The sequence below is a fragment of the Tetrao urogallus genome (assembly GCF_951394365.1).
Source record: "Tetrao urogallus genome assembly, chromosome: Z".
NCBI lineage: Eukaryota > Metazoa > Chordata > Aves > Galliformes > Phasianidae > Tetrao > Tetrao urogallus.
The window spans coordinates 23,604,598-23,676,686 of record NC_136816.1 but is presented as its reverse complement, the minus strand read 5'-3'; the positions used below and the strand labels follow the sequence as shown (position 1 = coordinate 23,676,686).

The following is a 72,089-nucleotide window of genomic DNA, read 5'->3' as shown; positions in this document are numbered from 1 at the left end:
AGAGAAATATAGAGTTGGTGCTTACTGTCACTAAGATCCTAAAGGGCTATATCTACTGGATTTAATATTTACAACTCTATATAGGCAAAAACAGTTATTACTATTTTTCTGCAGATGATAGTGGGTCAATACTCATTTTGTAGATATTTGTTATGTTAATCTGTACTTGCTGTCATAATCATTGAGGAGCAGGAATATATCAGCCATAACTGAATGCACTTTCTAGTAGCAGTGAGTGTCTCCCGCTTAATGTATTTATTTATAACTTTCTACTTTTGGAAAACTTCTCCCCAAAAAAAGTCTAAGTGAGAGTAACTTTCGGCTTTGATTCATCTCTGGTTAGGGAGGAACAATGCAAGCAGTCATTTGGAAAGACAGAACAGCTGTTTATCAGTTTTACATACTCTGATTAAACCTGCCATTGAAACTAGGGGTTTGTAAAAAGTCTAGTAAGACAAAGAATACCCTGTTGTAGCTTAAACACCAGAGCCACAAGCAATCACATGGAATTGTCTAACAAAATGTAGCTTGTAACACAGAACTGTTGTTGACAATCTTATTTCTATTTTCACACCTTTATATTTCCTTAATTCCAAAACGGATGACAATCTAGCCATTCTGTGTATTCAATTACCCACTGAATAACTTCCCATTGGGGATTCCCACTTGAATTTGGCCTGACAGCTTCAAGGCATGGTGAACCATGTTTGCCATTCTTTAAATAATGACTTTGACTGTCATAAGTAGTCTCATTAGAAATTAAATCATCATTCTCCAGCTACAGCTTTAGGGCAGGTACTGCATCTTGGCCACTCTAAGCTCTCTCCCCCTACAGCGGCTATATAATGTCAGAACTGATAAAACAAGAAGCTAGCTTTCTGCTACAGTCACTGACTCAGGACGACTTTGCCAACCCAAGGTTTGCAACTAAAGGTTTGCAACGCTTGGAATAATCAGTTTAGAGATGAGTATGGAGAAAGAAAAAATTTTACTGAAGAAAGAAAGAAGACCAGAAATATATATACTCTGTACCTGTAAAAAAAAAGTACTTTCATGCCCTTTTTGCAAAGATATTTATTTATTAATATCTACTTTTATTATCTTTACATGCAAACTGAGGAAAAATTACACATAGATCACTGAAGAAGGGCCAATGAAACTGAAAAATCCTGAATGTTTCATAACACTGCAAGGCTAGAGGGAATAAGGATTTTCTTCTGATCATCTTATCCAATTCAAAGCATGTTTTTCTTTCTAACAGGTGTAAAGACTAACCTAGCAAGGCACTTTTTGAATAAAACTCAAATTTCCTTCTCTGCCTTTTTTTTTTTTTTTTTTTTCCCATTTCTGTATCTAATTAGCAATTTTATGAATATGTATTAGTAAGGACAGGAGCTAACTTCAGTTTTTCAAAGTTATTATTAACACACTTAATATGATCAGGTGCCATTTGTTAATAGGTCAAAAGGTTTCCAGATGAATAAACGATCCTTGTTGGTAAAAGATCCAAGAGACATCAGTCCTTCTCCATTCTTATTATATGTTTTGATGTCACAAAAGGTCTTTTGATCATTTAGAAATTGCACAGGTTTTATGCATCTGCAATAGAAGCGATTGGTGTTTTTTATCTGGATAGCAGTGTTAATTGTGTGATTATTAAAGCTAATAAGATTATTGCATTTATTGCTATAAATGTTACTTCTAATAGCGCTGTTATTTTACTGCAGTTGTCAAAAAGTCCAAAAAGTGTGCATGAAGAAAGGAAAACAGGGAACAGAATTTTGCTCTGGACCATTCAGAACTCAGAATCAGACCTCTGAAAAAGCTTTTGTTTGAGCACCTATACAACAGAACTTCCTCACAGTATATCTCTGCAGGTGAGTCTGAAACAAAATATCCAACTTAAGTTTCCACCAAGTATCCTTCACCTTTATGTCCCACTCTGAGAGCAGTGAAGAAAGAAAGAGATTTCTCCACACATCTAAATAGCTGAAAGTTCACGAAAAAATGAGGCAACCTTTCTGCTTGGAAGTCTGCTGCCATCCTGAGTACCTAAACTCCCAATTCATGGCCAGAATGGATGCAACAAAAGACAGAATACTGCGCAGAGAAATGTTTTGAGCTGCACAGAACATGTTCCTTTGGATTTCATTTGAAACCCACTGTGCTGGCAATGTTTTGAGATATGCATCGTTGGCCTAGCAGATATGCTTAGTCCTAAGGTGGACAGAACATTTGAGAACAGAGGAGTTGAAAATGAAATGATTATACAGTTCATGAGCTATTCTGTGCTCTCTGCATGCCAAGATTCTGTTCAACTACAAATCTACAAAAGGCTCCGCTCCCCTGCAAAACATCACAAACATTCTTTGCCACTTTTCCAAATTTTCATTTGTTCCAGAAAAGCATACTTCATACTTGCGTTGCGCATGCAGAAGGTAAGATAAACATACATAATAGATACACATTTCATATATATATATATATGTATATGTATATAGCAGCTCAATAAAGGTTTTAGCAAAGATGTGCTTGCCCACCTTAAGTGCCAAAAGGTATTTGACAGATACCTTTGATTTTAAACTGTGAGTCAATGATTGAATATTAAGTAGAAGCTTTCTCTCTATAATTGTTATCTATTTAGAATGCATTTTTTTCCTTGAAGAAGAAGGCAACTCTTATATTATAATACTAAGAAATCAGGCTTTGGTTTTAGCCTGCTACAGCTGCACTCACACCAAAGAAGTATATGGCTGCTCATTCCTGTGGACAGCTTAATCTAAAAACCTAGCCGCCCTCACTTAGCTCACTTTCATGTTGTTCATGGAGTTCTCTGCATTTCTATCTTTGGTCTGGCTTTACAGTAGCAAAATCAAATCTAAATATTCTGTTCTAATTATGGTAGACATAGTAGTTAGAACCTTTTACAAGATTTCTGTGCTATAACCAGGAGAATGTACAAAGGATTAGTGACTGGACAAGAAAACATTAAAAAGTCTTGAGAATCTGTGTTTTCCTTTTTGTTCCACTAATTAGACAAACTAAGCCACAACAGAGACACTTTACAGGTGATAAAAGGTGGAAGCAGGCCTCAAATACACCTCTGGATGATATCTTGGCTAATATGAAGGCCGAGGTTTAAGGCCTAACCAACATTAGAATTTGAGTTTGGATTTACCAGAATTGAAATTTTACAGTGGTATCTTGAAGCTTCATAACACTGGGAGAAAGGTGTTGCAGCTGAACTTCTAATTTAGCATTGTGAACACTGGAGTTTTGCTCTGCCCAGCACTGTTCAATTCTCGTGCAATTTGGAGAGAGAAGATGAGCTACTCTCCACTTTGGTGTGCTGCCTCAATCTCTAACTTTTCCTAGCTAGATATTCTGAATGAGCAAAAGCACAGAATGCAATTCTCAGGGATAATGTTTATACACGTGGCACATCTGTAGGGTGAAATAGCACCACTAAAATTTGAATAGTATCTCAAAGGAAGATAAACTAATCCAGGTTTCAACACTATGTAAAAGCGCACAGCACGGAATGAGTTAATTCTAAAAATCAAACCCAGAATATATTGCATCCTGAATGCACGTCTAAAAGAGGCACATCATCAAGCATCATTTGCCAGTGTTCTCGCCTACTACACCTGACTAAAACTTCTGGACAACACTTTCCTCAGTGAGGAGGTATGAGCTCCATGAGAAAAACTCTATGAAAAGATGCAGCCTCTGAAAAATGTAACAGAAGCTTGAATTAGCTGAAGCCTGGAGCATGCTGCAAGTCCTTGATTTATAGGGAGAGGGGGATCACAGTAAAAGGTCTGTTCCTGATTTCAAGGACTCACATGCTGACAACGGAATAAAATGGAGATTGGAGCAATTCAACTTCAACAACATAGGCTATAGTGCTAGAATTGCAAGACTGGACTCTTAGGGGCACTGTCATCATTTAGGTCAGACAAACTCTGATGATTATGAGAAAAGCCAGCTGAGTAATGAAACATCCAACACAAGCACTGAAAACCAGTGACAGTAACTGCTATTGCATTATTACAGGTGATGATAAATCATGGCATCAGTGATTTATGATTTAGTTCCTAACTTGCAGTTGTGTCTCAAGTCTTAGTCTGGGAGCTACACTCATGGTTAATTTGTGGTCACCCCATAAATCATAGAATCATAGAATCATCAAGGTTGGAAAAGACCTAAGAGATCATCCAGTCCCACCGTTCACCTATTTCCAATAGCTCCCACTAAACCATGTCCCTCAACACAACATCCAGCCTTTCCTTGAACACCCCCAGGCTCGGTGACTCCACCACCTCCCTGGGCAGTCCATTCCAGTGCCTGACCACCCTTTCTGAAAAGTAATACTTCCTCATGTCCAGCCTGAATCTCCCCTGCCGTAGCTTGAAAATAAATAAAATGTAAATAAATGTAAAAAATGTAAAAAAATGTAAATAAAATACACTGAAGTTGTTTAAGGTTAAGAAAGTAGATATTTTGTGCTGTTGATAAAATAATAGATGTTTCTGGACATATTCATTACTATATAGCTGAATTGACACATTTGGACCTTGTTCACCTATCTTTTTTGCATGGGTCTTAGAAGACCTAACACAATAACTCTCCCTAACACAATAGCTCTCCCTAACACAATAAAACATCAGTTGTATTTATATTCAATTCAATTATTCAGAAAAGTAGTGAAATTCCAAATGGTGAAGAACTGAAAAGAAAGAAGAATATTTATAAATGGAATTCTTAAACTCAATTAAATGAATAACTGTAACTAACAAATCTCTATAACAAACGCCTAAACATAAATATGCTTGTGTAAATATACAAAGTAAAGCCACAGTATAGCACATTAAACACCTTCTGTCCAAATGAAAATGAAGGTGTAAGTAAAAACAGCCATACAGGTCTTAATATTAATAAACATTAGTTTACAGAATCATAGAATTTCCTTAAAGCATTCCCAGCCCTTCCAGATTCTCATGCCCTCCAGAACTGCCTCCGAAAGAGGCCAAAGTCTGCCCTCCGGATGTCCAGGGTGGCAGCTCTGCTGACACCCCTCCATGGTTCAACAATAATAAAAAATCCAGCATCTTGTGATCATTCTGTCCCAGACAGCCTCCAATCTTAACATCTCCCACAAGACCTTCTCTGTTAACAAACAGTAGGTCTAGGATTTTGCTTCCCCTCTTTGGCTCCTTCGCCAGCTCTGTGTCAGAAAATTATCTCCCACACACTCTAGGAACCTCTGGGACTTTCTGCTGTCTATAATTCCAGCAAATGTCTGGGAAGTTGAAGTTCCCATGAGAACAAGGGGTAGAGAACTCGAGACCTCTCCCAACTGTCTACAAAGTGTTTTATTCACCTCTTTATTAACCATCCTGTTGGGTGGTCTGTAGTAGACTCCCACGATAATGTCAGTCTTATTGGCCTTCACTTTTACTCTGACCTTTAAGTATGATGTAAACTATATAGAGGAAGAGGTGGGTATTATTCTGGTTTCAGCCAGAAATAAATTTTCTTCACAGTGGCTAGTGCAATGTTTGGATTTAGGAGAAAAATAATGTTGATAACGTATCAGTGTTTTAGGACTTGTCAAGAGGTACTTTCACAGTACCAAGGACTTTTTTGTTTTTTCATGATGTGCTGCCAGCAAGGAGGAAGCTGGGAGATTACACAACCAGGACAGCTGACCGAAACTGGCCAAGGAGATACCCCATAACATGGAGCATCATGCAGAATAATAACTTGGGGCAATTGGATGGGAGATGGGTACTGCTGAAGGAGTGGTGGTGAGCCTTTGCATTGTGAACCACTTTTGTATATTCTATTATTATTATTATTACTATTATTATTATTATTTAATTGCCTTTTCTGTCCTATTAAACTGTGTTTATCTCAACTCACAAGTTACACCTTTTTCCAATACTCTCTCCCATCTCACTGAGGAGGGAGTGAGGAAACAGCTGGTCTGGTGCTATGCTTAGTGTGTACCCTAAGTGCTTCTCCCGGATCCAGCATCATTCCTTTCATCAGTTTCTTATAATAGTATGGGGAGATTCAAGCTAGAGAATGTTGTTATTAGTGCAGTGATATTAACTTTTCACTGGATAGCAGAATTTGAGCTAGAAAAAGTCTTTGTTCCACCTTTTACAGTAGAAGTAAGCAAGCAAGGAACTCATTTCTTTCACATCACTTCAGAAAGATGCTAGGACTTAAAACAATCATCTTGCAAATGTAATCAGTGCTATGACATCTTAAAATAGGTAAGAAACACTAGAAAAAGCCAAGGGCAAGGTATGACAAACATCCTTGTGATCTTGAAGAATGTGGACCTGGCAAAGAGTAGGGTCAGGACCCTAACCTTTGGGAGAGCAAACTTTAGGCTGTTTAAGGAATTATTGGGTGAGATCTCCTGGAAAGCTGTCCTTAGAGACAAAGGAGTGGGAGAAAGCTGACGACTCCTTGGACGTGTTCAAGGCCAGGTTGGACGGGGTCCTAGGCAACCTGATCTAAATGTGTATGTTTGGTGGCCCTGCTAGGCAGGGGGGTTGGAACTACATGATCCTTGAGGTCCCTTCCAACCCGGGTGATTCTGTGATTCTGTGACTCTTTAAAGATGCACAAAAGAGCACAAGAACTCACCTTCTGTCTGAATAAGAAAACAGACAGGGGATGTAGGAAACTCACATGGCTAAGGACCTGCAGGTCAGACTGAAGGAAAAGAAGGGATTGTGCTGGCTGTGGAAACAAGGGTGTGTCACCTGGGGATAATACAGGGATACAGCTATCCAGACTTGGAGAGAGAGGATTTAGGGAAGCCAAGGCACAGATGGAATCGAACTTGGCAAGAGATGTTAAAAACAACAACAAGAAGAGATTCTGTAGTTTCATTGGCCAGAAGAGTCAGGCCAGAGAAAGCATGCCTTCTTTTCTAAATGAGAAAGGAGAACTGGCTACAATAGATATGGAAAAGGCTGAGGTATTAAATGAGTTTTTTGCTTTGGTCTTCACTGGCAGCCAGGATTCCTGTATTTCTCACACTGAAGCCTGCATTCCTGAACCTCTAGGTTAGAACTGGGAAAGTAAATCAACCTCCACCCCCTTGCTGTAAGAGCAGAGTAAGTCCAAGACCACCTCAACAGACTGAATGTGTGTAAGTCTATGGGCCAGATGACATGTATCCCAGGGTCCTGAAGGAAGTGGCTGATGTGGTTGCTGAGCCACTCTCTGTCATCTTTGAAAAGTCATGGCTGTCAGGCAAGTCCCTGGGAATGGAAAAAAGGAAATGTCACTCCTGTTTACAAGAAAGGGAGCAAGGTAGACTGAGGGAAATACAGGCTGGTGAGCCTCACCTCTGTGCCTGGGAAGATCATGGAACAGGTCCTCCTAATAGACATGGTAAGGCACATGAGGGATGAGTGGGTGATCCAAGATAGCCAGCATAGCTTTACCAAGGGTAGGTTGTGCCTGACCAATCCAGTTGCCTTCTATGATGGAGTGACAGCATTGGTGGACAAAGAAAAGGCAACCACTGTCATCTACCTGGACTTGCACAAGACCTTTGACATGGTCCCCCACCACATCATTATCTCTAAATTGGAAGGAACTATTCGGTGGATAACGAATTGGTTGGAAGGCCATAAACAAATAGTTGTAGTGAATGGTACTGCATTCAGGTGGAGGCAGGTAACGAGCAGTGTCCCTCAGAGGTTTATCTCAGGACCAGTGCTCTTCAAAATCTTCATCATGACATCAATAATGGACACAAGTGCACCCTCAGTAAGTTTGCCGATGACACCAAGTTCAGTGGTGCGGTTGGCACATTAGAAGGAAGGGATGCCATCTAGAGGGACCTTGACAAACTTAAAAAGTGGGCCCATGTGAATCTAATGAGATTCAGCAAAGTAAAGTGGAAGGTTTTGCACTTCAGTCAGAGTATATGCATACAGAATAGGATAAGAACTCCTTGAGAGTAGCCCTGCAGAGAAGGACTTGGTGGTCCTGGTAGATGAAAAACTGAAAGTCAGAAGTGTTTTCTTGAAACTTGGAAGACCAATGGCAACCTGGGCATCATCAGAAGAGGGGTGGCCAGCAGGGACAGGATTGTCCCTCCCTACTCTGCCCTCATAACGTCCCATCTGGAGTACTGTATCCAGGTCTGGGGACCTCAATACAGGAAAGATGTGGAGCTGTTGAAGAGGGTCCAGACAGGACCTCTCCTATGCAGGCAGGCTGAGACTTCATTGCAGCCTTCCAGTATTTAAAAGGGAATTATAAATAGGAGGAGAATCAACTTTTTACAAGGATAGACAGTGATAGGACAAGAAGGAATGGTTTTAAGCTCAAGGAGGAAAGGTTTAGATTGGATGTCAGGAGGAAGTTCTTCGCAGATGGAGTGGTGAGGTGTTGGAACAGGCTGCCCAGAGAGGTTGTGGATGCTCCATCCCTGGAGGTGTTCAAGGCCAGGTTGGATGGGACCCTATAAGTAAACTGGTCTAGTACCAGATCTGGAGATTGGTGGCCCTGCCTGTGGCAGAGGGGCTGAAACTTGCGATCCTTGGGGTCCCTTCTAACCCAAGCCATTCTATGTTACTGTGATTCTACGATCCTTAGAAAACAATGATGTCTGCATCCCGTATTTCCAAAGGTCTTGATAGTACATGCTACAAAGAGTGAGAAAAGAAAACAAGATTGCAGTGTTCCCTAACAATTCACCTTTTAAACAAGGTGAAGGTGAAGGACACATTTTTGAGTGCTGGATATATGTTTGGTGGGTAAGCAGGGTTGGTGCAGCAGTTAGTATCGCTACCTGCCAGCATGTGTCACTTTCACAGGCTGCTGACAAAGAGCAACAGTGGCAGAGAACCTTATGCCCCGGCTTCTGAGCCTTGCAGTCTGAAGCTCGGCAGGTGAACAATTGAGATTGAAGGTAGTATCCCTTAATACACTGTGTTATGTGCGTGGCAGTTCCTAAGCTGACTCGAGTGTCATTTTTCCATTTTGCTTCTGGAGATTGTCAGAGGAGCGAAGGGACATGTGGTGCTCATAGCTAACAAGATCTTGGCTATCTAATTCCTTACTTCAGCTAGCTAGATTGTTCAGCACCATTTGCTTGTAAAGCTGAATACAAAGGGTTGGTTATAGCAGCTGCTGCTGGTTCTACATTCACAAGGACAATCAAGGTAGCAGGAGCTACCTTTTACATTCTCCTCTTTAGCAACAGAAGAAAGAAGCCCAACTTCTAAGCTCTCAGCTGGCCATTTGTCCCAGATACTTGTTGTAAGATAGCTTTTGATTTTATCTGATATCCTGCCATTTAGTGTCTGTGTTTTTTCTAAGCATGTGCCATGTTGTTCAGATATTAGTTTTATCTCCATTCAGCAGGAAGTGTCCAGCACAAAACACTTAATGAGGACAAAGTTAATCCGTGTGAGCAAAGTCCCTACGGAATCAAAGAAGGCATTCAGGTGTGTAATCATATGACTGTTTGTCCATTGAAAACTAAAGTAAGATTGGTTTGAAATTTCTTGCAGTGATACTCCAGCATGAATCTGTAGGACTTAGAGAAAAATAAAATCCATAGGAGACAGTTAAATAGTGACAAAACTTTCACATTTTCACATAATGGTCTTAATGTATTTTAAGTGCTTCTTTACTGAAATCGTGTGTACCTAAAATGTGTATAGATTTACTGTATTTTTTGTAAAGCCTCAAAAGCTATTTTCCCTTTGCCAAACAAAACTCACATCTTCTAACATCAGTTTGTTTTGATAGCATAATCTACTCCCAGTGCAAAAAGAATTATTTTTGCTAGCATATTCATGACCACTGCATTCATAAAGCTGAAAGGAAAATTCTGCCTCAGACAGATCCAAACATCTGTAGAAACAAGACTCAAAACAAGGCTGTTTTAACTGTGTAGATGATTACAGGCTGTGCAAAACTTTTACATGGTGACTGTCAGTAGAGCTACACCAGCAGGAAAGCACATGGGCAGTTAGGGCTTTCATTACCTGAGTGTTCTTTGTGAAGAGTGTCCTCAGATACAGCAACATCTTTAGCATAACAGAGGAAAAGCTGCTCGTTCTTATCCTGTTAAATTCTTCTCCAACTTGCTATTATGATTACATTACTATCTTAGGCTTTTGTAATACACTCCTCAATTCCGAAACACTTTAACAGATGAATCCAGACTATACCCAAGGAGAAAAGAATGTATCTCAGAAATACTTCTAGGCAAAGGTAGAAATGAAAATAACTGAAAGCTGGCAAAAATTAAGAAGGAAGGATGTAATTCTAAAAAAAAAAAAAAAAAAAAAAAAAAAAGAGAGAGAGAGAGAGAGAGAGAAAATGTGCTTTGTGTTTAATCTTTGTGGAGATTAATACAAGTTCTGCAAATAAATGAATAAATAAATGGAAATTCTGGACATAGTGAAGTCTGTGAACTCCATTGCTCTAACATCTGGTGGTGCTAAAGTGATTCCTCTCTTCATAAGATCAGACTAATGGTATCATCTTGCCTGTAGTTCTTGATTAGTACATATCCAAACTTAATGCTTTCATCTCCTTTTGCAGTACTGAGCTGCACAATTTTGCAGGCTCTGTCACAACAGCATTACAATACCTCAACACAGCTTAACTTAGTATCAGTTGATCTCATCAGGCAGCAGCTGACATCTTCAAATTGCTCCAGCCTGCTCCAAGAGCCATCTGCAGGATTGTGAATTGCAAGCCTACTCAAGTGGCAACACTTCAAGGAGTAACAAAGTGTTCAGTCTTTGTTGCATTTCTTTTAAATCGCTTGAATCACACCTAGCAGTTAGACAAATAGCTCCAGAACAGCCAAGCTCCTTAATAATAGTCTGAGAACAATTTTAGCAATTGATCTTTCTAAGTGCATTCACGAATTTTTTTACCAATACCTAAGAGATTCTGATCTCTGTGTTGAGATGCAGGATTCCCATAATTTCATCTGAATTTTTAAATAATTTCTTCCTCAAGGGTTCTGTAAAATTCTGTTTTTCAATTGTACGTTTTTAAGAGTTATTAATAGTGTTCATACAGATTAATCATATACATTATAGCTTCAGTTTACTAATACTGGCTGTTGCACATAAGATGAATGAGTGGGTGCTCTCTAGTATTAGAGATCTAAGAGAAGGAAAAAAAAATGCAACAGTAATTTGAAAACCTCCCAAGCATTGTATGTTGGGCTGAATGAAGATCTACAATATCATCTAGAAAGTGTATTCCATTCTGTTTTAACCGGTGTAAAAACAGCAAAGTTTGATCAATTGATGGATATTTTCCATTAAAAAACAGCAACAAAAGAACCAAAACTCATCTATGCGTACACATTTTACATTTGCTACATCTGTTTGAAGTAGTTCAGTTCATGGTCTTCTATTTATTTAAGCTTTTGTTTACTTTTTAGTTTTTAGTTATTTTGGTGAGGGGAGTGAAATCCATTTGCTTAAGACTCCTTAATAGAATACATAGAATCACACAATGACATCTAAATGTTTCTTGAGAACCTCCAGGGATGGTGACTCTACCACCTCCCTGGGTAGTCCATTCCACTGTCTGACCACTCCTTTGAAGAAGAAATTCTTCCTCATATTCAACCTGAAGTTCGCTTGGTGCAATTAAAGGCCATTCCCTTTTGTCCTGTCACTAGTAATATGGGAGAAGGGGGTAATCCCCACCATGCCACAACTTTCAGGCAGTTAAAGAGCACTATAAGGTCCCCCCTGAGCATCTTCTTCAGGCTGAACAATCTCATTTCCCTCAGCTGCTCGTGTAAGACTTGTTCTCCAGACCGTTTGCAGCTTCACTGCCCTCCTCTGTACAGATTCCAGGGCTTCGATGTCTTTCTTGCAGTGAGAGGCCCAAACTGTATACAACACTCAAGGTGCAGCCTCACCAGTGCTGATTACAAGGAAACAGACATTTCCCTGCTCCTGCTGATTAGGTAAAAGAAACAATTCCTAATTGAGAGGTTCCCTGGTGACTGTTCTCCTTTTCACAGAACCGGACTACTCCTGCACACAAATGCCACCTGAGAAATTGCAGGCCTTATTCTGAAGAAAAGTGGCATTAGGAGAGTACCATTACGCCTTTTATTAGCACTTGGCTGCCAGGAACAAAAAAATCGCAGACTGTGACCAAGTCATAAAATTAGCTCATTTCAGACCATCTGAAAATGCTCCATTGGAGTTAGCAATGCTGATGTCTCTCTTCTTATTATCAGGGAAGCATGGCTAACATGAGCAGCTCACATCAAGAGGAAACAGTCTGCAGAACAAAAGTTTTATACTAGCAGTAGTATGGGGAAGCAGGTATTTCAGCTTCATGGAGACACTGTAGATATATCATCCTTTAGTAACAATTCAAAAAGTAGAGCTCACTTTCTGAAGGTTTAGGTTCATCCCTTACAGCATCTTCTTGCAAACCTGTCTTGTTTCACCCAGCATCCAAAAAGCCATCAGCTTTGCAAGAGCACTGTCACAACTGCTGTATACAGTAACACATCATTTCTCTCTGCTGTTTGGGACCTCTACTATGTCAGCAAGTGACTTCTCCTGTTCTCTTGTAGAGTTCTTTCTCCACTCTCTGCAGACTTTCATCCTGTGGTTGTCTGAAATTTTTTGATGCTGACTTCAAAATCTCACACATTCTGGTATTTCTTCAGTCCCTTTGTAAAAAATATTAGTTATGTAGAGTATACAAGAAGCATATGCTGATTTACGGCTATTTGGAACAATAAAGTACATTTCCTTTTATTCTGTAAGGGATATACATTGAAGAGATATCTCTGAGGCAGCTCTGCTTTTTAAGTCAATCACAACCAACACATGCTGCCTAATCAGCTACTTGCCAGCAATACTGCAAAGCTGATCTATTCTCACATATACTGATCACATCTCACACCTGTATCATTACCAGAGTAAGTTCAAGAACTGCAGCTCCATCACCTATCAAGTGTCCAACAAGAGAGTGCCAGAGATGTTTTTCGTGCTGAACCATGCACAAAATCAGCATTTTGCAATGAATTCAGAGAAATTCTTGAGCAGCACTTCAAGGGGTCAGTGAATTTCCAATCATAGCAGAAATACTACCCTCAACTAATGTACTGTTACTATTGACAAGTAAGACCATCTTCTCTTTCTTGGGGCAGTGGTATTTCAGATGCTCAAATCCCTAGTTATTTTCAGCTGCATTTCCCCAGTGAACACTACTAAAGCACTTTAGGATCTGCTTTGGTATTATGTGAAGATAGTCCATACAGAAGCATACTTATAAGAAAATTTAAATGTGAAGTAGTCTGCATGAGAGACAGTGAGGAAACTGTTACATTTTAAGTTTATCTCCAGCTCTGAGACTCTCTAACTTAAAGTTGTGAATCTCACCTGAAAAACAGAGCGAGAGGGATTTATGACTACCTTCCAAATCCTTTTAAGTGTGTGGTTTCGAGTGTTAGGTAGTGGCTTTTTTCACATTTAGCATAGAGGTAGATTCAGCTTCTCCTCATATACCCTACTCACAGGAATGCACATCAGGCTTTCTGCATTTTCAGGCTCCAGGATAGATGTTATCAGTAAATACAGGGATGCTTTGTCTGGAGAGAAAAGTAGAGTACTGAATTTCAAAAATATTTTGCATTAAAATTCTGCTGTGAATAAGTAGTTGCAGAGGAAGGATACATAAATGGAAGAAAATCTCCTTCTTAGCCAGTCAACAGAAGGCATCAAGATTCAAACTATTGAAAATGTGAGATTTCAGCAAATATTTAAAATTATCTTTCCTTTTGTTTAATTTCAAGATCACATGAAAGTATTATTCAGCTTAATGTTTAAGTCCAACCTGACCTACCAAGTCCCATCACCGAACCATGTCCTTTAGTGCCATAAGCACACATCTCTTAAATACATCTGGGAATGAGTATCCCATAACTTCCCTGTGCAGCTTATTGCAGTGCTTGACCACTCTCTCTGTATAAGAATTCTTCCACATGTCCAATTTGAATCTTCCCTGGCACAACATGAAACCATTTCCTTATGTCCCGTCACTTGTTATCTGAGAAAAGAGATTAAAGAGCTCTCCTTGCTAAAACCTATTTTCAGGTAGTTGTAGACAACAAATTCAACATATTTCCCCTCAGCATCCCTTTCTCTAGACAAAACATCCCATGTTTCCTCAGCTGTTTCTCATAATTTTACTTCACCAGCTTCATTGCTCTTTTCAGCATACGCAGGAGTGACTCAATATCTTTCTTGTAGTGAGGGTCTCCAAAATGAACATAATATTCCAATCTCAGCAGCTTAGTAAAAAATCATTTCCTTAATCCTATTGACTACATTATTTCTGAAAAAAAGCCAGGGCACCATTGGCTTGCTTGACCACTGGGGGACGCAGCTGGCTCACATTTAGCTGGCTGTCAACCAACACTCACAAGCCCTTTTCTGCCAGGCAACCCTTCAGCCACTCTTCCCCAGGCCTATACCACTGCATGGAGTTGTTGTGACCCAACCGTGTAACACAACACTTACCCTTGCTAAATGCCATGCAACTGAAAGTGAGCCTTTGATCCAACCTATCTATATCCTTCTGCAAACCCTTCAAAATCTTGAGTGGATATGTACTCCTACCTGACATGGTATTTTCCATTCACTAATGAAAATGTTGTATAAAACTGGTCCTAGTAGAGGGCTGGAATATAAGAATTATATTAGTATAAGACTGGAATATAAGACAAAGAGCAAACAGAGTCTAAAGATAAACAGGAGGTTCTTTAGTATGCGCTGTTAATCTTGTCACAATTGAGAAACCTTTCATCCTTTATCACTGTTGTTTGGGAGAGGTTAGGGCCAAACTTGCTGAGGGTGCACTAAATCCCATTGTCCATGCTGCCTATAAAGATGTTAAATAGCACTGGTCCCAAAATCGATCTCTGAGGAATGCCACACGTCACCAGTGTCCACTTGGGCACTGAGTCATTGACCACAACTCTGCGTGTGACCATCCAGCCAATTCCTTATCCAGTGAATGATCCATCCATCAAATCAATTTCTTCTCCAATTTGGTAAGCAGGATGTCATGTGATACAATGCCAAACACTCTGCACAAGTAAATACAAATAAAGAACATTCTTTTATAAGCTAGCCATAAGAGTTCCTACTGGTGAAATTCCCTAAGGTTGGTCATACTGGTTCATTCAAAAGCAACAAAACCTATAGTGGTCCCACAGTGGGTATTAACCTTTTAATGCAAAAACATGAAAGTTAATTAAAGTTTTTCCAACACAGCTGTTGAATGCATATATAGTTATAGGTCAGTAACACTGTATTCACACTGGTTAGTCCTTCAGCAGCAAGAGTTTCTGCTTTGCAACCTGGAGCGTACAACTTCAGTGTATGCAGATCGAAGGAGAGATGGTGTTTAAACATTAAATTCCACTTGAAGAAATAATAGATATTTCATCTTTGTCTAAGAAAAAAATGTATTCAGGTCACTGAAAGCCTAAATAAAAGTCTTTTGTCATGATATTATAACAACATAGTGTCAAAACTAAGGTCCTTCCAATAAAGTATTTCTGTACCTAAGATACATGCTCCTTATGGCTCACCTGCATACCTTCAAAGATAACCATTTTATTTGCTAGACAACTCTCAGTATACTTTAAAGAATATTGTTGTTTACTACCTAAATAAAAATTTTGCAATGGTTACAGTTACTAAAGGTTTACAGTTTACAGTTAGTCCTAGCATCAGCCACATGTGGCTGATACAGCAGCATGCTGGCAACTTATTCTTTCCACATGCCCAAAAAAAAGAAAAAATTTTTTCTGGAAGAAAACAAGCCTTCTTTAGGAGAAAAGATGCAACAATTGGCTGTTTTTAAATCTCTTCAAAGAAGATCTGATCTACACGAAGATACAGTGAAAACAAAAGAAAAACAGATTACACATGGGCCTCATCATTTGTACCTAGTTCTAGCAGCAGATGTTTTTGGTCATTTTTGGAAGACAAGGAGAGGGGAAGAGTAGCTTTCCTTGGATTAGACAAACATGCACCTGGTAAGTGCAGTAAATCTTTAGTTAATTAGTTTGGGAACATAGAGCAGCTTGTTTTCAATTAGAATTTTTGAGAGATTGTTAAAAATGAAGTCTCTTTGTAGCAGGCCAACACCTTTGCAGCTGCACAAAACCAAAACAAAACAACAAAACAACAAAAAAACCCTCATAAATCAGAGAAAAATAAACAAATTTCCATTTCAGTGTACCATACCCATCTATAGATAGATATATTTCTGCCTGTGAATTGTTACTGAGATTTTTTTGATACGTATTTAAGCCCTCAAAGACTGGTGTGGGAATCTGAACACTGGAAAATATCAGGAAAATCCACATATAGTGAGAACATTAAATCTAGACTTCATAAATGTTAATGCACCTGGGATCTTTTAGAGATGCGTGCTCTAGTTTTCATTGTTCCAGGTACACAGATCATGGAGAACACCACACAGGCTCATTTTTACTGTTTAAGAGTAAGAATTTCAACACCATTGTGAATGTTCTTGAAGATAAAACAGAGGAGAAAAAAGGTTCCTTTCCAAAGTTCTAACAGTTAGCAAAACAAAATTCAACACTGGATTATAGCATCTACTTTCTGAGTACAGGTGTAGAATCCTACGAAATAAATGCTTTCATACAGACTTACAATTTTGAAATAAACAAAAAGCAATAGGATAAGTCTCTACTTTTGGGGATTTTTTTTTTACATATCACCCACTCAAGAACAGAAAAAATCTGAAACACAGTGTTGACCTAAAGCCAGTCTCTGCAGCAAATAAGAACTGTTCCTCCATGCTTGCAGTAGGAAGCTTGAGTTTAGCAGCTTGCACAGACATGATCTTGTTCCTCAGTCATAACAGTTTCTAGGCACAAGGATTTGTAGCATGAAGGTCCTACACCTCAGCTAATTTCTGGCTTCTGCTGCAGTATTTTCAACACCAGAATATGTTAAAACCTGCACTGACTTCTGGTAAGTAGACCTAGCTTTTTCCAAAAAATGATGCATTTCAGTGTCCACAGAATTTTGAGAATGCACACACATGCCTCCAAGGTACATTCTGCATTTTTTAACTAGTTATGGCTATTTTTCAGCTGCAGATTGTGACCATTTATAAATTCATAGTTTGAAGGTCTAAAAGCAAATGCATCAACAGAGAAAAATGATTCAATGCAAACAGTGAAATGAATGGACAAGGCACAAAGCCTAGAATCAGAAGAAAAACTTTTGGGACACTGCTTATATGTTGGTGGTCATGTCTCCATAGTCAAGATGATTTAGGAATTTTACAAAAGCCATTCAATTTAATATTTAGCATATTTTACTTAGGGGAGTAAAATATCTCATACAAATGTATGAAGCTTCAGCACGTTTTCTAAAGCTGCTGCAGAGTTTGAATGCTGCATTTAAATGCTTGCAAAGCCTTCAAAGCCTTACTTAAATTCTTGCTTCATTCTTTTGCAATTCTTGAATATAAAAGTCTGTGTGAGTGGAATAAAGCTGTGACTGAACTGGCATTCACAAAGACCACATGCAGCTGTTTTATAACCCCATATTTCACCAAACTCCACAACTCACATTTTTATCTCACTCTGATATATGTAATTAAATATTTGAAATCAAACAACATTTCCTTTACAGTCTTAGATAATGACTGGATACACAAGATTAATGGTACAGTCCATCTCTTCTTCTACAAGAAAGGAAGGAGAGAAGGGAAAGAAAGGATGAAAAGACAAGCTTTTCATGGGCACATGCATTTACAGCTACAAATCCCAAACACAAAATACAACCTGACTCTATGGTTAGACATTCAACATTTTTTTTCAGAATAGGATAAGAACCTCATTCATCTTCTGAGCACTTACTCTTTACAAGTTTAAGCAGCAAATTGAATTAATATATTGACTTCCATAAAGGTTATTTTTAGAATATACATTTTACCTTTACATTACTAGAATCATAGAACATAGAACTGAGCTTGTAGCTGGGGATGATAAGGTTGAATCCCTATAATCATGGGAAGGGTTGACAGGGTAGACATCCTAGTGAGCGTCTACTATAGACTGCCGAACCAGGATGAAGAGACAGATGAGTGTTGTATGAGCAGCAGGCAAAAGCTCCATGATCACCGGCCCTTGTCCTCATGGGGGACTTCAACTTCCCCGATGTATGCTGGGAATACAACACAGTGCAGAAAAAGCAGTCTAGGAGATTTCTGTAGTGTATGGAGGATAACTTTCTGATGCAGCTGGTGAGAGAGCCTATGCGAGGAGCTGCCCCACTAGACCTACTTTTCACAAACAGATAATGTCTGGTGGGAGATGTGGAAGTCCAGGGCTGTCTTGTACAGGGTGACCATGAAATGGTAGAGTTCTCAATTCTTGGTGGAGCAAGGAGGGGAGCAGCAAAACTGCTGCTACCTTGGACTTCCGGAGGGCGGATTTGAATTGTTCAGAAGACTAGTAGGGGAAGTCCTCTGGGATTCAGTCTTAGAGAGTAAAGGGGTCCAAGATGGCTGGTTGCTCTTCAAGAAGGAAGTCTTAAAGGCGCAGGAATTGCCTATCCCCCTGAGCTGCAAAACGAACCGGCAGGGAAGAAGACCAGCATGGATGAATAGGGAGTTATTCTTGAGGCTCCGGGAGAAAAAAAGAAGCTACCTACTGTGGAAGAAGGGACAGACGACTCAGAAATAATACAGAGAAGTTGATGAGTGGAGAGAAAATCAGAAAGGCAAAAGCCCAGCTTGAACTCAGCCTGGCTGCTGGGGTAAAAAGGAGCAAGAAACTCTTTTATAAATACATCAACAGTAAGAGGAGGACTAAGGAGAATCTCCTTTCTTTACTAGATGAGGCTGGGAATGTGACCACTGAGGATAAGGAAAAGGCAGAGGTTCTGAATGTGTTCTTTATGTCTGTCTTTAAAGGTCAGACCAGTTGTCCTCAGGGTACTCCACTCTCTGACCTGGTAGTCTTGGCTGGGGAACAGACTAAACCTCCCACAATTCAGGAGGTAGCAGTCAGAGACCTACTACTCTAAATGGACTGCCATAAGTCCATGGAGCCAGATAAGATTCACCCGAGAGTGCTGAAGGAACTGGTGGAGGTGATAGCCGAGCCACTTTCCATTATCTATCAGCACTCCTTGTTGACTGGTGAGGTCCCAGAAGACTGGACACTTGGCAACGTGACTCCCACCTACTAGAAGGGTTGTAAGGAGGACCCGAGGAGCTACAGGCTTGTTAGCCTGACCTCGGTGCCAGGGAAGGTTATGGAGCAGATTGTCTTGAGGGAGATAACGCAGCATGTGCAGGACAACCAGGGGATCAGGCCTAGCCAGCATGGGTTCAAAAAGAGCAGGTCCTGTTTGACCAACTTGATCTCCTTCTATGATCTAGTGACTGGCAGACGAGGGAAAGACTGTTGATGTAGTCTACCTAGACTTCAGCAAAGCCTTTGACACTGTCTCCCACAGTATTCTCCTGCAGAAGCTGGCAGCCCATGGCTTGGACAGGTACACTCTTGGCTGGGTAAGGAATTGGCCCAGAGAGTGGTAGTGAATGGAACTGAATCCAGCTGGTGACTAGTCGCAAGTAGTGTTCCTGAGGGGTCGGTGCTGGGGCCTGTCCTCTTCAATATCTTTACTGATGACCTGGATGAGGGCATTGAGTGCACCCTCAGTAAGTTTGCAGATGACACCAAGTTGGCTGGAAGCGCTAATCTGCCTGGAGATAGTGAGGCACTACAGAGGAGATCTGGACAGGCTGGAGAGCTGGGCTGAAGCCAATGGGATGAGTTCCAACAAGACCAAATGCTGGGTCCTGCACTTTGGCCACAACAACCCCAGGCAATGCTACAGGCTTGGGGTGGAGTGACTGGAAGACTGCACAGATGAAATGGACCTGGGGCTATTGATTGATGAGGGAGCTGGGATTTTTAGTTTGGAAAAGAGGAGGTCCAGGGGAGACCTTATCACTCTCTACAATTACCCAAAGGAAGATTATGGTGAGGTGAGAGAAGAGGTCATCCTTTTCCTCCATGTAACTAAAGATAAGACAAGAGAGAATGGCCTCATGTTGCACCTGGAGTAATTCAGGTTGGACGTTAGGAAATACTTCTCCAAAAGTGTGGTCAGGTGCTGGAATGGGCTACCCAATGAGGGGGTAGAGTCACCAACTCTAAAGGTGTTCAATAAACATTTAGATGTTGTACTGAGGGACGTGGTTTAGTGGGAAACACTAGTGATAGGTGGACAGTTGAACTGGATGATCTTGGAGGTCTTTTCCAGCCTTGGTGACTCTATGATTCTAGGAATACAGTATGTTTCTGAAAGGAAGAATATGCTGACATATAATTATAGTTAAGAAGAAAACTGCATTTAAGTAATTGTTAGTCTGCTTCTGGTTTCTATTTAGAGACTTTTATGAGTGCTATGTATGACAGCAATGCTTTGTTTCTCTGCAGTGACAATTTATTAGATTTGAAGACATATTTTAGGGTGGCTTGTGTAAATACTTCAAACTAAGAATAATTTTTTTAGCACTTGCATGGGTAATTCTTGGAGGGGAAGATCCAGAAGATAACTTTCATATAAGCACAAGAATAACTAACAAATGACAAGCAAGGAATCTAACAATAATAATACTAAGCTACTAAATAGCATCTCTGAAGGATGTATCAGGCAAATTAAAAGCTAAAGCATTGAAAAGAGCTATCAAACAACAGCAACCACGCTGAACAGATGAATGCTATACTGTTAACAAGAAATTTTGTGTTTCAGAGTCTGATCCATTTTAAAAGCTGAATCAGTCATTTTTGTTACTTTCTATATTAGCATTCACATTCTATCACAATGAAGTAAAAAGCCAGGACAATCAAGGGCTCTGTCACTGTAAGAAGCTGAATTCTACAAACTCCATGCTACCCTCATGTGTTCTATTCTAGGAAGTACATTCAGAATAATGCCCCATTTTAAGGAATGATTTTGTCACTGAAAAGACAGCATGCTGATTTATAACAGAGACTAGAATATGTCACTATGCATACTTGGGTGTGGTAGCTTTTACTATACCCAATTCCAATTGTAAAGTACACTTCACAATTATAGCAAATATTAGAATCAAAATGGTCCCTAAGTACCAAAATGTCTTTCACTTCCATGCCATTTTTATATTTTAATATGACCTGGTGTTGTCAAACAGGATATAAGAAATTATTAGAAGTACTAACGGAAGAGTTGAGTGTGGTTCCCACAGGAAACAGTGCAATTTTCACAGGCAAAAGTGTGTTCAGAGCATTTGAAAAACTACTAAAATGTAGATTAAAAATATACTAAACTTCAAACCCTAACAGTTGAGCAGGAAACCAAGTCAGTAAGCCATACTAATTTATTCTCCCATATCAGGAAGGTCTTGAAATACACCTTGCTCCTCTTCATTACACTACATGATTATTAAATTTGAGACTGTTCAGCCACTCTCTAATCCTAATCTCTAATCTCTAATTACAATCCGTTAATCTATTTTACCTGCTCACTTAACCAATATTTCATTTGAAACACAACAGCTGTACTTCGTTAAGCAAGTCTTAGCAGCTCAAAAAATAAAGCATTTCCTCATGGAAGATTCATTACCTTATCCTGGTTTTAAAGCAAACCCAGGGTTTGTCAAAATGGGAACTTCAAAAATTGCTCAAAGGCAGAATGCAATCACCTGATGCGAGCAATGTGTCAGCCACAAGAGCACAGGTGAAGGCAATTCACCTGTGCTGCCAGAAGGGGTGGAGCCTGGCTCCACTTCTCCTAGATCCATTTAAAAGCTGGCTACCAGTGTGGAAGGATTGCTTCTAGAGATCTACTCTGCTGGAGTTTTGTAAGTAAGCTAGAATAGGGGTAAGCTTTCTATCTATTCTCTTATTCTCTTTTTGTTATTATAATCTGCTTTGCCTAACTCTCTTGTTTATTTTGTAATTATAATGTCTTAATATTCATTGATTATACATAAGCAGTAACTTACCTTGTTTGAGTCACAAAAAGATGAAGAATTTTAACAGCTCACAACTAGCATCTATATTAGCCAGGAAGCTGCTAAAAGTCTGGACAGTAAAAAAAGTTTTTAACACCTGTGCCCATTGTATTGTCATATTTCAATTCCTTAATACAGATAAACTATGTCACCTTCTAAATGAGAATTTCAGAAGACAAAAGAAGTAATTAATCCTGTTTGATTACTTTCTAATAGCAATGAACCAAATGAATGTTCTGTACTTTGCAGCACAACTCAGAGTTTCAGTAAGTTAATTTACATCATGCATGCACCTTTTTTCCATTTTTCCAAAACATACACAAAATAGGAGCTAGGTTTTACAAACATTTTGGGTACAAGAAGAATAAAGTCCAACTGATGTTTGGGATTTGGAGTTTCAGATACCAAGCTTTTTGTTTGGCTCTAGGCACTTCCAGATATCTTTATTGTTAGCAGAACATCCATCTAATCTGCTTCATATTTTTTAAGTCATAATTAAGCATAGATGGTGACATTTCCATTATGCATTTTAGAGATGTAAGCAATGGAAAGACCTATTATTTTAATCACATGGAGCCGTTTAGCCAGCATTCTTAGAATTAAAATTCACAATTTTGAGAAGTCATGGTACTGAAAGCTATGCAGCTATATCAAAGATCAGAGGCTGACAAAGGAGAAAACAACAGGCAGCACTGTGAAACACAAACATACTTACTTACAAGATCTGCTTCTCTTTTCAGACAGAAGCGTTGACCTGACTTGGCTATAGAAGTGTTGCTGAGGCTCCCTCTAACACAAGCAATCTGGCAGGCAGTGCAGAACTGGCCTTTTACTATACAAACAGCAGTCAGCTGGGATTACTAGTCAGAAGTCCAGGCATTTCTGTATAAAAGGCAAACAAGAAATCATACACATTTAGTTCAGCTTTGTTTTTTTTTTTTTTTTTAAGCCAATAACATTTGTACATGTGCACATGCATTTCAGTCCAATTAAGCATCTGAGAAAGGCACCAGCTCAAAATCTGTTTTCTTGAATATCCTTATTGTCCTCTTCAATATCTTTACTGATGACCTGGATGAGGGCACTGAATGCGCCCTCAGTAAGTTTGTGGATGATACCAAGTTGGCTGGAAGCGTGGATCTGCCTGGGGGTAGCGAGGCCCTGCAGAGGGATCTGGACAGGCTGGAGAGCTGGGCTGAAGCCAATGGGATGAGTTTCAACAAGGCCAAATGCCGGGTCCTGCACTTTGGCCACAACAACCCCAGGCAACGCCACAGGCTTGGGGCGGTGTGGCTGGAAGACAGTGTAGAGGAAATGGACCTGGACCTGGGGGTGTTTGTTGATGCTGGGCTGAACATGAGCCAACAGTGTGCCGAGGTGGCCAAGAAGGCCAATGGCATTCTGGCTTGCATCAAAAACAGCATTGACAGCAGGAACAGGGCAGTGGTCATCCCCTGTACTCAGCTCTGGTGAGGCCGCACCTCAAGTACTGTGTCAAGTTTTGGGCCCCTCACTGCAAGAAAGACATTGAGGCCCTGGAGCGGGTTCAAAGAAGGGGGACAAAGCTGGTGAGGGGTCTGGAGCGCAGGGCTTATGAGGAGAGGCTGAAGGAGCTGGGAATGTTCAGGATGGAGAAAAGGAAGCTCCAGGAGATCTCATTGCTCTCTATAACTATCTGAAGGGAGGTTGTAGTGAGCTGGGGATCTGTCTCTTGTCTAGTGTAACTGGTGATAAGACCAGAGGGAATGGCTTCAAGCTGCACCAGGGGAGATTTAGGCTGGATGTTAGGAAATACTATTTTTCTGAAAGAGTGGTCAGGCAGTAGAATAAGCTGCCCAGGGAGGTGGTGGAGTCACCGACCCTGGAGGTGTTCAAGGAATGTTTGGATTTTGTGTTGAGGCACATGGTTTAGTGAGAACTGTTGGTGATAGGCGGGTGGTTGGACTGGATGATCTTGTAGGTGTTTTCCAACCTTGGTGTTTCTGTGATTCTGTGAAAATTTTAGGTAGACTACAAGCTACATCATTTTAGTTTGGGGGCTTTGTCTGTTTTGTGTGTTTTTTTCTTAGTTTCTCAGTTCCCACCCCTAAATATCTGATCCTATCAACATTATCATGCCTAATAGCTGACTAGCTAAACAGCTGTTTTCCAGGTAACAAGGTTGAAAAATGCTCAATTGTCCAAGTTCACACAAGGGAATTAACAGTGGCTGACAGACCTCCCAGGACAGTTGTAGCACCTCAAGGGATGGAAAGGAGACAAAAGCAGGCTGTCCACAAATGTCTCATCATTTATGTCTTGTATGGCAACAATAATGCATTTTTCAAAACAAACTGTCCCTTTGTAACAGCTCTGATTTTATTCTGTTCTATTCTTTAAATTTCATAGCCAGAAGTGTGTTCCACGTTCTGATTAATAGTTTCCACCTTCTGCATATGTCCAGATTGTTTAAGGATTTCCACTTTCAGTCTTTCTTGACTATGGCCCAGTCTGGCCTACAGATCTAGAGAACCTTATCAGTTTAAAAAAAAAAAAAGTTGTCGGGAAGTGCTGCCATTTACAATCTAATCAATGCATTCCAAAAGCATCATAATGTTAGATTTGTCAACACAGCTTACTAGAACCTCCCAACAGTGCAATAGGACAAAAAAAGTTATAGATGTATGGATGAGTACTGATGCAACACAAGCTGTTAAGCTTCTCCTGACTTGCACTGGGCTATATGATAGATCTCAAGTCATGGAGCTGAATCAGAGAGAAGTAACTACTGTCTGAAACTACCTAACTTTATCTCTGGATTTCTTCACTTGCATATACACAAAAGGACCAGAAATGAACAATGCTTGGAACATGCAAGTGAACATTGCCATGGAAGAAAGCAGGAGTCTTTTATGAGAATATTCCTCCTCTCTCTGCCCTAACAGAACATGAATAGACAATGCATTTTCACTGCAGTATCAACACATTAACCTTACTTTTACTTTTTCTTTTCACTTCATCCTTTCCGTCCTTTTTCCCACAGATGCCTTCATACTGAATTATTATTCCACTCATATCACACATGATAAAGTCTAGATAAACAGTATATCTCAGCCCTGCAAGGACAAATGGCCTTGTAAGGGACTAAAAACACTGTGGCTCCATCCAGCTGCCTGCTTCAGGAATTGCTTGCTGCTGTGATCTCAAACACTAATCAAACCTCTTTGAATATGCAAAAGAGCATTTAGAGATTGGTTACACTTTCAAGGCTCAGAACAGCTTTTTATAAAATATAAGCCATCCTCTGGCAAAGTGTGGCTTTTCCACATCTAGTTCCCTTCTTTCAACCAACATGCAGTTTTTAATTGACACACTTCGACAGAAGTACTGTCAAAACAAAATAAAAATAGCTCATTGTTTTGGAGTATAATTATTTTCAGCTGTGATTCTTTCTCTACGACTGAAGTTTCATTTGTAGAAGACTTACAACACAGTCCTAAATGTTCCTAAAAAAGGGATCAGAAAATACAGTTCCAGCCTCATTTCTTGTACTATTACCTTCACGTTTTCAAGTCATTCTACCTTGCAGGTTGTGTTTAAAACAAGGAAGACCAAGTTAGTCAAGCTCACATCTGATTAATTTACGGGTGTTTCTGTGTTTCCAAAACACAAAAGCATCCAGCAAGCTAATACTTACATTTTGGTGTTTGTTTTTTTTTTTCCTTTGCATGCATGTTCTTGACACTTTTGCCAAGAGCTAAGAAGAGGTAATCTCTTTCCTGTGGAACATCTAAATGTTTTTTCTTTCAGGAACTTTCAGTTACTGTCCTGGTTTTATGATTTCCTTTATTGGTGTTGAACATCATAACATCATGTAGCGCACTGAGAGTTAAAGATTTAGTGCTCTAGTTCCATGGATTCTCAGTATTTGCAGATATCTGGTTCACAGAAGAAAAGAACTACATCTCCCAGAAGTCCTCACTGTTCTATTTCCATTTTCCATTCAGAGGGAAAGATAAAATTGCTCAGGAGTCATGAGACTAGCCCTTCCTTCACTGTTGGTCTCTGTAGTGTGTGCTCCCCAGCCATCTTACCTTCAGCACTAGAGTAAGACCTTTGGTTTTGAAAACTCTCTCACTCATTTTATTTGATTTATTAGCTTCAATTCCAAGTATTATACTGTGTTATCTCACATTCCAATACCATAATTAGTACATTAGTTTTCTCCCTTAGCTTGTTGACACCTTTTCATTTTTAGGCCCATCTCTCTACCTTTTTCCTACCCCTTTTCCCCTTCCCTAGATGTAAGTCTGTGGATCCCTCCATCCTATTAGTCACAGAACCAAGACAAACCAAGCCCAAAACCATTGACAGTTATTTAGAAAAACTGTTCATTTCCTTGAAGCTGAATCCCCAAGTATATCCTGACTTTCCTGTCCTCAAATGTTAGTACCCTGATTACTAAAGCAGGGATCTCTTTTAAACCACTCAGCCTCCCTTAACTTCTACGTGGAATAATCTGATTTAGGCTTAGATGGAAGTTCTTTCCTCCTAGCAGTCCTGTAGAAGAATAGGTGTCAGGCTGTAAAACATTACAGCACAATAAACACGATCTCCTTTTCAACTTCTTCATGACTGTTACAGGGCACTTACCTGGTCACCAGTGGTGGCAAACAGCTCTGCCCAATAATATTAACCCAAGTTTTGAACTTCTTTCCAGTTTCTTCAAGTTTAGCTATGAATTGGCTGGAGCACAATACTTGAGTATTAGAGATTTTTATTTATTTATTTATTTATTTATTTATTTATTTTTTGAAGGACAGAAAATTGTAACTGGAAATAACAATAAAACTAGATTACATTCTGCCATGTTTATTACAGGTACTCTCTTGTCTGTTAAAAATAAAGGAAATCACCATGGCTGTTTTTACCTGGTAACTGGAGAAGACCTAAAAAGGATGAAGAGAACTTTGTATTTCAATCTACTACAAATACAACTCTAATCAGGCAGAAGAGTTTTCCTTATGAGCACTGAGTTAAATCTGGTCCATGGAAATGAGTTCTGATTAACAATAATAAAAATAAAAATAAACAATGGAGAAAGCAAGGTGATACCAGGCAAAATTAGGACTTGTACAAATTTGGAATGGAATCTGCCATGGAAGTTTCAAGAATCACACATGTATATATGGTCACCTGGCTCAAGAAAGTAGGTAGCTCAATACATGAAAGAATGCAAAATTGAACCAACACCTCCAAGGTATGGAAAGTCATCAAATGACATTTTAATAAAAGACAAAAAGGTAACATGTGGTTTTAATCTCTCTCTTGAACCTAGTGGCTAATTGAGTCTCGGTGCTTTTATGTTCTAGAACCAGAACTAATCACAGTCACTGGGGTAAAAAAAACACCCTTGTAGCTCCACAGCAGCTAGCACTGCTCCACCTGAAGCTAGCAAAGACCATACAAAATCTTCAACAGTTCTTCCAGACACATCCTTTTCACTCATTCTAGAAGGAAGCTACCTTTTTATCTAACTTAATCCTTAAGAAACACACAGGAAATGAAAAAAAAAAAAAACAAAAAACAAACAAACAACTAAACACAGACAGGTATTTTGCAGAGGTTTGGAACATAGCCATATTCTCTTGTTCATCACTTGCTCCATTATTTGAAGCTGGATAAAAATAATAAACTTGACCAAATATTTCACTCTAGAGTGCTCAAGTATTCTGGGTTGCTCTGTAGGTTGAAGATGCTTGATTTGAATAGGTCCAAGTTTATTCTCTATATTCTTCAGCTTTTCCGATGAAATATTTTCAGACCAAACTTACTCCCTATGTGATACGCACATAAAAACTGAATTCTACTCAGTCCAAGATCTTCTCTTTCATACTAGGCTTTTTCATAGAATCATAGAATGGCTTGGATTGGAAGAGACTGTAATGATAGTTTTTGTGTAAGTTTTGCCTTCTTCACATCTTTATAACCATTCCCATGGATGCCACTTTGATTGTGACTAAGGCAATTTGTAAAGCCAATATAAGAATATAACATCCACACAGTACAAATTTCTGCACAATGTTTTTTGTTCTTTTGACAAGTTCTATTTTGGCTACAAGAGCCTAATACCTGTTTTTGGCTGGAATATATTTAATCTGTCCCATTTCATCCAAAATCAATCAAATCCACAGAGTCCAAGGCTGATCCAAAAATAAAAACCAAAACAGAGCTAGATTCACTTGTAAGAACAGTATTGATCCAAACTAAAATATATCCTTTACTCTATGTTTAAGCCCTTGAAATTTGAAGGAAAAAAAACCTGATCCATCAGTTTTTTGTACCAGTAACCTTCCATGTTGAGTTTTTTTCTGTGGATCCCTGCTTAACACCTTGTTAATATCTCTCATTTGCAGCAATGTAACGATGGTATTATTTGCACATTGTGACCTAAATTCCACCAGACTTATAAAATGTACGATAATAACCTAATTGCTCTGAATTTCTAAGCCCTGTCCAGTCTCTTCAGTATCCCCACTGCTTATAAAAAAAAACAAAAAAAAAACTCCCAACCCATCCCCACCTCTAACTGCCAGATGTCTCGAGAGCTTTTGCAGATGTACCACTACATGACACTTAGCTCAATCCTTTAGTTAAGTGATTGCAAACACTGCAACTGCACAACTTTAAATCATATTTCGGCTTCTGCCTACTTCAGGTAGATCATTTCCATTTTCAGCCCAAGAAGATTAAAGTCTGAGACCCGCAGTTGCTTACATGCTGTTGATAAAACACATTTTATAATTTGGGGAAACAGAAGAGAACAGAAGATCTTCCAACGAGTGGCTCAGAACCCTCAGCAGTATAAACATATTACTTTCCCATCTCCTATTTTTTTTTTTTTTTTTTTTGCTTGTTTTAAATACTTACTGGGATGAAATCTGCCATATCCCTGTGCTGTAGGTCATATCAAATTTTCCGTTCAAAAATTTTTTTCAGCATTGGTTGGTTCACTGTTGTCTGACATGTTTTAAGCTCAGTTCTAATCTTCTAATCATTTGAACATTGTTTCTCATTTTTTAAGGTACTGATGAACGCACACATCTAAAACTTATGCACAGTTCACTTGTTAGCAAGCTGACCTGGTTTTGGCTGGGACTGTTACTTTCTTCATAATGGTATGATGCAATGTTGGTAACACACAAATGTTGTAGTTGTTGATTAACAGCACTGCAGAGAGTTAGGACATTCCAGTTTTTCAGCTTCTCATACTGTCCTGCCAGCAAGGAAGGCTAAGGCGGTACAATGAGCTGGGAGGAGACAAAAGTAGAACTGCTGACCTAAACTGGACAAGGCTGTAGGGGTCAGCTGTTACTCAGGGACTGGCTGGGCATTGGTTGGTGGGATGAACAATTTTATTATGCACCACTTGTTTTGTAAATACAGATAATGGCTGCTCTGAAAGTAATGCCTCCTATTTTATTATGCACGTCCAAAACGTCAGAGGCAGATGATAGGGGTATGGCAGTAGAGGATGAACCTTCCCACCAGAACTCAATTATATTTTATTGCCATGAGACAAACTGCAGGAGACAAACAGTCTGACAAAACTGACAGAAGGTGCACATGAGGCAAAGGTGTGTAATTGCAGAATAAAGGTCATATCCAATTTCTGATAATTGCTGAACATTCACTGAAACCAAACAGTGGATGTGAGCACAACGAGGTGGCAGGTTGAGCAGTTCGGCAGTAGTGATTATGGGTCACCTCTGCTAGGTGGTCTAAGGTGGTTTTTTTGTTTGTTTTGTTTCTTTTACAAGCACAGCCTGGAAGCTTTTGCAGGCAAAAAGAGTCAATGATTTTGATTGTGTTGAAAAAAAAAAAATAGCATTCTGTAACTGAGAATTTGCTCCACGGGGTGTTGTGCTCTTTATATGTTTACAGTTTCCACAGAAATAAGAGGCAGTACTTTCAGAGTGACCTACTATTATCATTACTATTATTTTTCTCATCCATTCCAGAACAAAGTCTTTTTCTTAATCCACAAGTTTTACCCCCCCCCCCCCCCCCCCCCCCCCCCCCCCCCCCCATCCCACAATTCTCTTCTCTTTTCCCAGTGAGAAGGAGGAAAGTAGGTGAACAGCTCTGTGGTATATTGCTTTTCTGCCTGCAAAGTTAAATCACAACATCAGCTCATCTTGTACCTACTTTTGCAAAACCTTCCTAAAACATGTTTATCTGCAGGTCAGACACCAAATACAGCAACAAAAGCTTCAGTAATGTTCTTCTGATACTGGATTCAGCTGTGATGCAATCAATTTGATCAACCACGTATTAACTCACAAATGGTAACGTTGGTAAAAAAAAAAACAAAAAAAAACCAAACACATAAAATGAAAATCAGAAGAGTGAAAGCTGTGCACATTTCACATATGTATCCCTACATATGGCTGCTTACAGTTAATCTCCTGATGCCCCAAGCACCATCTAAGCCCTCATATCAGCACATACCTCATTGAGCACTTTTCAAGAGCAAACAAGAAACATTTTCAGCTATTTTTAAGATTTACTTCGGCCTCACAGTGTCTACTGGTCATACCTCAGTTTTGAGATTCAGGTGTGACACTGTACCTCTAGGGGTTGGGCTTTCCCAACACTTCTACACAGGACATGCAGGAGAACAGATGTAACGCTACCACACTGTAGACACTTCTTATTCTGGTCTAAAATATAGTTGCCATCAGAAGCACTAGATAGTCTTCCAGTTGAAGTAACTTCTTAGGTGAAGAGTTCTGCTGCTCAGAACTGTCAGAGAATGCTTCCAAGTTGAGTGATTTCATATGCTTTTACCAAAAAAAAAAAAAAACCAAAAAACTTTTCAGCTGAATTAACATATCTCACAGTTTTTGCCTGTCCACCATTCTCTACACACCCACTTTCTTTCTCTAATGCCCTTGATGTTAAAACTGTACTCTGAAGAAGTGGTGATCACAAATATAATTTTCTTATGGCATCTGCTTAAAGAATTCCAACAGTAAGCAGCAATAAAACTGGTTAGCTAGGCCTTCTCAATTTTAACACAAAGAACAGTTGCTTTATATTTACACTGGCCGACACTTCAGTGAGCCTAATTCAGGAATAACTATCTTGCAGAGATTTGGTAACAGTATTAAGAACTGTACAATACTGACAAAGTGCCATACTGAAGGACAATTTGTGCCCAATTAAATCTCTAAAATGCACACTTACATTATGAAACAACTTGAGCATCTTAAGAGGTCCTACATAAATAGTTTAACATTTTCAAGTCCTCAATTCTATCAAAATCATGATGTAGCTATAAATACAATATCATCTATGGTATATTTTCATAGTACTTTTAGACTACTGCTTAATTCTTTTTCATAGGAAAAGGATGACAAAAAGGCCTTATTAAGCAGATACTGATGGAATGCTTGAACTGGAGTTGTACGTTTCTAAAACAACACAGTTTGCTTGAAACAGTTCCTGCATGGCATCTTTGTAATTTCACACTAAAAAAAAATAAAAAAAAATAAAAAGCTCTGTAAGTTGTAGCCGCAGCTTTCAAAAAGCTTGTTTTTTTTCCAGAAGGGCATGAAAGACTCCTATACAGTTGCATCCTCAGGTTTCAAATGACAAGACAAATCACCATCTGTACAACACTGCTAATAGTAGAACCACACACATCCCAGACACAATATTTTAACTTAGGTAGAACCAATTCCATCAGAAAGACACACGAGACAGATCATTCTCACATGCTGTATCTTTATTGTGCAAGTGTTGTTCAGAGCATTTATTACCCTTCAAAGACACATATCCAAGAACAATTTACATTAACAGTGGCTAAGTTGACGGGAAACAAATCTATTTGCTATGATTTGTACGCATGCAGCATCTCTTGTGGTGTAAAAATCTTAGCCAGGAGGCCAGCCCAACTGACGACCTCCCAGAATATGGAGATGTACATGATAGACAGACTGCCCACCCTCAGGCCCTTCATTCAAAACCATCCGGAATCCATTGGTCAGGCCCAGGTTAGCAGCACACTTCTTGCCAACAATCATTAAATGCCCAAGAAGCTGGAGGACAAAAAGAAGGGAGAGGGCAAGAAGGGAAGAATGAGAGCAGAGAACTACTCAGAGGTCAGTTAATTCTAAGAAATCCAGCCACAGCTCTTCAAATTGCCATCTGTTTGCAATTGACATTCTCCAAGCAAAGCTATAAGGACTGACTGTGCATAATACAGGAAGAAAGAGCAAGCTATGGAATTTTTTCAAGCTAGACAGTAACAAACTACAAAGTATCAGAGAAGTTATACTTGTATCACAGTTAAAGGCCTGGCAACTTCTGCAGGCAGCATAAATAATTAAAGAGGAAAAGAAATTTCATCTTGCAAACCTGTAACTGCTTTAGCTAAAAAATGCACTGTTCAGGAATTTACAGCTGAATCTTCCTTTCTTCAGCTCTCATCTACCAGACCTAATCTCTGTTCTCCACATTAGAAGTACTACTCTATATATTCTTCATAAGAAGTACTACTTACCATAAACTAGAGTTCAGACATACATTAAACTGTACTCCAAAACAATGCATTCTGCACAGCAAGTACATCCCCAGAGATTTGTTTAGCATTATATCACTACCTTTACCGGAAAAGCTGAGTTCCATTCCCATTCTAAACTAGAACCAGCAACTACAGTATCAGAAAACTACTTTATTTCTTCATAATGTCAAGATGAAAAGGGGGAGAGAAAAATATATTATGAAGTATTTGAAAGTAGTTCAGTGTACAGAAAGCTTCTACAGTACTTACAGATTCATCAGAATCTTCTGCTTCAGATAACCTGACAATTGGTTTCTTGGGAATCACTAGAAAATGCGTTGGAGCTTGGGGTGAGATATCATGGAACGCAAGGCACTGGAAGAAAAACAAACAGATAAAAAGTAAACTTGCTTCAAAGAAAGGTAAGAATTTAAGGAAATCAGTATGCTCTGTGACATGTGCACTTAGGCAGATTATCAGATATTCTAAACATAACCAGAGATGTTTTTTTCTTGAGTGATACATATTAGTCACGTTTATGATTTCTACACACTGAGCACCTACTTAACAAAACTTAATGGTGTGAAGAGAGAATGATCATTTTTTAAAAGCATTATTCAGGAGCTGTAGTCAGCAAGTGACTTAACAATTTTTTCTTCTCAAATATGTATAATAACTAAGAGAGCTGATGACACACATATCTATAGAAAGTACATTTATTCTCATTTTTCCTCTTACTGCTCAGTTCATTAAGAGAAGAGCAAACAGTTGCCAATCATACTGCAAAAACATCTAAGTATTGCTTTGGTCAGAAATAGGGAACCTGCTTTAGTGAGGGAATTGAACTAGACAGTCTTCAGAGGTCCCCTGCAAATCCTATAATACCGTGACAGCAAGGCAGCTATACAGTTGAAGCCATATTACATTTCCTGTTTTCAGTAACATCAAGTATTTCAGAGAAAGACAATTTCAAAATAGTGTATTAAGGCTGCTATTTCAGATATATCCAGACTGAGAAAAAGAATCACCTTAGAAATACAGAGAGCAATGCATGGTAAGTAATTTACTCCTACCTTTTTTTACACAAGTACCAAAATTTGTTCTGAAACTTCATGCAGTACCTCCTTAGAAATATCAAATAAGCCTCAGCATAGACATTTACCTCCAGAAGTAGGATGCAAGAGAACAAGGGTAAGGAGACAGATGTTTCCTTTAAATCAGGAAAGTCCAGTAGGTGGAGAAAGAGAAGGGAAAGGACTTCTATGCCTGCTTGTGCAAATAACTGGCGATAAAATCAGATTTTGGTACTGCAGGCATCACAGTCTTCAGAAGCCCAGACCATGTTCACACTTAGCTACTGGTAGCTAGAGGTCATCTCTGAATTACTCATCCACTTCACAGCAAAACTTACAGCAGTTACATTCCTCAAAACACATCTTTCCTAGAGATTTCATTTATTTGTTAACCAGTAAGGAAATCCCTATGCAACTCCAGATCTACAGCGTTTCTAGTTCTCCTGCAGCATCTGAAGCCATTGTTAAGCTTTATAACATATTACTTTATTCTCCAATCCATCTTATCTTAAACTACCTTTGCAAAGAAGGCCAGTTTTAGATTTCTGTTGAACTGTTTGTTTCTCTCTACTAGAGAGGCAAACAAAGATTAATCAATGATTAGAACTAATTTGCACATCATTACATAAATTTTACATTGTACTCATTTTTTCAAAGCAATTTTTCTGTGCTCCATGGGGGAGTGCATTGCATAAACTAATTCAAGTAAGTTAATGAGCCAAAACGCAGCAACAACTAATTTTCTGTAGAATAGGTAGGTAGAATAGTAGTCAACAATCAGAAAAGAAAAACTGAGGGCACACAGGAAATCAACTGTCACCTTCACAAGTGCCATTTTTATTTTTGACACAACTAAAAGAACAGTGACAAGGTTTAACTCTGCAGAGACTTTGTACTTTTTATTATTTTTCTCTGCATGTCTATTTACAATGCGAAGTTTTCCCTGTATCAGTATTACCTCATTTTAATCTCTAAACATATCCTCAGTACAGTTAATAAATTAAAGATTATTCTCTGTAAAAAGCAACTAAACTCACAGCTTCAGTGAGTTTTAGCTGACAGCTAAATGCACAGTTTCAGGTAAAAATCAAACAAGACTGCAGTTAATCCTCTTCCAAAGAGTACTCAGTATTGGCGGCTGTCAGAGCCACTTATCTACTGACAAGATTGATCAGGCTGCCAGCAGCACCCTTCTCAATCAAGGGATCCTAAGGTTGCTGGCAGGACAGCTGAGGGAGAATCTTACGCAGCTTTCCCTTGGTATAGAAAGGACACAAACACACACCAACACAAAGGCACAGTATCCTGATACTCTGAAGCCAGGGCAACTTCTCTTGAAAGTATATAGCAGCTGCAACATTACTACGATTTGTTAAAACATTGTTTCAGGCTGCCCATGATTGTTAAGCTCACAAATAAGGCATGGAGATGTAGCCGCAGGCACATCGTTATTTCAAGAGACACCCACCTAGCGTATCGTACTAAAGACAAAAAAAACTGACGTTAGGGTAAATGCTAACTTAAAGCCAACACCTCGCAGTTAACACCTGCTTTCACATCCGAACCAGCTTACTGAGTTCCCGTACACCGCGATGAACCAGCAGCCAAGTCTCTGACCGCACTTCCCCAGTCACAGAAAGGCTGCTTCCAGACTTCTACCAACAGAACCAGAAGCTAGAACGCTCCCTCATTTCCTACTTTAATGGCGCAGCCCAGAGACCCGTCGCAGGGCCCGGGGAGCAGAGCCCCACACGCTCCACGGCGCAGCGAGACGGCGCTGCTGGACCCGCGCACACCGATCACGGGAACCCCGCCCGCGGGCAGCAAGGCCGCAGCGCCGGGAAGCTCCAATGCGGCACACGGGCCACCGACACCGCGAGGCCGGGCGCACAGCGGAGCCAGCCGACTTCTCGCCCGCCCCAAGGCCGGGAGCGGCTGTAAGCAAGGGGCGCCTTGCCCGCACCTGCTCGTCCTCGTAGATTATGTTGGCGGGAATCTCCTTGCGGATAATCTTCCCGAAGATGGTGTCCCCACCGGGGCGCGCGGCCTGCGCCTTACGGATCTCGTCAGCCATGCTGACGCACCGCAACGCACCGCAACGCACCGCGCACGCCGCCGCCGCCGCGCTTTCTCGCCGCCGCAGCCCCGCCCCTCACGGAGCTCATTGGCCCAGCAGAGCACCGCCCCCCGTTTCCCTCTTCACCATTGGTTCGGTTGCCTGCCTTTTTTTGCTAGGGCCCGCCTCACCGGCCCCGCGTTCTGGAATTCGGAACGTGTAAGCGCCATGCCGCGCGGAGGGATCCAACGAGGACGGGGTGAAGTGAATGAGGGGCGTGTTGCGGCCGTTTGTGTTGGTTGCAGTCGCTCGTTGCGGTTTCAGGCATCCGGCGCCTGTTAATCCCGCGGTCCTCCCGCCGTTTTCGGTTCACGGCTAAGTCCAGAGGTTTGTTGATGGAAAGTAGAAAGAGAAACAGGGCCTGCTGTTAAGTTTGTGGGCAGCCATGTGTTCGTGGAGGTTACTAAGTGAGGATGTGCAGCTGGTGGCACAGAGCATGAAGTGCCAGATTTGTTATACACCTCTGGTAATAACACAGAAATTCTGCATCTTTAGACGCTACACAAAGCACTGAACGCTGGGATGATATTCTGTGCCTCGTTGTAGTCCTGCATTAATTTATTTTGGTGTGTACGTGCTCAAAGGATTCTACTGTAGTACAAGGCTAAAATGAGGAAGGAATCAGTGCTTCATGGGCAAATGTATTTGGTTTCTCTGTTTGTAAAGGAAAAGATGAAGTCATTCCGTTGGCTGTGGAGTTCTTAACTGGAATATATATGTTTAAAAAAAGCCTTAGTGATAAATACAGAAATACAGTAATTTGGTACAGGTTGGCTTGTTTAGCAATGGGGACTAGTACGTTAGTTTAAGAAACAATACATTACTTTAACAAAGGAATCTCTGAGTCGTAATTCTGAAACTCTCCATTTTGGCTTTAGTGGGTGAAGAGTTTTGTTTTCTCTCTATAATATTGCACTGGTGACATAATAAGAATACTTTTATCTTCTGCCTCAATGGTTTTGCCTCACGAGAAGTACTGGAGTCACAATAGAATACTTTTATCTTTTGCCTCAAAACATGCAAGGACATTTTCCTCAGGTTCCTGTCTTTAGAAGTGGCTGAGTGTGGCCTAATAAGCAGTGAAAATCTTCCAGAATGGGGAAAAGTGCATAAAAGTGGGTCAAAGGCTTCAGTGAAACTGATGGTGAAAAAAGGGGAAGAATCAGGTGGGCACTCAACCACCCTGAATGCACGCCCAAAGGGACATTAGCACATATCTACTAGTGCTTGAAAAAGAATGAATATGTCTGCCGGTTACTGAGTATGTACGTATTGACTGTTCAAATGAGAGGATGCCCTTGCTTGTCAAGTCAGCTGTTGCACACTGTGAGGAGTAAAGCCAAACTGTTTCTGTAACACCAATTGGAGTTAGAGAGTTTTCTTCTTTTTTGCCTCTCAGATGACTAGTTGGCAAGGAAAGAGCTAAATATGATTGGGCAGAAACTTTTTTTCAAGTAGCTGACTTCAGTAGCATTTTTTGTCTCGCTGGGTATATTATATATTGTTTTGAAAATAGTAAAATGTTTTCAGAGCTTCGTGTTCATTTCATTTACAGCTATCATAAGCAATCCTGCAAATGATAAAGACAATTTCTTCTGCTAAGAGGTCAATTTTTGTTATAAGATACATAATCCCACATAATATAATGCTTATAGTCCATTTTGGAAATCTGACATTAAAAATACTTAGTAATATTTTTATTTTCACACACACCAACTATCTTTGAATATAACTACAATTAAATGTATTGAAGCAAGAGTAAAGAAAAAAAAAAAAAAAGCAATAAAGCTGATTGCATTTGAAATCCTTATGCCCCCTTTTTTTCTCAGAAAGGCTTTGCAGCGTAAGACAGCCCAGTGCTGGCCGTGGTGGGGCCGCGCGGGGTCGCACTGTGAAGCCGGGCCGCGCAGCGCGTCGCGAATGGCTACAATGGGCCCTGGGGTCGCGGCCTCTGTTGGGTCGCGGTGCTCAGCTGCAGTGGAGCGAACGCTGCTCGGCACCAGAGAGGTGGGTCGTTGGGCTCGGCCGGGCAGCGTTGTAGGCTGCACCCGGCTGCGCCGTGCCTGGGCGGGGCCGGAAACTCCGAGCGTGCATTCCGCTTCCGCACATCGGTCGCCATGGCGAGCCGCGGGAGGGTGAGCGCAGTGCGCATGCGTGGCGGGGAGGGGGCTTCCATTGTAGGGGTTAGCTGGTCTCACTGGGTGAGGGGCTGGCTGGATTCGGCCCCACGGATCGGGTTCCTCTGGTCCTCGGGGGCTGCATTGAGTCAACTGGAGCCTGGGCCAAACGGGGAAAGGACGGGGGCGGCCCGGTCGGGGTCGTCCGGTCGGGGTCGTCGCCGTCCCTTCCCCGTTCGGCCCGTACCCACCTGAGCTTTCGGGAAAGGAACGGACGTCGAGGAGAGCGGACTGTTGCCGCTGTCCGCTGGCGGGGCGGGGTCTGTCTGTCGTGCTGTGTTCAGTGCCAGCTTCCGCGGCTCTGTTCATCGGTTATGGAAGTGTAAATAGAAGCGGCACGCATCACGAACTTACAAGATTTTTGCTTATATTTCACTGGAAGTTACATAAAAAATGTCGATCAGAGAGTTCAAAATATTCATATCCTTCCTCTGATTTTGTAAGGCCTATGTCTTTGACTCAAAGCTGTTAGTAATGTTGATTTGCAAGGATGGTGAAAACATAGAATAGATATATTTTAAAATATGCTATTCAGATGGCGTGGTCAGATCTACTAAAATAGATTTACAGGACAAGAAACACAGTTGCTGGCTGCTAGTGTCCTTTATCAGTCTGTTCTCCATGGTTTTATCCACCTGGGGAATCGTTCATGAACAGGACAGATATTTGCTGGCTATGAATTATTGAGGACATGGAAAGCGAGTGGGGGTCAGCAGAGTCCACCTCTTCCATATGTCTGCACATGTGGTTTAACTCACTGTCAACTCCTATCCCAAGTCTTGTAGAAGAAAAGGTTTTCGCATAAGAATGCCGCTGACTTTTAAGTGGTAGAGAGTGTACTGGTCTGCCTTATGGCACAAAGATCTATTTTGCAGTATATCCACAACAGCAGGATGCTTGATACTGAATTATAATATCTACTCGCTGAGATGAAGTGAGATTGGAATTTGTTGGTGTTTGTAAGTTCTCCCTTAATAGACTGAAGTTGTTGTAATGTTATATTACCACAGAAGTAGTGGTAAACTGGTATAAGGCTCTTACTGCTTACAGCTTTTCTCTCTTGTCATCTGTCTTTTTTGTATTTATATCTCAGGATGGATTATGTTGAGCCAAGTGAGCGGCACAGGAAGGGAATCAGGAAAATGGGTTGATGCCTGGTGGAAGTAGCAGCATCCATAGAAGCCTGCTGCTGCTTTATCTGCAATTGAGGGACTGAAAGGAATATTTTTTCCAGGGCCCTGACAGGATGTCAGGCCACTCTCCCATGATTGGTCTTTCACATCTAAGGCATAGGACTGCTTACTGATAAAAAGAGTGCTAGTGAAAAACATAGGTGTTTCTCATTTACAAGCGTGTGTTTCCTCTGTTTCCTTCTGAGAAATTTGTTGCATAGTAATTGTGAGAACACAATTCAAGTTTATCATGAAGTACTGAGAACTGTGCCTTCCTGAAATGCCTAAGCATACTAGAAAATACTAGAAATAACTTCAGAAGATGTCCCCTTAACAATCTTTCTGGACATGGAGTCAGGATTTCCTGAAGATTGCATTAATTCATATATTCTATGTGGATAAGCAGTCAAAACTTTACGACTGTAAGCTGTGATTCTCAGTATTTTTGCTGTATAACCGCAGGCAGATCTGTCACTGTTACACTGAAAAGACTTTGTTTTGTTCTGGATTTTCCGTGTCACCTGAGGAAGATGTTAACTAGGTGTTACAGAAGGAGATTAAAAATGTGTTCTAACTAGTGACTGTACGATTTTGAAATTCATTTGAAATTCACTTTTCACGTTTCTTACAATGGCAAAGTAAGAATACTTTGGCCAGTTAGATTTCTTTGCCTTTTTTTTTTTTCTTTTTTTTTTTTTTAATTGCAGAATATCCAGTAAAATGATCATGCTAGTCCCTTCAGTGACATATTTGCACACTTATTCTGGTTCTGTTGTTTCTGATTTATATTGGCAAAATGGATGTACTTGCATGAAAGTATTTTCAGAACTATATCCCCATTATGTTGAATGATTATTTAGAAGTATACTGCTGGTTCTGCAGTATTTCAGGTTGATCTGAAATACCTAGAACTGTCCAGGATTTTTTTCTTAAATCTGTTTTGGCTGCAAGCTATCTGATCAGGAATTGAGGTAAAGTACCTCAGATATTGATTTCATACGAAGTGTACTAAGTGGAAGTGCTGTGAAAGATCAACCAAAACACCTCTAACCACAGCATAGTTGTTTTAACTAAGGATCTTCCTTGCAACTAATTCTATTCATCTTGTATTTACAGGCTTTGAGGCTTTTTAAATTGTTACACAGAACTCGACAAGAAGTTTTTAAGAATGATACAAGAGCCCTTGAAGGTAAGATGGGCTTTTGTGTGATGAATACATGTTACATGCCAAAATAAGATTGATTCTCATTGGTGTCATTGCTGTGTCCATTAGAGTTACTTTTTAATGTTATGGTGAGGAAGCTATACGAGTGTTGTTTTCTTTTAAGGATATGAAAGTGGTGAAGAGAGCTAAAAATACTACCTTTTCCAGAGAAGGTGGTGTCAATTCTGCAGCTCCAGTTTGTACTTAACAATGCTAATGCTCCCATAAAAGTGAGAGAGTATGTGATGCAAGAGCATAAATGCAAGGTAAGGAGATGGGATCAACGTAATTTCAGTAGAAATCATGCTGTCTCATCCATTTTTTTTCACAAGAAATAGCTGGATTCACAGAATCAGTCATAGAATGGCTTGGTTTAGAAGGGACCTTGAAGATCATCTAGTTCCCCACTGCTGTAGGTAGGGTTGCCAGCTGCTAGATTGGGCTCCATGGTACCTATCAAGCCTGACTTTGAACACCTCCAGGGAGTTCTGCTTCTCTGGACAGAGAGTTCCAGTGCCTCCTTACTCTCGGAAGTATTTCTTGCTAACATCTAACCTAAATCTCCCCTCTTTCAATTTAAATCCATTCCTCCCAAGATCATCGCTATCTACCTGTGTAAAATGTTAGTCCCCCTCCTGCTTCCAAGTATTGGAAGATCACAGCGAAGTCTGCTTGGAGAAGGCTAGATGAGCAGATCTGGCATTGTATCTTCCTTCTGTATCAGTAAACTCAAAATATAACATCAGCTGAATTCTACGTAAGTCTTGTGTTTTTCAGAATGAGTGTGCCAAGTAGGTGTTGATATATATATTTTCATTAGGGGAAAAGGGTAGATAGGTAGATGGAGCATCGTTAAGCCAAGTTAAGAAGCAGACCTGAGGTAGATATCACAGCCTTATTTGTCACGAGCTTTATTCAGTCACAAAGACAAGATATTATTGTTTTGTTCACATTTTATTTACTTTGCTTACTTTATTCAGCTGCAAGACAAAAAATAAACGAAGAATTCAGAAATAACCAAAGTGAAACATCTGAAGAGAAAATAAATGAGGTATTTCTTGTTTTCATTATACTTAGGGTTGGGTTTTGTTTGTTTTCTCTTGGAGTAAAAAGAGCATCTTTTACTTAAAAAATCCCTGAACTACAACAGATACTTATTGAATCATTACAAGAGGTGGTTCTAGAAAGGCTTTCCCATGGATCTGTGTTCATAAATATATTGATCTTAGTAGTCTGTCATAGAATTTTGCACATAAGAAAAATATTTAAAAGTAGGCTTTTTCTAGTAGTTCATTGTGATAATTTTGAAGTGTATATTCTTCAGGGGAAAAAACTGCTCTATTTTTCATGGAATTCTTTTTTCCTGTTCTGCTCATAATTTATATTTTAGTTTTGTTCACTTGAATTTACCTGTTTAGTTCATTGTATAACAAAGGTGTGAAAGTTTTAAATAATCTGCTCAGTAATTGGCAGAAATGAGATTTTTTTTTTTTTTTTATCCTTGAGCACTAATGAGATGGCTTATTTTGTAAGACATGGGAAAGAAACTAATAGTCATGACTATTGTAACCATTGTATTATTTATACCTATTGGAGTTTTTTGCTTCTTTCCTCATGGTACATTAAAAATAATAAAGTATTCTGTTAGTTCACTTTGTAAGGTACCTTTACTTGTTACTTTAACACATTTTACTGAAAGACATACTGATGGCCAGAAATAAGGCTTCTGTATGAACTATTTCTACTATTAGCATCCATATTGAGGAAGTAATTTAGTCAGTGACTTTTAGCCTCATAAGGGACTGTTCGTGATTTCTAGTAACACTGATGTTTTGAAAGAGGTTGCCTCCACCTGTCATTGAGAGAAATAAATCTAAACTTCTGCATCACGTCAGTCACTCAGTTATATCATAAATAGTTCATAGCACTTAGTCGTCACTTCGTAGCTTTTCTACTTGTTGTCAGGCCCTGGTAGTGATACTTCTGTGTTTACATTCCACATATGTGATCAATTAAATATTATGTTCTTTTCTTTTGTGATAGGTGTATGGAAGACATACTTGCAGTAGTTTTATATTTATATGTATGTATATATATACATAATTTATATGTATTATGAATGGCAACCTACAAAATACATGTCACATTTGGAATACACGTTAAGATACTGATTAGAGGTCTGTGGAAGAAGTGGTAGAATTTCATCGAAACTGCATGGAAACGCCATGGAAGCTTGGCATTATTTATGTAGTGGGGTGACTCAAAGGCAGAGGAATTGAATCAAATGATTTCTAAAAATGTAGATACGTACTTTCATAAACACCTGGGGAATTAGTGTTCTGCTTCTGTACAGCAGCTAACAAAAGCAAATACTGACCAACCAGATGCTCATTAGTTTGCCAGAGTTGAAAGCTGCAAAGTCTTCTAACATGGCACGGCGTCATTTTGGTATATAGTGCCTACAGAACAGGCATTTGGTATACATATTCCTACAGAATTTGGTATATATATGCCTACAGAAGTAACTGTAGTATTAGGAAGTGAGAGATATACAACACCTGAATCTACTAAAACGGTTCAGGTCAGGAGTGCATCTCATCTTGGTTGTTGCAGCTTAATTTGGTTTGGCTTGTTTTGTGAAGCAGCCTCAAAGCAGATGACAGTCCCTTTAATGTGAAGCTGAATTGGAAGGGGTGTATGCAGTCTAGCTCCTGGTGTATATTAACACACTGAACAGGGTGTTCTGGATGTTTCCCCTTTGAAAGGAGAAGAGTGCAGAGAAATTTTGTGTAGATGCCTAAATCCTCTGCTCCAACTCTTATTGCATCATGTCATTGCAGAATGCATGCATGCACTGCATATGTCATTGCAGAAAGCCTCTCCTGTTGATATACACTGCTTCCTAGTGTAGGCATGTTCCCAGGGTGTCTCATTTGTGCAAATTAACTTTCTTTTGACAATGCTATCATGCAAACAAGTATGAGGCTTCTGATTATTGCTTAGCAAAATATGCAAGGGTTACTCGTCTTCTTAGTGAGGAAGGGAATTGTAGATCTTTTACCAATTATGCTGTGCTAATCTTTAGCTAGTATCTGTTCCTCTACCGCTTTTAATAAACCTCAGTATTCTTGTCACATTGTGCCCCTTTTTTGCCACTTCATTTCAAAATCAGGAATGTCAAAGGAGATAGCTTGCCCTTTTAATAGGTGTAAGTCAGACTATGTTATTGAGACATTCACTGATGTAGGTTATTACTGAAATGGTCTGTAAGGCCATCATGTGAAGTCTCTGGTGAATGGAAAAAGGGAACTGTTACTCCCATTTTCAAGGAAGGGAGAAAGGAAGACCCAGGGAGCTGCAGGACAGTAACTTCATGTCAGTGCCTGGGAAGATCATGGAGCAGATCCTCTGAGATCTGCCAGCCAGTGTGGCTTCATAAGGGCGTATCATGCCTGACCAGTCTGGTGGCCTTCTATGAAATGACAGCATTGGTAGACAAAAGAAGGGCAACTGATGCAGTCTACTTGGACTTGAGCAAGGCCTTTAACGTGGTCCCATACCACATCCTTATCTGTGAATTGGAGAGGTGTGGATTTGAAGGCTGTACTTTAGGTAATAAGTATAAATAAGTGGTTGGATGGTTGTAGCCAGATGGTTGTTGTCAGTGGCTGTGTGACAAGGTGAAAGCCAGTCACAAGTGGTGTCCTCCGAGGATCTGTCTTTGGACCAGTGCTCTTCAACATCTTTATCAATGACATAGACAGTGGGATTGACTGCACTCTCAGTAAGTTTGCTGATGACACTAAGCTGAGTGGTGCAGTTGACACAGTAGAAGGGAGGGGCACCATCCACAGGGACCTGCACGTGCTCCAAAAGTGGGTACTCAATAATCTAATGAGGTTTAACAAGGCCATGTGCAAGGTATTGGCATTCACTAAGAGCAGCCCTGCAGAGAAGGACTTGGGAGTCCTGATGAACAAAAAGCCGAACATGAGCCAGCAGTGTGTACCTGGAAGGCCAACTTCTGGGCTGCATCAGAAAAGAAGTAGCCAGCAGGGTGAAGGAGATTATTATCCTCTTCTGTTCTGCCCTCTTGAGGCCCAATCTGGAGTACTGTGGCTCCCACTACAAGAAGGATGTTTGAATGGGTCTAGAGAAGGGCTGCAGGGATGATCAGAGGGCTCAACCACCTCTCCTATGAAGAAAAGTAGAAGGAGTTAGGCTTGTTTAGCTTGGAGAAGAGAGTGCTCTGGGGAGACATCAGTACCTTCAGTACTTGAAGTGAACTAACAAGCAGGAACTGATTTTTTACATGGTCTGGATGGATAGGACAAGGTGAAATGTATTTAAACTAAAAGAGGGCAGTTTCAGGTTAGATTTCAGGAAGAATTTTTTTACTCAGAGTGTGGTGAGAGACTGCAACAGTTTGCCCAGAGAAATTGTGAAGGCCCCATTTCTGGAGGCACTCAAGGCTATGTAGGATGGGATCCTAGGCAGCCTGATCTAGTGGTTAGCAACCCTTCCCCTCGTAGAAGGGTTTGAACTAGGTGATCTTTAAGGACTCCTCCAAACTAAGCCACTCTGTGATAAATGTACTTACTTGTTTTGGTAATTGCATTCTACCGTATTCCTTTGCTGTTTTAATCAGACGTATAGATTTTATACTGCTGTATTCTATTCAGCAAAAGGTTTAATCATGCTGTAACTATTTTATCAGCTGTGACCTCCAAAGTGAAAGCTATGCAGAGACAGTAAATAGCTTACTGAATAATAGACCTGACTGACTTTGGTAATTGAATAGCTCTCTAATGTGGAAAATACCTTCACAAAAAAAATTACATGCTACTTAAACTACTGTTTGTTTATTTCTCTTTATTAGCTCCTGAAAATAGCTTCAGATGTTGAAGTGATTCTCAGAACTTCTGTTATTCAGGCAGTTCACACAGATTCCAACAAAATATGTGAGTAGAGCTGCATGCTTAAGGATGTTTTAAATTTTTTTTTTTTTTTTTTTTTTGATGGGAGCTATCAGAAGAGAAGCTCAAACTACCTTTAATGACCTCAATGTAAAAAGGAAGTTATATTTGATATCCTAACCGTTAACTTTCATGTACTGGTTAACCGGTCTGTGTATGTATGAATGAATTAGCTACAATATCTGCAGGCTCTTGCTATAACATACAGGTAGAAGTTGTCTGAGAAGAATTAACAAATGCAATCTCTATGATGCCTTCCAACAGCATTTTCTTTGAAATGCTGTTTTCTATCCTTGTTCTGACTGTTAAAGTTTCAGGTGGTGCCTTGGAATATTTGCCACATGATGACAGCCTTGATGCAGAGCCTATCAGATTCTGAAATCTTGGCTCCTGGCTTGGAAATTTCCTTGTAGGAAGAGAAATAATTAGTTCATCTTGCAGCCTCATGGTAGGATATAGAAGAAATCTTCAGCTGCATACATCATTTCATTTCACTTCTGCTTAGAGTCTTAGTGTAAATCTTCGTATATGCTTCCAAGTTTTGGGTTTGGTAAAGCATTTAACATTGGGACAGCCATAATGATTGAGGCCAGAGATTTGTCTAGACTGTACTGGCTGTAAATCTCTGTTGTATAGAAATCTAGGCAGATGACAATAGAAGAGTAGGAACAGAGGAAATGTGCTTTGCTGTCTTCCATCTGTTTAAGTTGGCAGCACTTCCTGAGCCAGGAGCTGTTTCTATTTTAGTTATCCTCAATGAACTTCTCTCGTGTTTCCTCCTGTCATCCACTCAGGTGGATTCAGGTGCTTTTGACAGAGAATTTAATATGTTTTATAAAAGAATAATTTGCTGTGGTCTTGCTTATCAATTGCTATCCATTTTTGCCAAGCTGCTCTTGAGTTTTTAAGACCTTAGTTGCCTCTGTCTTGCTTTCTTCATCTATGGTAAAGCTTATCTCTGAAACAGCAGCTGAATGTCTGTGATCATTCTGTTGCTTTATTCTGTGCTGTTCTCAGTTCTCAGTTCTACTATGTTTTTTTCAGATGAAGGCATCAGGGCTAAGTGGAGTCATCAGACTATGGGCAAACCAGGAGTTTTTGGCTGCTGTGTGCATACATGTATTTATTTTTACAAACTTACTTGGATTCATTTAAATCATTTAGATAATCATAGTAATTAAAGCAATTTAAAAAAATAAAAAATTAAAAGAGGAGAGGAAAAGAAGAAGCTAAGCAAAATATGTTACAGAAGCTTATTGCTGCAAAATTGTCCTTAAGTGAGTTACTGTCAGAATCTTTAGTACATTTTTTTCTATTTTAGCTGACAATATATGATTTAGTTTCATCTGCTGTTGTTACTTCTCTGCAGTCCTGCCTCTCAGCCTTAGACAATGAGAAGAAATATTGGTATGGAGACCTTTTTTCCTAATCAAATGAAATTATTCTGTGTTGTCTTAATTCCAGAACCAGTGCACAGGGCCATATTATTCTTTATAAAGAGAATTTGGGAATGCTGTGTATAGTTATGTTTAGATTTACCAGTAAATTAGTTTAGAAAAGAAAGACTGAGCTTTTCTTACTAACAAGAAAACATTTTCATTTTGGAGTTTGTTAGCCACAGTAAACATTTTTCTTATATTTTTTTCTTTTTTCTTTTTTTTTGCAGATTCAGTATGAGTTAGGTTACTGAGCAGCAGACAAATGTCTCTTACTTTATTTATTTCCCTGTCTTTAAAATTAAACTAGTGCAAGTAAAACTTAAACTTTAGTAGTACTCCATACACGCAGTATGTTTTGATTGTTTTGATTTGCTGTGTGTATAGATATGTTCAAAACTTAGCTTCTTGAACAGAAGTTTAAAAGTTCTTTCATCTTTATCTGTTTGCACTTGGTATTTTTCAATATTTTGAAATTTTTGTTAATTCTGTCTTTTGCATTTCTATTTCATGTATCTGTCCCAAGTGTATATATGAATGTGACTTGTCATAAGTTCAATTATCATTTTTTTCTCTGTAAGAGAAAGGGAATTGAAATTTTATTTCAAGATCTTAGAAACTTATTAAATGCATTGCTGCTAGTCCACAGAGGCAGAAGTAAGATAACCTCAAGGAAATCATTTTTCCTTCTCATGGTTTGTGGGATATCAGTGTACTCTGGACCAAATGTTTGTTTTTGCACTTAGAGATACACATCCATATTTGTAGGTTTGATATTATTTTAGAAAGTGTCTGACTTGGTCCAAGTGTTTGTGCTTTATTTTGTACTGCTTGAGCAAATCTGACATGACACAGCTCTTCCCCTTCATGGTAAAGGACAGGTTGATTTCTGAGGAGCTAGATGCGAGAGTTTAATAAGGAACGGTTAAAGTGATACATAATTAGGCAAACCCCAGCTTTATGGAGTTCTATGAGGATATAGCAGTCAGAATTTCCAATTGATGCTTTCTTTTTTGTTGGCATTTAAAGCATGTAAGAAGATGAATATTTTACAGATTAGATTTCAGGAGGCTGGAATAGAAGGCTATACCAAATTTAACATTAATTTTGGGAATTGTTGAAGTAAACAATCTGGCTTTGAACTTACTGACTGACTCAACTTACTGTTCTCTCTCGTGCTAAATGTTATTGCAGTTCTCTGCCATTTTTTTAATGAATCACTGATACTATTAAAATATTTTCAAATATTTTTTCTTAAAAGCAAAAAGATCAAAAATGTTCTTCCAACAGAAGGTAAAGTCATAAAATCAATATAATTTTGTACTGAGTTGGTAACATGATGCTGCTTGTTTGCTTACCATAAGCTTAGATTCTTGTTTGACTGACCTGATTTTTTGTTTTTAAATGTAAAAACAATTTTATCATTTTAAGTAGTATTTGCCATAAGATGACATTCTTAATAGGTTTTTTTTTTTTTTTTTTTTTCTTCTTTTGCAGTGCTCTTACCCAGGAAAGATCTGCTACAAGACAATATTCCTTACTTTGATAAACCAACGAAAAAGCATGAATCCTGAGAAGAGTGTGCCCTTCTTCACAGTATGTTAAAAGCTGGTAATGGAAACTCTGAAAAACAGTAGTGTGTACCTGTCTTGTTTTCCAAATTTTAATTTAATGCCAAGGAAATGTGGACTGAAACCAGTTTTGTTTATTATGATATCACCATGGACTTCTTTTGAGGAAGATGGTACTGTATCCACAGAAACTTGAGATACATGATTTCCTTGAAAAATAAAGCGTGTAAATATATGTACTGCTGTATTTAAGAGAGCAGTATCAGATACAGATTGTTTCCTAGCAGTCTAGAATTTTGACAAACTAAACGCAAGTGAATTGCAGTTCTTAATTCTGATAACGTGACATTATATACTGCTTTGAAATAACTGAAAACCATGTTGTAAAACTTATCATTAAATTTATGCTTCACATCAAAAAGCTTGAATTCTTAAGTTATTAACTTTACGCTAAAATACTGTAGTGTTTGAGAAAGTTCTTAAGGCTTGTCTGAATAAATAATTCAGGTGTTACAGAAAGGCAAGAGTGTGCGGTGTTTGTTTTCTCTCTCACACCTTTGAATGGAGCAGGATTGGCAGGGTTTGAGTTCATGAATGACAGTGAAACAAGACAACTGAAGGATATTGTTTTAGATCACAGGGCTTATGATTTTGTTTTTTAATCTTGTAACTATGTTGAGGTGTTTTCCAAAGAAAAGAGACTTATTTCTTTGTTGCAGTGGTTCTGATTTCCTGAGGCTGAGTTTATGGTGAGTTTTACTAAGTCATTATCACTTCCTCCTTTATTTTTCTAGGGAAACTCATTGGCTTCTCACTGAATTTATCGTACCATTTTGTTCACTTCCATTTTAATTGGAGCCTAACCACAGTGATAAGTACACAGAATCTTCTGATAAATCAGTACCAGCCATCATGCTAGGATCTAAGCATGTAATACCATGGAAGAAGGATTCACTTTCAGGTCCAAATTACTTTATTTTTATTAAGCACTAAAAATATTTGTGACTCGTGTGTTATCTGACATTAGCTGTGACTGTATAAAACAAAAAAACAGTGCTTGAATCCAGTCTTCTTCTCACTGGTTGAGACAACAGGCAAATTTTAAAACCGTTGCCTCCAGCTGCCATGAGCAGGGTAGCCAGCAATAAGTGGTTTGTCTGTGTAGCAGAAATGTTAAGTCATGGCTTGAAACAGTGATTGAGCACCTGGGAGGAAGCCAGGACCAACCCAGGCAAGCTCATATCTATGCAATGCAGGATACACTCTTTCATAGACCTCATTTAAGGGTTGGCAGTGGAGGCAAGGGTATTTCTCTGGAGATCCCTGCATACCTGAAGCTTTCTGAAGGTAAGCAGCTTCTTTCCCTCTTTTCTGTGCCCATTACTGTTACATTTGAGTGAATCCTTGATGACCATAGCCTGGTACCTTTCTGCTCTGCTGTCATTGTTGCGCTTTCCATCATGTTACATTCAGTAACTCTATTTCTGTTTCACTGATATTTCCTGCCAACACAGCTAGAAGTTAGGAAGCAAGTGATCTGAGGCAGAAGGAAATGCTTGCAATTCTTGCTGTTTTGTTGTGGTCTGTATGCTCTAGTACAAAACAAATATCTTTGTCTGGAGCAGATGTGGTTCTAAGTCTTTTGTGTCATTCACTTCCCAAAGAAGTGTGTTATGCTTCTGGTTTTCTGTCCGTTTGCACCTTGCCTTTTTTTGTTAATGAGCTTAAGAGAGGGGTAGGCCAGGGTGAGAACAGGAGGTAGTTGTATCTATAAAAAGAAAACAATAAAACATAATATGGCCTTATGCAAAGTGACAAATTTTTAGCAGAAATTGCTTAATAGTGGACTGGCAAGAAAGACAAATTGCACAACCTTTTAAGTTGTAGGTCATCTGGAATTAGGAGTCAATTCATTTCTTGTATAGTCATGGCTTCTGGCTGTAGGAATAGTGTATTAATAATATTTAAATCCATTTCATAAAATTGTAGGTTTGGGAGGTCTTTACTCTTTCAGTGATTATGTAAAATTATGTTACCCATTACTGTGCATAATATGTACTGAAAAAATGATACTTAACAGAAGGTGGCACTGTTTTGGCACAATCTCTGAAGAAACTGCAAGTGGATAAACTATTTGCATGTGACCATATGTAGTGTTGTTCTGCTGCTTTGTATTTATTAGCGTTTTGTTTTATGTGTGAATAGAAGTGCAAACTTACAGATTCAAACTTGGAATTTGACAGCCAGCTGTGTTTCATTTTGCATACATCTTGAATACTCAATAAAAATATAGTTAGTTACTGGAATAACACATAGAATGCTGAAAATAAAGGGTATGTTCAGAAGAGATGATAAAATTCAATGGCTCCTGCATACTCCTGTACAGTATGCCTATGGTTCTGCGCACTAATATTCCGTGTTTCTGCTGCCTTTGTGCATTCCTGGGCAGCAGAGATGAAGAGTGTCAAGTGCTAAGATGAGAAAAATCAAATTGTTAGACAAAATGCTATTAAAGTAAAAGAGGACTATTGTTCTTGTTTCACTGCTTTCAAATAGGAATCTGGTGAATATCCAGATATGGGATAAAGAATTGAGCCTGAAAGTACTCCGAAGTTACATTCACTATTTGGCACAGCAGTTATTTTCTTTCAGCTAACTTATCCATCAGCCTGAAAAGACTCTCATAAACCTGCTTAGTGAGCAGCTGTTTCCTCTTCCTGATTCCTTGCTTACCTGTTGATTCATGTTCCAGTACCCAGTCCTCTCCTCCAGCTTCTATTACCATTTGCTTTCACTGTAAGTATGATTCTGCTTTTGATACTTTTTACTGGCTTTGTGCTTTCGTGTACTTTTGTTTTTCTTAAGAATTAAATGTGAACCGAAATTTGGCTTAAAACATTACAGGGGCATTCAGTTGTTGGTTTGGAGGATTAATTGTACTCAGGAAAAACTGTAATTTGATAGGCTCCTGATAACGTGATTCGATCATGCTGTGTCAGATATATCTTCATTAGCGGCATAGACGATGGCATCAAGTGCACCCTCCGCAAGTTTGTGAATGACACCAAGCTGAGCAGTGCAGTTGTTATGTGGGAGGGAAGGGAAGCCATCCAGAGGGACCTGGACAGGCTGGAGAAGTGGGCTGTGAAAACCTAATGAGGTTCAATAAGGCCAAGTGCAAGGTGCTGCACTTGGTCGGGGCAATCCCAGGTATTTATACAGACTGAGGGAAGATCTTCTTGAGAACAGCTCTGCAGAGAAGGACTTGGGGGTCCTGGTGGACAAGAAGCTGGACATGAGCCAGCAGTGTGTGCCTGCAGCCAGGGGCCAACTGTGTTCTGGGCTGAATTGAAAGAGGAGTGGCCAGCAGGGAGAGGGAGGTGATTGTCCCCCTCTGCTCAGCTCTTGTGAGGCCTCACCTGGAACACTATGTCCAGGCCTGGGGCCCCCAGCACAGGAAGGACAAGGAGCTCTTGGAGTGAGCCCAGAGGAGAGCACTGAGATGATCAGAGGGCTGGAGCACCTCTCCTAAGAGGAGAGGTTGAGGAAACTGGGTCTGTTTAGCTTGGAAAAGAGAAGGCTCTGGGGAGACCTCACTGTGGCCTTCCTCAATGTTTCCTCTTCCTCTCATTCCTTGCTTACCTGTTGACTCTTCCAGTACTTGAAGAGAGCATATAAACAGGAGGGGGAATGGCTGTTTACAAAGATGGATGGTGATTGGACAAGGGGGAATGGTTTTATACTAAGATGGGAGGTTTAGGTTAGATATTAAGAGGAAGTTTTTCACTCAGAAGGTGGTGTGATAGTGAAACAGGTTGCCCAAGGAGGTTGTGGCTGCCCCATTCCTGGAGGCGTTCAAGGCCAGGCTGGATGTGGCTCTGGGCAGCCTGGTCTGGTGGTTGGTGACCCTGCACATAGCAAGGGGGTTGAAACTAGATGACCATTGTGGTCCTTTTCAACCCAGGCCATTCTATGATATTGGAAATGCAAAACTTCAGAGCACATGTAAGTGCCTTTTATGCTGGGATATGCACTTATCACCCTCAAAAGATAAAGCTTAATGGTAGTATTTTTTAAGCCAGATAGAAAGAGATCTTTTTTAAAAAAATCCATGGGCACTTACTGCAGTCTTGGAATTCTGTTGAAGAGGGCTAATAGCTTGTTCTGATGTCTTACAGTTCAGTTGGGATAGCAACCAGGTTGGCATGGTTTAACCAATTGGGTGTTTGTTATCTGTCCCTGCTGACAACTGGTAGGAGAATATCAGCGGTGTTACATAGTACTACGTGGCTTGCATAGTTTAAAGGCTAGTTTCAGATCTACATGAAGTATCCACATGCTTAGTTAGAATTTAGTAGAAGAACTGTCACTTCAGTGATTGCATTTAAGAAAATTCTTAGCGTATCAGCTTTTGACATCATCTACCGGAGAGACATCTGTTAGAGACTTAAGCCCTGGCATTCTTCTTGAAGTCTTTATGTGCACTACAGCTTTAAGGAAATCATTAAAATACAGTAAAGCTGTATTTCCTGTTTAAATATTAAGATATTTTATTGTTCCAGCCACTTTTCCCTTCTTTTTTAATAGTTTTAAAAGACGAAGTTTCTTAACTTCTTTCTGCAAGCAGTAGCTCAGGATAGGGACCAAACATAGTCTTTTTGCTGAAAACTTGAGTTAATAAAACACAGTGACATTTCCTCTGTGAATTGCGTGGTAGGATTTGAGCTCAAGTCTTTACAGCCTTCAAGTGAAGGTGGCTGTGCAAATTTAGCAGCACCAAATTAAGCCCATTTTCTGTTCCTGTGCACCTTGGTAAAGGAAATGTTTAGCTGCTATTTTTACAAGGTCTGCTGTTGTATGATACAAGTTGATTCCACAAAGAGTTGATCTAGAAGTATTGTGAAGAATATAATCCAGAAAAATGGCTTGTACTTTCCCTGATGTGATGAGTTCTTGAGCATTTTTTCAGGTTATATAGGATCAATAAACCTGTGACATCTTCAGTGACTAAATCTAGCATTGGTATTTTTTAGATGTCAGTGATAGTTGAAGGTGCTGGGCTAGACAGAATGCTGCATGGCATCACCTATGCTATTGGTATTGTACTGAACCTCTAAGTAAAGTAATTGAGCTTCAAGTACTGGCAGTTCTTTACACTCCCTTTACAAAAGAGGAAGAAAAATATTGCCAATAAAAAACAGGAAGTTAAGGCTGACCAACTTACCAGAAGAATTGAGTCCTGTACTTCCCTACTCTAGATAACTTTTTCCAACCTGCTTGCAGCAGTGTATCCTGAAACCCAGAAGTTCAGTGGGCAATCAAACTTAGGTTGTCAACTTTGCTGGAAATTGCACAAAGCACGAGTTGCAAAGTGAATTCAGTACTAAGGCTGGTGTTTTACAGCAGCAATGTTCTGATATTTTGATAACTGTAGTAAAAAATCAGTGATATTTGAAGGTACCTATACATTACTACTGTAGGGTAATATAAATCTGTGAAGTGGGCATCCACATCTTTTGAATTCTGTTGGAAGACTGCTATAGAAGCTTTTATGAAAGTTTTTTCAAGGTGTTTTTTTTATGCTTGTGACTGTTTTCTTCAGGAAAAGTAAATCAGGGGGGAGGAAAAGGAAGGAAGGACAGATCTTCATACTTTTATAAATAAGTTTATTTTTTTTTTAACCAAATATTTCCGTTTAGTAGGCATTTTGGTAATCTGGTTTGTGTCATACAACAGCATGTATTTTCCACTTTACACTTATATTTTTCTCACAGTACAAATAACAGCTTTCCATTTAACCTACCCAGAAGACTATAGTTTGAGCCGGGATTAGTCAAGATTAAATAAACAGCCTGTGAAACTAATGTTTGTAGGAGCTGGAAGGGAAGACGGCGTTCTCTACATTGAGCCATTAAAATGGGAACAGTTCTACTGTTGCATCTGCTACTATGCTAGTTGCAGCCCATTTCTTGAAGTCTGCCCTTTTATGCAAAGGTTGATTTAGATGAACTAAGATTGTGGAAAAAGCAAGTGATTTTAAGAAGGTATATGTTTCCTTTTTGCAGTTAACTGTCTCTATGTCACAACACAAAGAGCACATCTTTCAGGAATTAACATCCATTCCTTTGGATGTACTTTCAAATTTCATAAGCTTTCTGCCACGGTCTGTACATTATATTATAGAGGAACATCAGGTGAAGAAATTTCCTACATTAAAGCATAGTGCTGAGAAGGGGCAAAGAAGAAATTTTTGGGGAAAGGAAATTGCCTGCAATGTGAAAAAACCTGTCTGATTTTTTTTTTTCTGGTCAGTGTCATTTAATTAGGTGTGTAGCTTTCTCAGTAAATAATCTCTGAACATGGATCTTAGTGGTGGAAATAAAAGCAGACAAATGGTCTCTGCAAACCTTGCTGAGCTGCACATTACAGGGTGGGGGAAGAGCTGGCTCCTGTCAAAGCAGTAAACGAAATACAAATTGAATGAGCATGTGAACGAGGATGAGAAAATTAAAATTCATAGAAGGATGAGCAAATTGAATGAAAGAATACTAAGAACAGTTTTTGCACTACTGAATGTTGATATACTAAGTGGTTCTTAAAGCAATTTTGTGCTATAAATTGTACTAGTTTCATTTTTTAATTCTAGTCTGCGATGCAGGCTGAAGGTGAACGGAAGATGTTAAACCTGGGCTGCAGAGAATTGAGCAAATGAAAATAGTAAAGGCAAATAATTTGTTTAATTTGCACTTAACTATATTTTGATGCAGTCATAGTTGAGGTATTGATTGACCAGAAGGTAACTTCTTTGAATGGAAAGACTGAGTGTCAATCATCTGTTTTGCATCAATTTTTCTGTATAGTTTTGTCAGGGTCTTGGCTTTGTCCTGTGTTCAGTGGAACTTGGCGAAATAGCTGCTGTGATGTTAGAAGTTTCTGTCTGTATTTGTATTCCTTACAGAGAATGAAGAAAAGGAATGTTTCCTACAAAGGAATTGTAAAAATACTAAATAGTATGAGGAGGATCATACAAGAATTTTCCGCTTACAATGTAAATCTGCAAACATTGTGTGATAAACTTACTACTTCTCACAATTCCATCTAAAGATGGAATTAAATAGATCTGAAATGTGCAAGGTAGGAGAAATTGAAACACGACATCTTACTCTGGGATTGACACTATAACAATACCTTCCTTCTTAAAAAGGGAATAAAGACTGTAGGAGTTGAGGTTCATTTTGGATTGTCTCATATATGCTTATAGAAATCATGCAGAAAGGCTTCAGGCAGGCAGAGTTGTATCAGGTGTGCTCCTCACTGCTGTTTTGCTTTAGCTACAGCATAAAAAGACATACTGTGACTCTAAGGACAAAAGACCTGGAATAGAGTTGTAAGGGGTGCATGATCTGGCTTTCTCAGAGTGGAAGCCTACATTATGATGCACCAGTTACATCAAATGATGAATCAGAAGTGACAGCATGCAGTTCAGCATCATTCCCAACCCTCTGAAATTGATTTGGAGTTTGCAGTTCTGCTTTAAAGTGAATTAACATTTTTTTTTTTTTCCCACCATTTTTAACCATATTTCAATGAATGGTGAAATAAGTATCAAAGGTGGAGAAATAGAAAAATAAAATATTCCAAGTGGGAAGGGACCCATGAGAATCATTAAGTCCAACTCCTGGCTTTATGCAGGACCACCCAAAATTTAACCCAATGTCCGAGAGCATTGTCTAAATACTCACTCCCTGAACTCTGGTAGGTTCAGAGTGTGGGCACTCTGTGCCCACTGCCCTCTAGTGCAGAACCTGTCCTTAACCCCCAGCTGCCCCTCCCCTGACAGCCATTCATGCCATTTCCCTGAGCTCTGTCATTGTCACAGAGAGCAGAGCTCAGCGATGCCCCTCTTCTCCTTGTGAGGAGCTGCAGCTGCCAAGAGGCCTCCCCTCAGCTCCTCTGCTCTGGGCTGAACACATCCAGAGATCTCAGTTACTCCTCAAAAATCTTGCCCTTCATACCCTTTGTTATGCATCATACAGCCCTCCTCTTGATGCTGCCTTAATAGTTTTGCATCCTTACATTGTGGCACTCAAACCTGTACCCAGAGCTCAGTGTGAGGCTACACAGAGCAGAGTGGGACAACTTGCTCAGCTGATAGTTCAGAGCCTGATGACCCCAGAATACAGCTGGCCCTTTTGGCTGCATGGGAGCACTGCTGGTTCATACTTAGCACAGCACCAACAAAAACCCTCAGATGCCTCTCTGCAAGGCTGCCTTCCGGCCATTTGTCCCCCATCCTATACATCCATCCAGGATTACACCTCCTGGATACAGAATCTGGTTGGTATGTGTATTCCATCTTTATTTTGGGGGCAGTAGATCCCAAATTTGAATGGAATAAGGGCTGTGAAAAAGGGGGGAGAAAGTCCCTTGGGGAAAAAAAAGAAAAGGAAAAAAAAAAAAAGTAGAGCTTGAATTTTTTTTTTTTTTTTTTTTTTAAATAAAAATTTTCAAGCAGGTGTAGTTGCATGCTACCCCCCGCAGCTCTCTAGCAGAGTCAGAAGCAATACCGGTGCACAGCACTGGAGCCGCTCTCGATGTATATATCCCGAGGAAGCCATGAGCCCTGGAAGGCATCAAGTGAAGCAGCAATGGAGCCTCCTAGCCAGGCAGCAATATGGCGGCTGGGGGCAGCAGCAGGGTGCTCGCTGCCCAGACCCTGAGCCACACGTTGAGCAAAGCCGCACAGCAGTGTGGTGCCTCCAGCCAGCAGCAGTGGGGGGTTACCAGGTTGGGCTCCACTGAGGTGCAGGGAGTGGGCCGCCATCTCTAGTAGCCCCGGGCCTGGGACCCCAAGGACCTCAGGGGTGAAGAGGGCCTCAGCACAGCGGGAGTACTCATCTTGAAGGAGGGGCCCCATGGGCTCAGAGTGGGCACCGGGTGGGTGGCAACAGCAGCGTGTCTCCTTCAGGTGCTGGAGTGTCTCTGCTGGCAGTTGCAGTCCGCGGGCTGCCAGCATTTGGCCCAGGTAGAATGTGAGATCATTCCCGGCCAAGTCCAGTCGGAAGGAGGCATGGGGCAGCACGTAGCCGTCCTGTACTGCCGCTGCATAAGATGTGCCGGCACCAGAGCCCAGCACCACACCGGTGGTACAGCCATAGGAATAGGCAACAAGCACAGAGCGGGGCATCACAAGCATGGCTGGCACACCAAAGCCCTCGAAGAGGAGCTCGGCCACCTTCTCACGGTTGACGACAGGGGACAGCGGGGCATCGGTGGCCAGCACAGCCAGCTCCTCAGGGCACACAGCCAAATCGTGGTAGAATATGCGATGCCACAGCTCTTCCAACCCGTCCCAGTCAGTGACCACACCGTGAGTGAGAATGGAGCCATCCTTGACCTGGCTGGGCACCACTGATCGTGGCCTCTCATCCCCGGCCAGCCCGCTCTTGGTGTGGCCCATCCCTGTGTCAATGACAACAGCACAAAGATCCTTGTACCTTGCTGCTAAACCAGACATCATCACACGTCTGGGGCTGGCTCACTGCAGGGTGGACTGTGAGTTGCCAGAGTGCCTGCCTGCATCACAGCTGGAGGGAGGTGACATCACTGATGGCAGAGAATAGAGAAGGGCAAGAAGGAAGACACTGATAATTACAGGCCTTTCAATCAGTGCCTGGTAAAATTATGGAGAAAATGATGATGGGAGCTACTGAAAAACACCTGAAGGAAAATGTGGTCATTGGTCGTAGTCAGCATGGGTTCGTGAGGGGGAAAGTCCTGTTTAAGTAACTTAATTTCCTTTTATGACAAGGTCACCCAACTAATTGACCAAGGGAATTCAGTTGATGTTATCTTTTAAAATTCAGTAAAGCTTTCAGTACTGTTTCTCAATATCCTTCTAGACAAAATGTCCAGTATATGGCTAGACAAAAACATAATGCAGTGAGTGAACAATAGTTTGATGGGTCAAGCCCAAGGATTATAGTAAATAGGATAACATCAGGTTGGCAGCTAGTCACTAACAGGGAACCCCAGGGTTCCATTCTCTTTGGTGCTTTCTTGAACTGGATGTAGGACTAGAAGGTGTTTTGAGCAAGTATGCTGATGATACTAATCTGGGAGGAATTGTTGACTCTGTCAAGGGTGGAGAGGCCTTACAGAGAGATCCAGACACATAAGAAAGCTGGACAGTCTCCAACTGCATGAAGTTTAACAACAAAAAGTGCTGGATTTTGCACCTTGGGAGGGGCAACCCTGGCTGTACATACAGACTGGGAAATGAGATGACTGCTGTGGAGCAGCCCTACTGAAGGAGATTTAGGGGTCTTCATCAATAGCAAACTGAACGTGAGTCAACAGTGTGCCTAGGCAGCAAGCAAGGCAAACTGTACCCTAGAGTGCATCAGGTCCAGCACTGTGAGCCAGACAAGGAAGGAACTGTCCTGCTCTATGCTGCACTGATGCAGCCTAATCTTGAGTACTGTCTGCAGTTTTTGGCACCACAATACAAAAATGACATAAAACTATCAAGAGAGTGCAGAAAGGAAGACTGCAGAAAGGATTAAGGATCTGGAAGGGAACACACATGAGGAGCAGCTGAGATCTCTTTGTTTGTTCAGCCTTGGGAGTAGAAGACTGAAGGAATTCTTCATCACGGCCTGTGGCTTCCTTATGAGAGGAAGTGGGAAGACAGGTGCTAATTTCCTCTTTCTGATGACCAGTGGTAGAGCCTAAGGGGATGGAATGGAGCTGCAACAGTGTAAGATCACATTCTGTGCTGGGTAGCTGTGTATGCAAAATATAAATCATAGCTCGAGTCCAATAAAACTAGAAAGGCCAGAGCATCTTGTTGTCCTGTCTTTAACCGTCAATCTCAAACTCTCAATCTCAAATCTCAATCATCAAACAATGAAGAATTATACAGTAAATGTACAGAATGGAAATACAGGCTTAAAGTCCCTGGGTGTGTAGCCCTCACTACCAGCAGCAGCAGCAGTGAGAGAGGACTTTATATGAGAATTCCAGCTATGATACATGCTAAAGTATGTACTATACTCTACCTGATCATTGTTTAAGCATATATCTCAAAGGATGGGAGTTGAGGTGAAGGTACAGACTCTTTGGTGGTGAGCAGCAACAGAATGGGAGGCAATGGGCACTAACTGGAACAGAGGAAGTTGCATACTAACACAAGGAGTAACTTCTTTACTGTTTGGAACAGGCTGCCTAGAGATGTTGTGGAGCCTCCTCAGGAGATATTCAAGACCCACCTGAATGCCTGCTTGTCTGACTGCCACAGGGAACCTGCTTTAGCAGAGGTGTTGGACTCAATGATTTCTTTTTTTTTTTTTCTCCATTTCTCTCAGGTACAACTGTGAACATTTTCAGACTGATTTCAAGTCCTCCTACAGTACTATTAGACTTTATGAAAGTTGTAGCTGAATCGGTACAGCTGTATTCAGAGTTAAATCTTCCCTGTTATGGGAAAACACGTAGCAGAAAATAAAGAACATAAGACTGAACCTCTCCTACCACTCCTCACAGTCTACACCTGTTAAAATTATGATAGCACCTACTTTTGTGGAGCTGATAGCTATCAAGACCTCTGCCTGCTTAGCCTCGCAAAGAGCTACAATAGACATGTGTGACATAAAGATTTTGCTTGACTACTGATGAAGTGAATGCTGTTGAACAAAAATAACTGTTTTCTTTAGATTCCAGCATTAAGCAGTTTATCTCTGTTCACTATAGCTGAACTTGTATAAAATGTAATTTTTTCATGCTTAGTCTCCCTCCATGCCTGAAACACCTTTGGAAAGAAAGGAATTCATGGTCTCATAAAAGCTGTACTTGGAATAACTGTCAGAAGTCAAATCATAAATCACTGTTAGCAGGAAGGCATACTTGATGCAAATGAATTACATAGGCAGAGGGCTGAAATAAGCCAATTGAAGGTATTAACAGAAGCCTCCATAAATAGAAGTTGTTGGAAATAAACACTGACAAAATAAAACTTAAATAGATTATTAAGAAATGAAATACATAATTCTGATGAATTATACATGATTTTTTTCTTTTCCTCACTTACCTCCTTTCCCCACCATCAAGCACCTCAGTAAGCCCTACATTGTGTGGTGGACATGCCTTAAATTCCCAGCAGGCCTCTTTACAGAAGGACAAAGGAGTTGCGCCACTGAATGTTGTGTTTTTATTGTCTATTTTAGTAGTGGAACTAGGTTTGTACCCTTGACCTTCCCTTCTGTGTCTCAGATGAGTTGTGTGTCCATAAAGGACATCATTAGTTGGTATGGAGCTGCGTTAGCAAGAAACAGGAAAAAACAAGTTTCAGGATTTGTCTGCTCCTTTTAAGTGGTGGTTTTCAGTTTTTTATTGGGCTTCTAAAAAACTATCTGGCTTTCTGTCATGGTTTTATGATGTTTGGTTATCAGTATTCCACATCATAACATCATGTAGTGCACTGGGAATTGAAGAGTTAATGCTCCAAGTCTGGATACCTGTCCCAGAAGAGAAGAACTACTGCATGCCCCAGAGGACTGCTTGCTGTTCTGTTATCATTTCTGCTCAGGGAGAAAAGATGAAACGCCTTCGTAGGTCACCTGATGGCTTTTTTGGTCATCTGGCTTGTCTCTGTTGCGGGTGCCATCTCGTCCGTCACAGCATTAGAGTAAGGTCTTTGGTTTTCAGACACTCTCTCATAATGTTTGATTTATTAGCTTCAATTCTGATTATACTGTATTATATTGTATTATAGTGTGTTATCTTGAATTCGAATATGTTGTTTAGTAAATTTGTTTCTCCTCAGATCATTGCCAGGCCAAACCAACCTGTAAACAGTTGACATTCTTGTTGGAGAATGCCTTGACACTTTCCTAACCCCTTTTTATAAAACTCCTAATGCAGATCAACATTCTTTTTTATTTTAAAAATTAGCCACATTAAAAAGTACCTATTTATTTAACCAAATGTTATCAACTACTGTTACAGCATCGTGGTATAAAACAGCACTGAAACTCATTCTTTACTTGTGTAGAAATCTTTGTGTAGAAAGCTTTGTGTAGAAAAGACTGCTAGTTCTTTAGCAGAAAAACAGGAGCAGGAAGATCAGTAGAGGATGACTCTTGTGAAGGAAGTTCAGGAAGGAAAGAGAAAGAGAAGTAACAAGTGAGTCGAGTGAGACTGAGAGGGACAAGAATCTTCTTAGCATCAGTGCCCTCTTCTAATCATCAGCACTCCTCAAAACCTTCGTACGTTTCATGTCTCAAAACAATCTTCAAATAGGTAGCCAAAATACATACACCCTAAATAAAAACATTCATTTTCAAGATGTATCAAAAATGAGCTTCCTCTCACACCATTAGGCTGAGCAGCACAGGCACCAAGCTGCGCTGACCCCCTTCAGAGCAGGGTTGCATCTATCCCTCCTGCCACACTGAGGTCACAGAACCCTGGTGAGTAATACCTGGCACTTGCAAGAACAATTTTCCCTCCCTTGCTGCAAAGACACTTTGCAAAATGTCCATCAGTGAGCTTGGGAAGCATCGCCATTTTCATTTTGCAGCTGGAGGAACAGATGCAGAAATGACGTCTGAGAAGTTGGTGGCAGGGCTCAGAAGCTACTTCAGTGAAGCTTAGGTTTCAGGACTTTGAGCTAAGCAATACTTTGTTCTGAAGATGTCTCAGTATTCACATTTGCTTTTTTGCATAACAGGTATTTAATTTCAACTATATGAAAAGAGAAACAGTATAGAACGTGAGCAAGTCAATTATATAAATAAGGCTGATTTCTTCAAGAAAATAGAAGGCATTTATTGCTGAGAGAAATAGAACACTGAGTAAGCTGGGAGCGTGAATATTATCTGACTTCTGCAAACAGATCTTGTTAGATTGGCAACTTACACAAGCAACCTTCTGCTGCATTTTCAGATATGGGTTTTGTCTGTTCAGGACTGTCTTCCATGCGTTCATGTTTTAAATTATATAATTTCCTGAAAATAAAAATAGCTTTGTTAAACTTAGACATTCAACAAACTATGTCAGATTGCTCAAGGCAGGAGAAGTATTTCTTTGCATAATAAAAGTTCCTGAGTACTGAACAGTTTAAGAGTTAAAACTTATATGCTGTCCTGAGATTCCTCTTGTGTTCACCAGTTTTGCTCTGGATAAAATGGATGCTGCTGCTTACTCCATTTACTTTTTTTCTCACACTGAAATTTGCAACCATAGTAAAAACCTAAGTCCTACATCCAAATTCTTCTATCAGACTGAGATGTTGAACAACTTGGAGAAGTATCAGTATTTAATGTTTTCTTTATGCGTGCACAGCTGGCCAGCAGTCCATGTCATGAACTTTGTGAACAGCCTCACTGAAGGTAATCAAGATGCTTCCATACAGTGGGATATAAAGAAACAGTCTGCTTCACTAGTGAGTAGACTACCATTTCTAGAGAATTCCACAGACTGGGTGAAGCTGCAGGCCTGAACTGTCAAGTCCTGCGGGCAGGGGCTAGCCCAGAGACCACCTGCATGCACTTTGCAAACAGTAGGAGGTGGAGGTGGGCAGCATGTGGGAAAGCACCAGGCAGAGGCTGGCAGCTGGGAGTAGCTCTGCACTTCCAAATGTGCCAAATTAAGGAAATGAGACAACAACCATGTGGAGGAGTTTGATATGGATGTGTCTAAGACATTATCACAATAAAATATCACATTAAGGCCCTACTTAATGTCACATTTTCAGGGGGGAAAAAAAAGAAAGATAAATCCTACACAACTGCCCAAGGTGTAGGCATTAGCAACTTCCTATACCATCTTCCTGAGGATATTTTAGGCCTGAATCACTGACAAAGGAGTGCAAGTTGTCCGACAGGCACTGTATGCCTCTCAGCTAATGAGTGCATCTGGCTTTTAATGCCTTCATGGTACTAAGACATTCTTCACATCATCAAAGAATTTTAGTTCAAAGAATTAGTTTTCAAAGAATGTTTAGTCCAGACAGAAGCATTTGACAAGGAGATTCTCACTTGCTGGAATAGCGCAGTGAAGAAGGGTCCCCTTCCTTTGTGCTGTCACTTAGCCGTGTCAGTAGCTTTCCTCTGCTCACTGCTGCAGTGTTGCAGTAGGTTTGTAACTGTTGGTGGTTGCTGACCTGACAGCAAAATAAGAGACAACTGGAAAAGACGTGGAGGAAGAACAGCAGCAAAGTTTTCTGCTGCACTTTGCTACTCGCCTGAGGAGAAATTCTGAAGCTACACTCACATTTTCTTCAGTATTTATTTTCTCTTGAGAAGTAGAAGCATGAAATGAGAGAAAGTCATCTTGCAGTATCAACAGCCTTGCAGTACTATTGTTTTGGGGCCATATCAAGACAGTCAACTCTAAAGAGGCTTCAGGTGTCTCTTTCCTGATAGCGCCATTGACAATGACTAAAGAAAAGAAAACAAATTACAGCAGAACCACTAGTGCAAAAGGGAATAGAGAAGAATACTCCTATTATGCTACAGGGACTGAGTGATGCCGTAATAGGAGATTGTGATTCTCCAAGCCTCATGAAACTGGTTCTCTGTTACGCATGCATGCATGCACAAAGATTTTATGTAAACCTTTGTCAACTCAGTAAATAATACAATAATCAACCAGAACTTGAATGATCAGGGTCCAGCAATCTGATTTTTGAACAGATACAGAAGGCTGTTCAAATTACATCTGCTGTTGTATATCAATGAATTCAGATGTCCTAATAACTTTTAGGGCACTTCTACATTTTGATGTCTTTATGTCACAATGAGTTTATCTGACATTCAAAGAAGAATATACAAATGTTTTTTTCTTACTGGCAGCTGAGAATTGAGTATTTTTCTTTTCAAAACAAGTCTGAGACATTAAATAAATATCCTACGTGCAGGGTGGGATAGTAAGCATTCTCAGTATAGGTTGGCAAGAAAACAGTCCTGAATTCTGGGCCAAAGCTAGAAGTTACTTGCAAAATTTGATGATAAAGCTACATGCATAAATCTGTATTAGGGAATCCAGGGCTGCTTGAAAGAGACAGAAAGCCTTATACCCTCCAGCCGAGTTTTGTAGGTGAGTTGCTGAAGTCTGGTGCAGGACGTGTTAACTGCGTATCAGAGATCTGAAATAGTTTAGAAGAACAGTTTCTACTTGAACAAGCAGCATAGTGCAGCTGCAGCAGAGCAGTAGAACAAAATGCTCAGTGTTGGAGGACTAATGACCGCAGTACATTGGAGGTTTTGAAAGAGTAATGTAAATATCAACTAAGTGATACAGAGGCAGAATGAGTGAAAGCAAAATAAGATGAAGAAAAAAAAATCTATCAGCAAACATGCTGCAAACAGACTTTTTTTTTTAAATTATTTTTTATTGTAGTTACGCACAGACTGAGCAGTAGCAAAGGCATTTTCCATTGTCAGATTGGGTTGAAACGGACCATTTTGATCAACTACAACAACAAAGCAGCAGCAGAAGATTTGCCTTTCAGTGGGAGGCAGGGGCTTGTCAGAGTGGTACCGCAGCTCTAACCAGTCATGGAACCACCCACATTTCTCTTTGATTATTTTTAAGTTCAGCTTGCTCCTTCTTGCTCTTCATTTCAACTGTGAGCTCTTCAAGCAGGTTCTCTTTCTCCATATATAAGAACTTCATTGTTTTATTTAAATATGCCATAATGGGGATTTTGGATGCTGACCAAGGCAAACAGTAAACAGAAAAAATCAACAGTAGCCGTGTGTAATATCACAAGATTTCATTACATTTTCTGCTTGCTCCTGGTTTTTCATTGCTGTTAACCACCCTGGAAGAAGAATGAATACAAACTCATTTTTTGTTTCAGTAGTCTCAGTTTGTTGTGCTTCAGAAAATTGCATAGGTAGTGGTCATATATGAGTGAATTCCAAATGTCCAAACAGGCCAAAGGATCTAGTGTCTTGTACTGAACGTACACATGAGTAGATTCAGAATTTGAAAAGAAATTTGGCGGTTGTGAGATTTTCCAACATTAGTAGAGGCAAAGATGCTGTGTCTGCACTGTGATCTGAATGCATTTTGTGGCATATTGTAGAATCTTAGAATGACATAATCATAGAACCAAACATAGATATAGATTGGAGGGGATCTTGAACATCACCTAGTTCCAACCCCATGCTGTGGGCAGGGCTACCACCCACCTGATCTGGCTGCCCAGGTCCCATCCAACTTGGCCTTGAGCACCTCTAGAGATGGAGCCTCCAACGATTCTCTGGCAGCCTGTGCCAGTTGCTTCACCACCATCTGAGGAAAGATTTTCCCCTGAAGTTCCCCCCTAATATCTGTTCTAAATTGTCCCCCAGCAGAAGACATGGTGTACCACACTGTTCACGCCCAGCAAACTGCTAATCCTGGTTAGTGCTGTCTCACAGGCAAGGAACAGCACAAATGACAGGCACTGTGTGTTCCCTAGGCTCATCCAAACATGGAACTGCCTGTGTGTATTCTTAGACTGAGATACTGTAGGAGTAAAAATGAATTCATTAATAATGCAAGGTGAACAGTTTGGGGAGGGAGTAATGTTATAACTGCTGGTAGAGGTGTTTTTTTTGTGCGTGTGTGTGTGTTCAAGTCTTATCTGTAGAAGGCAGTATGAGGAAATTTTTAAGGAAACCCAGAAACTGTTTAATTGTTCTGTTGCCACACTATATTGTCTAGGCATAATAAAAGGAACATGAGCCCCATGTCTCTAATTTGATACCCTCAGAAAGTTCCTCATTCTCTTCTTGCTGAAGGAAGACATCTGTTCTCCTTTTATATTGGCTCCAAAACTATTGCAATTCTTGGGATTTAATCCAGCTTCCATAGAGGTTAGTGGGAAATTCTTAATGGATTTCACTGGGATACAGTGGTTATTTATTTACTTGTTTCTTGTCAGATTAGGTCATTATAAATATATCCTTCATTCTTAAGGAAGTGGCATGGGAGAAAGTAAAAGGATTTCACTTCCATGAAATCCCTCAGTATATTTCAAATCTAAAATGAGGTAAGGAAAAAAAAAAAGGAAAAATGGCCCAAAAGAGTTAGCACATTTTTTTTAAACTCCTGCAAGTATATCCCACATACAAAGTCCAGATTGTCACCATAAATATCTCACAAATGAAGTATCTTACAGTGCCAATCCATAAACGGAAGTTTATGGAAGCAACTACCCAAGATTTTTGTCAGAGAGTCCCAACCATTCCTGAACGTGGTGGAAATCTTCTGGTACAACACTGCTATGTGGAACACTGGTTGCCAGCAGCATGTCTTTGCTCTCACTCCTACTTGTCCTAAACATTAGTGAAGCTGTCCTAGCACTGGCAAAGCATAGGTAAGAAATACCTTCAGAGAAAAGCTTAACGCATTAAGCTTTTGGATGTCAGTGTTTTTTAATTGTGTTCCCACATTGTATGAGTAAATTGTGCTAATAGTTTTCCAGGAAGATTTTGGCTTAAGCTCCCATTGCTTCAGATGCCTTAGGGACAAGCCTCAGAATAGAACTGGCTATGTATAACTTGATGGTGACAAAATACTAAGCATTCGGGGAGCAGCATGTTGTTTTTAGTCCTCTGCACACTGAGGCAATCTGTTTGCTTTAAATGTTCTGCAGACCTTCTTCTTTCCAGTAAAGCAATCAAAATAAAGCCAGTAGCAGCAGGCAGTGTGATATGCTGACGTTGCTCCCCTGCTTTGAATTCCTAGCTCAGTGGGTAGAACAAGGCTGTGCACCAACAGCTGAGCCACCTCAAGTCGATATGGCTTTATCCCACCAGTAGGCTGTTTGTGGTTCCAACAAGATGAAGTGGTGCTCCATCTGTTCCCAAACACACATTTGGACCAATAGGACTAAAAATACACAAACCAAAAAGGAAGCAATCACATGGTGGACATAAAACACTAAAGTACATACTGAGTTTCCGAAATTACATGTCCTTATATTCTCGAGGGCACAGCTCTATTTATCTCTATTTATGTATCATTGCCATTTACTGCTCAGCTGTGGATTGTTTGAGGAAAAGAGAATTTCTATGAGATAATTCAGCACACAAATCCTTGGAATGTCTTCCTAGATGTATAAATAGGCAGTACATTATATTTGGTAGCTCCCTGCTGCTGTTCTACACATTTTCACTGTAATTTTTTTTTTTTTTTTTTACTGATTTATGCACACTGTAATCAGTCTCTCTGTCAGGGATCTTTAAAGTGGAAAGCAATTCATCAACATTTTGCTTGACTTTTTGGAATGCTGAAAAAGTAAGTTATATGAACTACCAGGGGATAGCCTGACAAACTCTTGAACTTGTTCAGGTAGTGTATGTGATTTGCTCACGAGCAGAATCTATGCTGGTGTATTTTTTTAGTAGAAATAACTGTTCTAGAACAAATAGCTGAAATCTACTCAGGTGAATAAAAAACCTACTGCTTTTTGAGAGATTGCTGGAGTTGCTGTAAATTTCAGTGGGAGTTTAATATCTGAAGAAGCTCCAAGATCTCCCAGTGTGGAACCTGAATTACATTTAATATGCATATAAAGCCTCAATTTTTTTTAAGTTTGCCCACCAGCGTTATCACATGGTGCCTAATTTTTTCTTTGCAATTGCTCAGAGGACACCAAACTCTATTCCAGGACATGATTATGCCCATTAGCATACTTCCAATACATTTCAGCACCAGTGTTGGCTGCTCTAGTAAAGAGGCAGACACTCTGTGGCCCAACCTCACTAGAAGGAGGCCGTTATGGGGGAAATGAAACATAGGCATTCTTAGGCTTCCTACACAGCCCCAGCTTCTTGCACTGCTCCTGCTGCCAAGCAGGTGCTGAAGGCACAGGTGCAAAATACACCCAGTGGGCGCCCACCCATACCTATGAATCTGCTCAGAAGGACATATTTGGATAACCTTTCAGGTTACAGCTTACTAATTAAGTCATAAGAGTGAATCCTTTTTTTTTTTTTTTTTCCCCAGCATAAGTCCCAATGATTTAAAGCCCCTTATTCCAGAATGCTTACTTTTCTCTTTGGATATTACAGGATCATACTTTAGGTCAGGTATCCCAGTGCTCTGATAAGTTAGAAAGCAATGCTGGTACAAATGACACCCAGGGGAAATTTCCCATGTTTCCCCTGGTTTTGTGAGGAAAGAAAATAAATTAAAGTCAAATGTAGACTTAGGAAGGGAAAGAGAATGGTTGATTAAATATTCCTTTGTCAATTTTGTGCCATAGGGAGAAAAGGCAGTCACTCAAGACCCCAGAGGAAATATACTTTCAGAGAATATTTGAACAATCATCTTGCAGAACTTTTTGCTACCATATATTTCTTACGGCATTAAACTGGAAAAATTGTATTCTGACTGCCTGCAGTAGCTGTGATTTCTATTATGTGAATTGGGTGATTGGATAGCCCCATTTTCACAGCTAATTCTCTCAAACGCATAAATGTGAAAATCTGATATTCCTTTAAGGCAGTTTTCATTATTCTATTAGCTTTCTTTTCAGATCAAGTTTTTTTTCTCTCTCTTTTTTAATTTCCTATTCAAATAAATAAGGTTTTCTTACCTTGCTTCAAGCTGTGAATGCTGTGTAAATCTTAGTTTTGTCATAAAAAGATAAAGTCTCAGATTTGTAAGTTCCTGTAAGTTTTTGTTGTCCTTTATTAGATTGCAGAGAAACCACACAGCAGAGAGTTGGTGAACATCTCACCTGCCAGAAAAACTTTGTTCATTTGACTTTTTTATCAGACCATATAGAGAAAAAAACATAAGAAACTAGAATTTATTAGCTCTGGCAAACCTGGAATTTCATACTAATATTTTACTGTTAGTATATCTTAGTCACATTTCAACTTACAAGTATGCTTTTGCCCTTTTGTAGTTCTGTCACCACAAAAGACCAAGATTTCACTTCCCATTGCACACCGGAGACCAGAATTCAGAATGGATATTGTCATCCATTTGCATCTCAGGAAGACATTTTCCTGCCAAATATTATGGGCAACATACATGTAATCTGATACCTTGGTTTAATTACACATACAGCATTGATGATTGCGTGTAGCTATAACTTTCAGTTATTAACTATGTCCATAAACATTTTGTTTTCATTCCCTCAGCACCTGTGAAGAACTTTTCACTCCTACAGAGATGTTCACTCACCATTCACTTGTACTCTGTCTTCAGCGTCATTTGCTGCATCAGTGGTCTTGCTCAGTTCAGGAAAAAAAGACATGTTCAGGTCTGCCCCACACAAAAAGCCATGCTCTGCCATGGCAAACTGTGGCAGTGCAGCTGGACAGGCAAGCCGCAACTGTGCTTCACCCAAGCAGGAACCAGTGAGGCTGATGGCACAAAAATAAAAAGCTGCATAACCTCACACATACATTTTTCTACTGTGGGGATGGTGTTGAGTTAAGTTTTTTGATGGATTGTCACATATATCCTGCTTCTGGCTTCGAGCTTTCTAAAATTTCTCCGAGCTCTATAAGCAGTCCTAAGGATTCTTATTTTCAGGAAAGCTCAGCATATTTTTCCCCTACATCATCTAGTTCTATTGTGAAACCCCAACTCTTTTGACCAGTGCTATGGACACAGAATAAATGCCTGTACTTAATGATAGTACTGTTACAGATTTCAGTAGCAAGCAGAAAGATGGTGCTTCAGGACACAACATTACTGTGCATATAGGAAAAAATATAGGAAAAGCAGTTGCTTTTCCTTTTTCGTCAACATGAATGTCCTGCTCAAAATAAATGTCAGTCTCTGGTGGCTTGAGACTGAAAGTTATTCCAAAGTAATGTAGCAGGTTGGAAAAAGGTCAAAACTACCAGCAATCTGTGAGTTGATGTAACTTGCTGCCTATTGTGTAAAGGAGGAAAGGAGGTATGTCTTAATGGAATGGCTAACTGCTCAGCCAAGCTGAGCAAGCAGGATTTTAGTACCACCCATCCACCTGCCAAGTAGGATTCTGTTTTTAAATGTCTAGCTGCAGCAAATAACAGAACCAGCAGCAAGGGAAAAGGTGTATTGCAATTTATTAGTGAAACTGAGCATGAACCTTCCTGATACTAAGTGGGGGAAAATAAATAAATAAATAAAGACCCAGACACTCAAAATACTGTGTTACAAAGCTATAAACACACAAACACATGGTAAAAACCTGGTCTTACTGAAGGCGGGGGCATATTTCCCACAGTGGATGGGAAGGATCCCTTCCCTTGACCTGGAACCCAGAATCCCATAGGCCTTCTTGGCCTCCAAGGCACACTGCTGGCTCATGGCCAACCTGTGGTTCACCAGGAACCCCAGGTCCTTTCCCACAGAGCTTCTCATGTCCAGCAGGTCATGTCCCAACCTGTACTGATACTTGTGGTTATTCCTTCACAGGTGTAAGACCCTACAGTTGCTCTTCTTAAACCTCATCTGGTTTCTTACTGCCCAGCTCTCCAGTCTGTCCAGGTCTTGCTGAATAGCAGCACAACCTCTGGCATATCAACCACTTCTCCCAGCTTTGTATCAGCGTAATTGCTCACAGTGGATGCTACTCCCTCATCAAGGTCATCAGTGAAGATACTGAACAAGACTGGACCCAGCACCGACCCCTGAGGAACACCACTAGTTACAGGTCTCCAACCGGACTCTGCACTGCTGATTGCCAGCCTCTGAGCTCATCAGCCAGTTCTCAACCCACCTTGCTATCCATTCATCTTTCCCACACTTTCTTAGCTTTGTTATGAGGATGTCACGGGGGACATTATCAAAAGCCTTGCTGAAGTCAAGGTAGACCACATCTATTGCTCTCCCCCTATCTACCCAGCTGGTGATGACATCATAGAAGACTACAAGGTTGATCAAGCACGATTTTCCCTTCGTGAGTCCATGCTGACCATTCCTGATGACCTTCTTCTCTTCCAATTGCTTGGAGATGCCATCCAGAACAAGCTGTTACATCACCTTTCCAGGGAAAGAGGTGAGAATGACTGGCCTGTAATTCCCCGGATTCTCCTTCTGGCCCTTTCTGAAGACTGTAGTGACACTGGCTATCCTCCAGTCTTCAGGCACCTCTCCTGTACTCCAACACCTGTCAAAGATGATAGAGAGTGGTTCGGCAATCACCTCTGCCAGCTCCCTCAGCACATATGGGTGTATGAAATCAGGTCCCGTGGCTTTGTGCACACTGATGCTCCACATTTCACAGAGAGAACAGAAGTCCCTTTAGAGGTACAAAATGTACCTGACACCAGATACAGCATCAAAATATATATTTTAAAGCTAGAAACAGAATTATTGTGAAAGTACTAGTAATTTCTTTGCATGCTCCTTTGGCCAGAAAAAAAAAAAAAAAAAAAAAAAAAAAAAGAAAAGGTATGAGAAGGAAGAAAGGAAGGAAGGAAGGGAGGAAGGGAAGGGAGGAAGGGAAGGGAGGAAGGGAGGAAGGGAGGAAGGGAGGAAGGGAGGAAGGGAATTTTTTCCAGAATGAGAAGAAAAACACTTGAGCCTAGTCAGCACTACCAATGGTGTAAATCTGTAAAAGTCTCCATTCCATCATTAAGACACTTGGGAATATTAATACTAATGGTGAGAAAAAGTAGATGTTGAAGAGGATTCCAGGGGGTTCGCTCTCATCCCCTGACCTTTCTGCCAAATTTCACAGCAGCATCTCTCAGCAAAAC

At 40.1% G+C, this 72,089-nt stretch overlaps 2 protein-coding genes and 1 pseudogene across 3 annotated transcripts; 1 reads left to right on the top strand and 2 right to left on the bottom strand.

Annotated features, from left to right (window-relative positions):
* Nucleotides 1–31,886: 31,886 nt before the first annotated feature.
* HINT1 (histidine triad nucleotide binding protein 1) lies at nt 31,887–35,806 on the bottom strand (the record flags this gene model as incomplete). Its single annotated transcript, XM_079548545.1, has 3 exons — nt 31,887–32,195; nt 32,930–33,034; nt 35,696–35,806. 3 exons carry the CDS (start codon nt 35,804–35,806, stop codon nt 32,031–32,033), a joined length of 381 nt encoding a protein of 126 aa, XP_079404671.1. The 3' UTR covers nt 31,887–32,030.
* A 2,910-nt stretch (nt 35,807–38,716) lies between these two features.
* LYRM7 (LYR motif containing 7) lies at nt 38,717–48,387 on the top strand (the record flags this gene model as incomplete). The annotated part of the gene is made up of 5 exons (XM_079548759.1): nt 38,717–38,818; nt 40,314–40,386; nt 41,382–41,452; nt 45,281–45,362; nt 48,311–48,387. 5 exons carry the CDS (start codon nt 38,717–38,719, stop codon nt 48,385–48,387), a joined length of 405 nt encoding a protein of 134 aa, XP_079404885.1.
* An 8,551-nt stretch (nt 48,388–56,938) lies between these two features.
* Nucleotides 56,939–57,904, bottom strand: LOC306956909 (actin, acrosomal process isoform pseudogene; annotated as a pseudogene). Its single transcript has one exon. The product of its transcript is annotated as an actin, acrosomal process isoform pseudogene (transcript).
* Between the last annotated feature and the right edge of the window lie 14,185 nt (nt 57,905–72,089).